General features: G+C 35.3%; 5 protein-coding genes and 1 pseudogene across 7 annotated transcripts; 5 read left to right on the forward strand and 1 right to left on the reverse strand.

The window, feature by feature from the left end:
* The first annotated feature begins 6400 nt into the window (after window positions 1-6400).
* LOC115958864 lies at window positions 6401-6943 on the forward strand. The gene has a single exon (XM_031077111.1). The coding sequence runs from the start codon at window positions 6401-6403 to the stop codon at window positions 6941-6943; it is 543 nt and encodes a 180-aa protein (XP_030932971.1).
* A 22151-nt stretch (window positions 6944-29094) lies between these two features.
* LOC115974376 (inositol-pentakisphosphate 2-kinase-like) lies at window positions 29095-37665 on the forward strand. Its single transcript, XM_031094703.1, is given in 11 exon segments — window positions 29095-29311; window positions 29417-29541; window positions 29640-29846; window positions 31196-31340; window positions 32551-32591; window positions 32731-32841; window positions 33063-33656; window positions 33951-34037; window positions 34039-34153; window positions 35778-35966; window positions 37118-37665. Coding segments are annotated over 8 exon segments (1383 nt in total). The 5' UTR covers window positions 29095-29311; window positions 29417-29436; the 3' UTR covers window positions 34132-34153; window positions 35778-35966; window positions 37118-37665.
* LOC115958868 (heavy metal-associated isoprenylated plant protein 43-like) lies at window positions 35895-37444 on the forward strand. The gene is made up of 2 exons (XM_031077127.1): window positions 35895-35966; window positions 37028-37444. The coding sequence occupies exons 1-2, from the start codon at window positions 35895-35897 to the stop codon at window positions 37442-37444; spliced, it is 489 nt and encodes a 162-aa protein (XP_030932987.1).
* A 4765-nt stretch (window positions 37666-42430) lies between the features above and the next one.
* On the forward strand, window positions 42431-43847 carry LOC115958874 (annotated as a pseudogene).
* A 6940-nt stretch (window positions 43848-50787) lies between these two features.
* On the forward strand, window positions 50788-53320 carry LOC115974378 (AAA-ATPase At3g50940-like). Its single transcript, XM_031094708.1, has 2 exons — window positions 50788-52159; window positions 52228-53320. Exons 1-2 carry the CDS (start codon window positions 51173-51175, stop codon window positions 52582-52584), a joined length of 1344 nt encoding a protein of 447 aa, XP_030950568.1. The 5' UTR covers window positions 50788-51172; the 3' UTR covers window positions 52585-53320.
* Window positions 53321-53396: 76 nt separating this feature from the next.
* LOC115974377 (bifunctional dihydrofolate reductase-thymidylate synthase-like) lies at window positions 53397-57913 on the reverse strand. 3 transcript variants are annotated; one of them, XM_031094706.1, is made up of 12 exons: window positions 57657-57913; window positions 57456-57518; window positions 56508-57055; window positions 56052-56430; window positions 55870-55914; window positions 55590-55655; window positions 55189-55250; window positions 55030-55104; window positions 54784-54949; window positions 54575-54698; window positions 54303-54409; window positions 53397-53767 (listed from the first exon to the last, which is right to left on the reverse strand). In XM_031094706.1, the coding sequence occupies exons 2-12, from the start codon at window positions 57456-57458 to the stop codon at window positions 53657-53659; spliced, it is 1686 nt and encodes a 561-aa protein (XP_030950566.1). In that variant the 5' UTR covers window positions 57459-57518; window positions 57657-57913; the 3' UTR covers window positions 53397-53656. The 3 variants fall into 3 exon arrangements, with proteins under 3 accessions (XP_030950566.1, XP_030950567.1, XP_030950565.1); XM_031094707.1 differs by having other exon boundaries at window positions 57499-57518; window positions 57657-57912; XM_031094705.1 differs by having other exon boundaries at window positions 57430-57518; window positions 57657-57912.
* Window positions 57914-60948: the final 3035 nt, after the last annotated feature.

Genomic DNA, 60948 nt, shown 5'->3' on the forward strand with positions numbered 1-60948 from the left:
AATTTGTGAGCCCAAGTGAGGTTAAGCCCAACTGTCTCATTTCTAGCGCGCACAATAATAATTTAGGATAATTTTTTTTGATAAGATATATATTAGGATAATTTAGTCAATATATACAAATGTATGTGTAGATATCTATATTTATAGGGATTGGGTAATTTGTACACACACTGCACGTTAAATCTCACCATCAATTAGATGGCAAGGTGTTATCTATAAGATTTATTACAATTAGGATAATAAATACTAAATAATTTATGATGTAAAGTATAAATTGTTGTTAATTCTAATTTGGTTTCACCACTGAAATTATTATTTTTTATTTATCGATAACAACTTGTCACAAAAAATTTGTTGGGAAATTATTGTAAAATTATTGCAGAGGTAGCATCACTCCAAATTCTTTGGTAAAACTCATGCTTGTCAAACCGGACAGTTCAATAGAATCCTCAATGATTCTAACTCTCTAATTCTCTTACTCAATAATTCAATATGGTAGTTCTTCAAGGGAACTAGTCCTTCAATGATTTTTCGGGAGAATCAACCTCCAAGCTAGTTTTAATGAGAACTAAGCAAATGCATTCTTATTCCATTCTTCTTGTTACAATCATCTCAGTTTTATACTAGTTACTGTGGTATTGTTAATAGTAACTAAACTAACTGACTACAAGGTACACATATTACAGCTCAACACTCCAACTAACAATATACAATACTTTGATGCTTGTTCTAACTAACTCTGTACAAGTACCTACTGCACACAATTGTCACAGCTGTGATGTCTTGTACTAAAGTCCTAACAAAAAGAATAGAAAACGTGTGGTTCATGCTCTTTTGCTTTTTTTTTTTTTTTTTTTTTTTTTTTTTTTTTTTTGGGGAGTGGGGCAAGTTAGGCAAGTTGGATGAACAACTTACCATCGTAGATGGAAAATGTGATCAAAACCAAGTGCTTTTTGGCACTCTTTCCGTTAGTAGATGCAAGAGAGTCAACTGAAAATAGACTTAGATTGTGTTTTCTTTTTCAATGCTTTCCTTTTCACCTGAAAAAAAAAAAAAAAAAAAAAAAAAAAAAAAAAAAAAAAAAAAAAAAAACAATATGGTACCATATACTGAATTGTGTGACAAATATACTTATCACCGAAAGTTGTGTTACCAATAAGAGAATGTCAAGCTTTTGAATGGGAATCGAACCATGCACGTGAAAAATATGGTGTAGCATCATTCCCCTAATTTAAAACGTTTCACAATATCTAAAAATTGTGTCAACGTTATACTTGGTTTTGATTGTAGTCACTGTCTCCTGTTGAATGACCAATGCTTGTGAAATCCAAACCTATAATGTGTGAAATTCAAATGAGGTTCTGTAAGGAGCAATAACCCTTAAGAGGAACCAAAGTCACAATATCGCTTTCAATGATAGGATATAATTTGATTTTAATTGTCTGATTGTAGTGTTTCAAATTATAAGATTTTTTTTTTTCTTGTCAAGGGCCTTGTATCTAAATTGGCATCTCCTCATTCACAAAATAATTAGGGAATCTTGGGAGGAAAATGTTCAAATTGCAAAATTAAAAGCATATTGTAACTATCTAAAAAATTATTATAATATTTTTGTTAACAATACTTTAAGGAACATTAAATACTTTTTCTAGGCATTTAATGCACCGATCAACTTTTTATATAACCTTTTAAAATTAAAATTAAAAAAAAATTATAAAATCAAAAAAGAAAAAAAAAAAAGGTAAATTAAAACTTACCCATCTGTGATTTGGTCGAAATTTAAGTTGCTTACTTGTAAAGTAAAATTTGACATTTTACCCACCCGAGGTTTACTCAGGTATAGTTCCTAACACACCCCAGTTAGCTCCACTTTTATGTCTCTCTCCTCTAAAAATACAAAAAACCTAAAAATATAAGATCAAAAAGAATCCAGTGGAACACTTACATCATAGGATTCCAAACCACCTATGATTTTACCGAAATTTAAGTTACCTACTTGTGATTTAAAATTTAACACTTTACCCATCTGAGGTTAACTCAGTTAGAGTTCCGTAACACACCTATGTTAAAAAAATGGCTAAATATATAATTTTGCTCAACTTTTATGTCTCTCTCCTCCAAAAACATAAAAAAACAAACAAACATGCAAGAGCAAAAAAATCCAGCAGAACACTTGCATCATAGGATTTCAAATTACAGGTACGCAACTTAAATTTTTAATCAAATTTCAGATGGGTAAAGTGTCAACTTTCAAACTACAGATATGCAACTTAAATTTTAGACAAACCACAAATAAATAAATTATAATTTTCCAAAAAAAAAGAGATGCAATATTATGGGATGAGTATAATAAAACATTTATACCTTTTCTTTTCTTTTCTTTTTTACAACAATAAAACGGGGAGGTAATTTGAACACAAATTCTCTAATATGGAAAAGTACGTCAATATCACCTAGTGGCGACTCTAGGAATTTTTTTCAGGGTGGTCATTAAGAAACTTAAATTAAACAAAATCTAATATAAAGATAAATTCATATATTGACAACAACCCAAAAAAAAAAACACCAAATACATGAAGTCTTACAATTTTCTTCTACGATTTATTTTTTTTTTTAATTTTGAAATCGTTACATGATAATCTCATTATCAATGTTGCAAGCTACATCTTTTTCAAAATTTTAGTTAAATAAAATTTTTCTTGGATTTTTCTTTTTGTTTGTAAGGGCTCAATATATTGTTAAGAGGAACAAAGTTTGAGGTCAAAATTTGACTACAAACTTAGTTGTAACTTAAGACTACAACTTTTACTAAACATATTAACATGACTACACATTTTGAAAATCTAACCATTGAATTGTATGTTCTTTAGATTCTTAAAATGCATGTCAAATTTCATGTCAATCGGATGTTATTTACTATTTGATCCATAAACTTATATTTTGCGTATAATTTTAGACTACAAAAACTCGAAATTTAAACATTTAATTGATGACATAAGATGTTGATTTTTTATTTTCTTGAATTTTTACAAGCATAGAGGATATAAGAAAAAAAATGTAATCTAATTGTGAATTTGTCAAAATTCATATCCATTAAAAAAAATATCGAGTGGAGTTATAGCCTTAGTCTACAACCAAGTTAATTTGTTACTAAACTTTATCCAAAATTTAATTATATTCAGCTTAAAAAATTTAGGATGGTCAGACATTTTTTTAGATGTAAAAAAATCATAAAATTTTTAAATTTTATATATAATAATGATATTATTTTTTTTTTTTATCAAAGTGGTCCAGTAGAGCTAGGCCGGTGATATCACCTAACTACAAAACAACAATTATCTCTTTCGTGGAAATTGTAAGTGTTTGTCTCAAGTAATGCATATTTCTTGATTAATTTTTCCACGTTTAACATTTGCGCGTGAATAGGTGATCCAAAGTTACATAACTTTTCAAAGCCGCCCAATTAAAATGAGTGTTTTTTTTTTGGCTGAAATTAAAATGAGTGGTTGTTACTTATTACTCCCTCCGTCCCACTTTGTTTGTCCTGTTTGAAAAGTCAAATTTTTTAAGGGAACATCATTTATTGTCTTGTCTACCTTTTAAAAATGTATAAGTTTCAAAAACTACCCTTAAATAAATTTATCAAAAAATTGAATTAGTAAATTAATAGGGGTATAATAGGAACATTAGTAAATTAATGACTTTTATTTTTAGAAACAGGACAATATTTTGGGACATCCCAAAATAGAATAAAGGACAAACAAAGTGGGACGGAGGGAGTAGTTGTTTGTCATTAATATGAAATTTGACAATTAGTAACTAGATTGACTTTAGGCCTAGGCCATTTGCCTATGGAGTATGGTCCCATTAAGTTGAGTTATCTAGATTTCATTGCTTTCAAGTTTTGAACACACTTTAATTCTCTCTCTCTTTAGTACAAAATTAAAAAGAGGGTGAAACTTAGGTACGTTTTCTAAGATGTTGTACATGAGTTCTCCAAATTAATTTAAACAGATTGTTATCTTGACTAGTTAAGCACATACTATTTTTTTTTTTCCAAAAATAATTAAATTCATTGTGTTAATACTTTTTAATCTAGTTGAAGAATTTAATATATTACACATTAAGAATTTTCCAAAATGTTATCTGTGGGGGCTATGGCCCAAAGTAACGAGTTGGGCCTTGGGCCCGTCCGAGGAGACAACGTGACTTAGATGATTTACATTATAAGCCTTATCACGGGAGACAAAGAAAAAAGGTCCGAGGAGGAACTCCTCCTTGGACATTAAAAATCCGAAGCAGAGGTATGTTCAAACCGCTAAAGCGCACCCCTTAAACACATGAAAAGGAAGAAAACCCAAAATATCTAAGCAAAAACTGCCACCACCACATTAAATGCACTGCAGCTATTTTCCTGACCGCATTAATGTGGAGAAGACCCCTGGACAGTGTTACCTTGGCTACCGCAACTCACAAAGGACTAAAAGGGGTGTCTGATGGGATAGGTGCTCAAGTGGGGGCTTAGATGATCAACAAGTGTAAAGTCCTGATGATCAAGAAGAGCCTATATAATGTATAGAGACCCCCATAAGGAAGACACGAGAAACAGAGGGGAGAATACTGTAGCATGCAAAGAACCCTAATGTAGTGATCTGTATTTATAAATAAAATTCTAAGTCTCCTCAGACCGGAGGTCATTTCATCATAATAGCTTTTGTTCTTGTCTGTGTGTTCCTTAATCTCATGCAAGTCATTGCTTAACTCATCTAAACCTAGTTCTTTGACCCATACTTTACAAAATTCATTGTATTGGACTTTTTGGACCAGGATTCCATACAGTGTGGGCTTGGGCTCCAAATTTTGTCTCTACAATTGGCGCTGTCTATGGGAAGAACTTAAGTGTTAGTGAGTACGACGGTTAAGCATGGCAGGATTAGGTCCACACCAAGAAAATCCACGCCAAGCTGATCCTCAGCAGACAGAACCTATTGGGCCTCAGCGGAAAAATAATCCTCCTGACCCTGAGCCAAATCTGGGCAATGGAAGGAACCGAGAGGGAAGCGTACAAACTACTCAGTCGAGCCAAAGCCACTCCCAAGTAGGCAATCGCATATCCCAAAGGCAAAACAACTTTCAGGCCATGCAGTGAAAGATAGACGACCTGAAAAAGAGGTTGCGCCGTGCACAGCAAAGGCGGTCCCCTTCCAGCTCAGACATATCTTCTAATGAGGAAGAAAATGTCAGTTATAGGCGAAGATCAAGAACTCCCCTAAGTGAAACCTTTTCCTATAAAAAGGAGCAGCGCCATGAACGGAGACATAAGAGCGCATCTAGTAAGGGTCTGGGTAATGATGCCATGAACAAAGCCCTGGATCAGATCTCTAGGTCACCCTTCGCGCACAGGATAGAGGGGGCTAAACTACCATGGTGTTTCCATCAACCTACGTTTACCATTTACAACGGCCGAACAGACCCTGTGGAGCATGTGAGCCAGTTTAACCAAAGAATGGCTATCCATTCTCGAAATGAGGCTCTGATGTGCAAAGTTTTTCTGTCCAGCCTAGGACCCGTAGCGATGAGATGGTTCAATAACTTGAAGATGAACTCCATAGATTCCTATAAGCAGCTCACTCAAGTTTTTTGCTCTCGTTTTATTATGAACAGCAGGGTTCCTTAGCCCCTGAGTTCGTTATTATCATTATCTATACACGAAGGGGAAACCTTAAAGGCGTATTCGAATAGGTATTGGGAGATGTACAACGAGATGGATGAAAACCACGACGACGTCGCCATCAGCACGTTCAAAAGTGGTCTCCCCACTGAGCATGGTTTAAGGAAGTCTCTAACTGGTAAACCCGTTACCATCATTCGCCAACTGATGGACAGGATTGACAAATACAAAAGGGTGGAAGAGGACTAGCTACAAGGGAAAGGAAAGGAGAAGATCATCCCTTACAAGGGGAATGATTATAGGTCGAAATGATACAACAGTAACCAGCCGAGAAGAGATTTTGCGAGACAAGCTTGACAAACCAACATGCAAGCGATTAATGCCGTATTTAGAGAGCCGATGCAACAAGTTTTGGAGAAAGTCAAAAACGAGCTTTTCTTCAAATGGCCGAGTAAAATGGCCAGAGACTCCTCAAAGCACAACCAGAATCTGTATTGTCAATACCACCAAGACCACGGACATACCACCAAGGATTACAGGAATCTATGGAACCACCTGGATTAGTTAGTCTGAGAAGGAAAATTGCGCCACCTCTTACACCCCTCTAGCGGTCATCTGGGCCAGGCAGTCCAAGAACCCCGAAAAGACATATCTTTGAGACCTCCCATAGGTACGATACACGTTATCCTCACCGCTCTGAGGAGGACCGGCTCTTTTCCCTCTAGGGTAATGTCTATGGCTCGGCTTTCCACTGAGGATGGTGAAAGGGAGTCCAAAAGATCTAAAAAGGGGAACTCACCTGTGCTGGGATTCTCGGACGAGGATAAGATTGGAACCATCCAACCTTATGACGATGCTTTGGTAGTTACACTAAGGATTAGATGGTTCGACGTGAAGAGAGTACTGGTAGACCCAGGCAGTGCTATGGAGGTGATGTACCCTGATCTGTACAAGGGGCTGAACCTAAAGCCCGAGGACCTAATGGCTTATGACTCCCCTCTTGTAAGTTTCAAAGGGAAGACTGTCATACCAAAAGGGCAGATCAGACTGCCCATACAGACCGGATCAGAAGTGGTAGAGGTGGATTTTATTGTGATCGACGCCTACTCACCATACATGACCATAGTAACCAGACCTTGGCTCCACGCCGTGGGAGCCGTTTCTTTTACACTTCACCAGAAGGTAAAATACCCGTCAGGGGGCCAAGTGGAGGAGATTGGGGTAGATCAAGCCATGGCTAGGCAATGCGTGGTAGTCGCCATCTCACGCTAGTCCAGTACAGAACCCTCGGCATCTGTCAAAGAGGACTTATAGCAATCAGCCACCTCGGCAATACCCGTCGGTGAACTAGCCGAGGAAATAAAATGTGAAAGTCTAGAAAGGATTACTGTTGACAATGATCCAGAAAGATTCTTCCAAGTCGGCTCGGAATTGCCTCTCCAAGAAAGAGGGGAATTGATTGGGTTTCTGAGAAGAAATGTTGACATATTTGCATGGGACGCCTACGATTCCCCGGAGGTTAACCCAAATCTCATTTGTCACTACCTAAACGTTAACCCATCTTTTATTCCCAAGAAGCAGCCACCCCGGCGCCCGTCGAAAGAGCATGCCGACGCTGTTAGGGATGAAGTGATAAAGCTGAAAAAGGCAGGGGCTATCAAAGAAGTCTTTTACCCCGAGTGGTTGGCAAATACAGTGGTGGTAAGAAAGAAGATAGGGAAGTGGCGAGTCTGCGTAGAATTCATAGACTTGAACAAGGCATGCCTGAAAGACCCGTTCCCGTTGCCTCAGATAGACCGGTTGGTAGATGAAACTGTAGGCCACCCCCGAATGAGCTTCTTGGATACCTTCTAGGGTTATCATCAAATACCACTGGCCCTAGAAGATCAGGAGAAAACAACGTTCATGACACCCATCGGAAACTACTACTATAAGGTGATGCATTTCGGTTTAAAGAATGCAGGGTCTACCTACCAAAGGATGATGACCAAAATGTTTGAACCACAACTAGGCAAGGTTATTGAAGTCTACATAGACGATATGGTAGTAAAAAATAAAGTGGTATCCGAGCACGTGAGAGATCTTGAAGTCATTTTTGGCATCTTAAGAGAGCACAAGTTATGCCTTAATGCTTCTAAGTGTTCATTTGGTGTCAGGTCTGGTAAATTTCTAAGCTATATGGTAACTCATAGCGGAATAGAGGTGAGCCCGGACCAAATCAAAGCGATTCATAACCTACAAGCTCCTCGGAACCCAAAAGAACTCCAGAAATTCACTGGAATGATCGCAGCATTAAATCGATTTATTTCCCGATCTGCAGACCGATGCCGACCTTTCTACCTTTTGATGAACAAGTGGAAAGGATTTAAATGGTCTAAGGACTGTGCCCTAGCCTTCCAACAACTTAAAGAATACCTGTCGCGACCACCCATCATGTCTAGCCCTAAGGCCGATGAAGTTCTGTTCGCCTACATAGTAGTGGCCCCTTACGCTATGAGCTTGGTATTAATACGGGTTGATAATGGCATACAACGGCCAGTGTACTATGTAAGTAAATCGTTACATAAGGCTGAAGTGCGTTACTTACCACTGGAAAAGGCAATCCTTGTAGTAGTGCATGCCACATGGAAACTCTCCCACTACTTTCAGGCACACACGGTCATTGTCCTGACTCAACTTCCCCTCAGGTCGGTGCTCCGGAGCGTCGATTACACAGGAAGAATTGCCATGTGGAGTACACTCCTAGGGGCTTTCGATATTAAATACATGCCTCGGACCTCTGTCAAGGGCCAAGTCCTCGCTGATCTAGTTGCCGAATTTGCTGAACCCTCTGTAGAAGCAGTAGCAGAGGAGGAAAAGATGGATGGAAAATTGGTTGGCACAATCTCTACACAAGGAGCCTAGCGATGGAAAGTCTACATTGATGGCACGGCAAACCAAAGGGGATCTGGGGTAGGGCTGGTTCTAATATCGCCCGAAAGGATTACCATTGAAAAATCATTAAGACTTGGGTTCTCGGCTACAAACAATGAAGTCGAGTATGAGGCTTTGCTGCAAGGAATGGTCATGGTGCAAAAAATAGGCGGAAAAGCGATAGAAGCGTTCTCGGACTCCAGACTGGTTGTAGGCCAAGTGAGAGGCTAGTTAGAGGCTAGAGATGTGAGAATGCAGGAATACCTTGGTCAAGTCAAACGCTTGCAATTAGACTTTGAATTTTTTTAACTTGACGCATGTCTCTAGAAGCGGGAACACACATGCGGATTCATTGGCCACTCTTGCCACGACCTCGGCGCAGGATCTACCACGAATTATCCTTGTTGAGGATTTATGCAAGACAGATACAATCAAAAAGGATATAGTTCGAATCCATCAGGTCAGAGTGAGTCTGAGCTAGATGGATCCCATAGTGAGTTTTCTCAAAGATGATGTATTGCCCGAAGAAAAATTGGAAGCCAAGAAGATACGAAAGAAGGCTTCTCGGTTCTGGTTGTCAGAGGACCATAAGCTATAAAAGCGCTCCTACTCTGGGTCATATTTATTATGTGTACACACAGAGGCATCAGAGGCATCAGAGGCATTGCTCGAAGAACTGCGAATTTGTGGGAGCCACACGGGAGGAAGATCACTAGCACACAGAGCCCTCACTCAAGGGTACTGGTGGCCGAGTATGCAGAAAGAGGCCTAAGAATATGCAAAGAAATGTGACCAATGCCAGAGATTCGCCCTAAATATCCACCAACCAGGAGGAGTCCTTAACCCCGTTTCTAGTCCTTGGTCGCTCGCTCAATGGGGTCTAGATATTGTCGGCCCTTTCCCGAAAGCAGCAGGGAACAAGCGATACTTAATGGTTGGCACAGATTACTTCACCAAATGGGTTGAGGCTGAGCCTTTTAGCCAACATCAGGGACGTGGATGCAAAGAAATTCATTTGGAAAAACATCATTACACGCTTCGGAACTCCTCGCACCCTTGTCTCAGAAAACGACATTCAGTTTGATAGTAAAACCTTCAGGAAATACTGCTGTGACTTTGGAATCACGAACTGATATTCCACTCCAGCCTATCCGGGCAAGTCGAGGCTGTGAATAAGGTCATAGTCAACAGGCTGAAAAAGAGACTGGATGATGCAAAGGGAAAATGGGTGGAAGAACTACCACACGTCCTATGGACCTACCAAACCACGCCGCAACGGTCAACGGGAGAAACTCCTTTTTCGATGACTTACGGGGCCGAGGCTGTACTCCCCCTGGAAACTAGCTTCCCAACGTTGAAATCCAACACTTTTACCCCAAGAAATAATGACGAGTTGCTAAGGAGAAGTCTAGACTTAGCCGAGGAGAAAAGAGAAAAGGTAATGATCCAATTGGCCTATTACCACCAAAAGTTAAAGCAGGGGTACGATACTAATGTAAAACTAAGGCCACTAGGGCCAGGCGACCTTGTGATGAGAAAAAATTTTGGTAGCGCCAAGAACCCATCCTGGGGGAAGCTGGGATCCAACTGGGAAGGCCCATATTGCATCATTTCAGTAGCAGGAATAGGTGCATATTATCTAGAAGACCTAGACGAGAAAGTTGTACCCCACCCATGGAATGTAAATAACCTAAGAAGGTATTATTATTAATGAAAGCAGCTTTGCCTATATTATATCTCGTGATCACTGTGCGCCTTTCGGCTCATTTCTATCTATCCAAATTTTAAACAGAACTTAAGTCCTGCATGACTCCTCGGACCACAAGTTTGGGGGAAATTAACAACTTATGGCATCTATCCAAGTTTTAAACAGAACCTAAGTCCTGCATGGCTCCTCGGACCACAGGCTTGGGAGAAATTAACAACTTATGGCATCTATCTGAGTTTTAAACAGAACCTAAGTCCTGCATGACTCCACAGACCACAGGCTTGGGGGAAATTAACAACTTATGGCATCTATCCAAGTTTTAAACAGAACCTAAGTCCTGCATGGCTCCTCGGACCACAGGGTTGGGGGAAATTAACAATTTATGGCATCTATCCAAGTTTTAAATAGAACCTAAGTCCTGCATGGCTCCTCGGACCACAGGCTTGGGGGAAATTAACAACTTATGGCATCTATCCAAGTTTTAAACAGAACCTAAGTCTTGCATGGCTCCTCAGACCACAGGTTTGGGGGAAATTAACAACTTATGGCATCTATCCAAGTTCATTATTGGTTAAAGTTCATTGCACAGTCCTATTCTTCTTGTTTAGTTGTATTGGCAAAGTGTTATTGTCTAACTTCAACTAAAGAAACAGTCACATTAACTAGGAACAATACAATGAAATTCCATCAACATCAAGCCGAAAGATAAAAAATGAGAGAAAGAACATTTATATTAATAACCAGAAATAATACAGTGCTTTTAAATGAGAAGTCTTTGAAAAAGAACAAAAATGTAATACAACTTCCATCCAAAAAGAAAAAGGGAGACAAGAACCCTAGGAGCTAAGCTTCAGCAGGGGGATCTTCTTTTTATTCTGGCTGAGCAGGTGGAATATCCTTAACTTTGGGACCGGCCCTGTGACCCTCCGCCTCGGCAACTGTCCCTTTAGAGAATTCCTTGGCCTTGGAGGAGGGTTTCTTCCCCTTACCCTTGCCTTTGCCCTTTTCTCCCTCCGCATCCTCAACCTGGACGGTGACCTGACCAGAGCCCCCGGTAATTTCAGTTAAGGGGATGGCATCAGGAATAGCCGCAGGTTGCTCGGAAGTTTCAGGAGCATTAGTAAGGACCTCCAGGATCTCTGAAGGGTAGAAGACATTCTCGAGCAACCTCATAGCAGAATTTGCAGGGACCCCAGCAGCGTTAGGAGCCTGAGCCCAGGAAATATTGCAGTAGTCCCTGCATACTTCTGGCAACTCTTCCGTAAGCCTTGCTTCCGTCTCCTCCGCTCCAAGCTGATAGGCAACCCTCTTCTCGGCCTTGGCTGCTTCGTTGGCTAGTTGGACCTCGTCCTTGGCTTTCTGCAATGCAGCTTTGAGATCCAAAAGGGCTTGCTTTTCAGTAGCAAGGTTGATCTTAGTCACGTGCAATAACTGGCGCTGGTCTTTAGCTTGTTTCTCGGCGGTCTTCAAGCCAGCCTCAGCACTCCTACAGCCTGTCTCTGCCTCCTTGAGCTTCTCAAATAACTCATGATGCTCCTACTTGAGAGCTTCAAGAGCCTTCTCTACCTCGACGCGAGAAAGGGCTTCGACGTCAGCCAAATTGCGGTTGTCGCGACACCACTCCTCGGCCACAAAGACCTGCTGAGTAATCTGCGCAAGAATGACAAGATGACAGAGTTAGAATATAATATGACCTAATGATCCTATCGATAAGAAATGAGTTTCCTTACCATTACAAGATCCCTCTTCAAGGACAGGAAGAGTTCACCTTATGAAAATCGCCTGTAAGCTTCCATGTCCCTGGGAAGGAGCATAGGTTGCTCCAAGGCTGCAGCAATGTACCCTGTTCGGCCCCTGTTGTATTCTCGGACTGAAGCGTTATAAGGAATTTCCACTCCGTCCACTTCAAGCCAGGGGCTCTAAGTGCGTGGAGGCATGCGCACTTTAGCCCGATCCAGCTCTTCTCGGCTCTCCACAGATGGAGCCCTTTTATCCCGATGCTCCCGGGTCATCTTCTGTTGTTTAGCGCCCTGGTGAGGACCCACCTCGCCTTCCTCAAGGGACTCAACCGGCCTTTTCTTCTTCAGGTCGGGATTAGCTTTCAAGCCGAGATTGACAGGAATCTGTGGAGGAGCGGGAGGAAGGTTGGAAGAGGTCTGGGACTTGGTGGGCGCCTTCGAGGTTTGCCCCTTACCTCAAGCAGCCATCAGCTCCCGCAAACTTTTTACTTTGTTAGAGGCCATGTTGTCCACCTCTTCATCGGAAGAATCGTCCAAGCAGGCAATAACAAGAGGAGGGGCGCCGATCACGGAGTTTCTATCCGGCTCACCCTCAGCGTCCGAGAGTTTGATCAAAGGAGATTTTGGAATGACCTCCTCAAAGTAGAACTCGTCAATCTCCCCCTCCAAAGAAAGACAAGACGATTCAGTCTCCCCTTCAACAAACTCTGCAACTCCGGGATTGTCTTGTGGAGGTGGCTGTGCAACTGGTTGAGGATTCTGAAGGACGGGCAAAACAACCGGCCGAAGATCCCTTTTAGCCAAAAATCTCGACTTCGACACGTCGATCCTAGCCAACCTTGGGCTGCCGGCTCTTATGGATTGGCCGACGTCCAAGAAAACGCGAGAAAAGGGTTCGTAACCCAAGATCAAATGAGTAGCACGCAGTTACCCGTCCTCATTAACGATGATCTATGACCTCAGGAGATAATTCAAGGCCGGAATGTTTGTATGGCTCAGCCGAGGAGCAACGTGTGCCCTATCTGCAAAACAACCGAGAAGGAAATTGTAGATAGATTACAAAAAAAAAAAATTTCTTTTTTAAATCTTCAAGCGAAGGAAAAAAAACTAAGGGGTTAAATCCCCTTCCCAAGGGATTGATCCTAAAGGTACACTTGGATCTCCTGCTTGAGTTGGACAATGAAGACCGTCACTCCACTCCCCTGAGGCAATAAGGTAGTCATCCTTCATAGTCTTATTGGACTTAGGAAGACAGGAGATTAGCCTAACGATCTCGGACCGAGATTTAAGGTAGTACCCCGCTTTGGCAAGATGGTGGCACTCATACATATGAACTACGTCGTGCCATGTAAGGCTTAAACCCATCTGCTCGTTCAGAACATCTACGCTGCCCAAGACCCTAAACAGGTTGGGGGCGCACTGATGCGGTGTCAACCTATGATTAAATAAATAATCCCGGGTAATCCTACGCATGGGAAGCGTCATTCCTCCCTCTATAAAAGTGATCATTGGAATGACGACTTAACCCACGTCCCTATCGGTCAATACTCGTTCCGGAGGGCAATACTCCAAAACCACCCCCGGCGGGATGCGGTACTTTGCTCTAAAGGCCTTCATGGCGGCAGGAGTATCTACTAAATACTTGAATCTACCCATCTAGGCGAACTGACGGGCCAAGAAGGAAGGCCGAGATAAAATGGGAGTAGTGTAAAGGAATGAAAACTTACAGGTATCCTTACAACAATCTCTAAAGCCCTCAGAGATCTTTTCAAGGAAAGACTCCTCACGGAAATGGCTATGGAAATTCAAAGGTCTAGAACGTTTATGAAGACTAGGCACTAGAGTTCTCTGGAGTTCTTGTATGTTAGAAAGAAAAGCAAAGGGCATTTCCCCAAAGCTTTATATAGCAAGAGAGGACATGGAAGGTCACTCCCGCTCAAAATTCTAGGAGGAATGTCAACCGTTGGATCTGCGCTTCGCCGCTAAATGTGGGGAACACAAAGCCGCTTGGAGTAATTAATAGCGCCTCGTAACTTACAATGCGTTAGAAGCAACCGCTCCCACACTTATGAACCAAAAATTAATTGGTCTTATCCCTCAAAAAGTCAAAACCCCGCTTTTCTCCTCGGATGGAGATAAAAACTGGAGTTTTGAGGGGCTATTGTGGGGGCTATAGCCCAAAGTAACGAGTTGGGCCTTGGGCCCGTCCGAGGACACTAACGAGTCCGAGGAGACAACGTGACTTAGATGATCTACGTTATAAGCCTTATCACGGGAGACAAAGAAAAAAGGTCCGAGGAGGAACTCTTCCTCGGACACTAAAAATCCGAAGCAGAGGTATGTTCAAACCGCTGAAGCGCACCCCCTAAACACATGAAAAGGAAGAAAACCCAAAATATCTAAGCAAAAGCTGCCACCATCACATTAAATGCACTGTAGCTACTTTCTTGACCACATTAATGTGGAGAAGACCCCTGAACAGTGTTACTTTGGCTACCGCAACTTACAAAGGACTGAAAGGGGTGTCTGATGGGATAGGTGCTCAAGTGGGGGCTTAGATGATCAACAAGTGTAAAGTCCAGATGATCAGGAAGAGCCTATATAATGTATAGAGACCCCCATAAGGAAGACACGAGAAACAGAAGGGAGAATAATGTAGCATGCAAAGAACCCTAATGTAGTGATCTGTATTCATAAATAAAATTCTAAGTCTCCTCGGACCGGAGGTCATTTCATCATAATAGCTTTTGTTCTTGTCTATGTGTTCCTTAATCTCATGCAAGTCACTGCTTAACTCATCTAAACCTAGTTCTTTGACCCATACTCTACAAAATTCATTGTATTGGGCTTTTTGGACTAGGATTCCATACAGGCTTGGGCTCCAAATTTTGTCTCTACATTATCCTTTTTTTTTTTCGGAAAGATAATTATAATATGCTGTTAATCTCGCAATTCGAACCATTTCCCCCTAGACTCCAAGCACTTTGTGTATGGAGATGTGTCAATTCAACTACAAGACCTTTGACTTTCAAAATATTATCCAACAATAATTAATTGCACCAATCAATGAGATATGGACCTCATCTACGGCACCCACATATAAGACTCACTTTTATGTGAAGAGGCGTCTAGTACATATTGGGTGCACTAACTAATTTCATGGGAGGGAGAAATGTATTAGTTGTAGGTGAATAAGTGTGAATGAATTTAAGTGCATTGAAAACAATGAGAACAATTAAATTACGTAATTTAAATTGAAATATGTTGTTGAATAACCGGATTTGTTCGAATTTGGAATTACTTTGGAATTTATTACTAAATTCAGCTTTTAACACTTAAATTTTAACATGACAAACCAAACTTAACATAACAAATTAAGAGTCACGTATGCACAAAATCTGGTTCAGATTACATTTAATCTGTCTTTTCGATTATTGAGTCCATTTTATATGTCCAAATTGATTCAATCTCACCCCAAAATTTTAGGTGTATGTTTTCTTCTAACCATAAACGGCCAAATGCACCAGCAATTCAATACTTAGCTGATTTGATAACTCAGCCGATGATGGAGAAAGCAAATTGTAGCTCACTAGCCGGCTCTAGTCTCTTTATGGGTTCAATTGATTATTTAACAACAGATGGTCTCTTTTTCTTTTTCTTTTGGGGCTGCGTCTTATAGATTACAACTCATCTAAGTTACATGGGCAGTCCCATCTAATTCGATTTTTGGTTTTTTGACCAAAATAAAGATGGTGAATTTTTGGCTGTTCTGTGATTGGACTCTAAGATCCACATTGGATTCAAATCTGGCTTCCTATTTTGGGCTTGAGTTACTACGAGTCTACGATAAGCTACACGCTGCCTCAGGGGATCAAGTGCAGAATCATAACAGATACTGCTTCCTTTGTTACACTTCTCAGCCAACATTTATGTCCCAAACGTACAACAATCTAAAGCAGTCCCGCAATTTGAGAGGACCCATCCTCTTTCCTCAACAATCAGCATCAGATTCTGACAGTAGACTGAAAGAAAGAGAAGGCCGCCATCACCTCTCTTTTTTATTTATAATATTATAAAAATGCTGATGAATGTTTAGCAGTTTAGGATATGTTTTAGAAAATTTTTAGGAGAAAATAACAAAGCAATAAATTTTTTTGACTATGGCTGTGTTTGTTTTGGCTTCAAACTAATTTCAGAAATGTTTTTCCGTAAAATAGGTTGTTTGGTTGGTTCGGAAAATTGGGTCAAACAGAAAATAACTTCCGTTGACCGTAAAATATGCTCTCTGATCTTGTAAAAACATTTCCGTTTTTATTTTACCTTCAAATCACTTCCGGAACTCAGACGTGCAAAGAGAGGAACTCACAGATGCGCAAAGGGAGAAAGAGAGAGAGAAAGAAGGACTCACATACGCAGCGGAACGGCAGAGAGAGAGAGAGAAAGAAGAGAGAGTAGGGAGAGTGAGTAGCGGCACAACCCCAAATGCAGTGGCGAGATCGCGCCGTCAAGTTCGCGTCGTCGAGTTCTCAATTCACGCCGCCGATCTCTCTCTTTCTCCGAGTTCTCAGTTCGCACCACCGATCTCTCTCTTTCTCCAAGTTCGCACCGGTCTCGTCGATTGCAGCACTGCGCCGATCACACCAGATTGCACCGGTCTTGTTGATCGCAGCACCGTGCCGATCAAGCAAAGATCGACTCCAACGCCGCTTGATCTTGCCTCCGCCGCACAATCTCGCCTTCGCCTCCGCCTCTAGATCGAACCCAGTCACCTTTCTCTCTTCCTTCTTCTCTCAATTTGACCAGATTTGATGAATTTTTTTTTTCTGGGTTTTGTTTCTTTTGTGGGTCTGTTTGGTTGGTGGGAAAATGTGAGTGTGGAATTGGGTTGAAGAACAAACAAAAGGCGATAAGGAATAAGGGCAAGTATTGATTCATTTTCCACATGTTTACAGTTGAGGAAATGTATGGAAAATTGGGTGGCTTGGCTATGTAAAGCATTTTCCGTAAAATGTTTGAACGAACCAAACACCGGAATTGATTTTCCGTAAAACGAATTCCGAAGCAGCCAAACAGCCTGAATACATTTTCCTTTCCAGAAAATAGCATTTCCAGAAAATATTTATTTTCTGGAAAATATTTTACATGAACCAAACACAGCCTATGTTTTATATTTTTTTGTAAACTAGCTGGGGCTGCACGTGCTTGTCAGCTTGTCACGTACAAGGCATATAAAGTCAATTATTGAACCTATTATCAGCTTGTCTCTCTATAATATAAATTCCAATTTAGATCAAATTCACTTCTCCAATCAAATCCTAATTAAAGAAGACACATATATTCTTAGACATATATATTCTTTGTCATGAAACAATGTACTTTTCAATGCCATCAAAACATTGAACATTATCAAAATTCAAAACATCATAAAGAATTTATAAACAATGATCTTTCTCTCAACTTTTTATACTTTTAATCTCATTTGCTGATCCACACTTTCTACTCTGTCAAAGGTTTAGGCTCTCAAGTATCTGTAGTGTTAAGCCATAAAACCTTCATGAATTGGCACCTCCACCGTAGCACATTAGGTGACCACCTGTTAAAGGAATGAATGTTGTTTACTACACCTTACATACAATACAAACAAAACAAAATCGAAAAAATATATTAAAACATTTCTCCTTACATATTTGGAAAGAATGCCTAATATGCGTATACAAACAAAACAAAACAAAACTGATAAATATATTAAAAACATTTCTCCTCACATATTTGGAAAGGATGCCTAATACGCATTGTAATGGTATAACCAAACTAAACTAAAACTATATTCAATTAGCCAAGAGCCCTGTAACTCAATTGATTGGCACCTTCTAGTGTTTTCATCCGAGACATCAACGATTCAAACTTCAAATTGCCTCTCCCACAACTATCGAATTATATATTTAAAAAGGTTATATTCAATCAACCAGTTTCAATTTCATAATTCTATAACCATTTGTAATATTAAACTAAACTAAACTGAACAACATGTAAGAGACAAAATCAAAACATCCAAAAAGAAATAAAGCTATATAATTGATTCACAAAACTCTCTCTCTCTCTAGAGAGAACAAAGATATCAATTTAATTTTTTTAATTCTCAAAGTGAAATTCCATCATAGAGTTGAAAAATATCACCAAGTGATAGGGCTAATTTCTCCAAGTGCATTTGTTTCAATCTTCTTAGAGCTTCTTAATTTAAATGAGGCTGAAAACTATCTGAATTTCAGCATTGAGAGATTTAACATAAACAATATAATACTTTTGGTTCAATTCAAATACAACTTCTGATTTCCAACCGAATTATCAATTACTCTAAACACTCAAGCTAAGAGACAAGAGTGTAAGCTACTTATTCACAAGTTCTAATAACCTCATTGCCTAATTATGCACCAAGTTTGATCCTTATTGACGAATTGAAAAAAAAAAAAAATGGGAATTCACTTAATTTTATTGCTTAAATTTTGAACAACCTCTCCTAAGAGAGGCAAAAATTTTAAGCTCTCAATTTGTTTACTTAAGAATAGGAAAGAAAGCAAAATTTTGAGCAATTCATTCTTTTTTCTTCTATTGGGATTTTCATATTTTAACTCTGACCTTAGCTTCCTAAATTCATAACTTTGACAAGACAAGTAATAAGCTCAGCTTCTTTTCCCTTTTTTCTCTTACTAAAAGACCCAAAATCCAAAATGACACAATCTGGACTATTATTTTTTTCTTTTCTTTTTTCACCCCTCTTAAGTTTCTCATAATTGAACTCACATCAGCTTAACTAAGCTTATAGCTTCAACAAGAGAAGTAATAAGCTCACTTTCTTCTCCATTTTTCTCTTACCAAAAGACATCCTTAAATAACAAAACGTGTACCATTTCATTAATTTATACTTTTGTCACCTTTTGGATTTATTATAATTTAATTCTTACATAAGCTAATAGCTTCAACATGACAAGTAAAAAGCTCACTTTCTTTTCTATTTTTTATTTTCTAAAAAGCCAAAATTACAGTAAAACACACACACATATAGATGTGATATATAGAAGACCATGAAACAAACATTAGAAAAAAATGATATTCGGCCAAAGGAAACAAACACAACCTTATATATCATTATGTGATGTGCCATAAATCAAAATTGTCCATTCCTTTGGCTTCCTAATTACTGTTTACAATTCTTGTGGCTTGACAAGCAAGAAAGGAGCTTTAAATCCAAGAAGCACATTTTTCTAAAGAAGTCACATTCACATAATTTCTTACTTTAACAAAGAAGGCATAATTTCAACAAACCATGTAAGTTAAATTTTGTTTCTCTATTTATCTTGGTGGCAAGAAATAAAAAGAGAGTCAAAATTATGGTTGAACTGAGTTTAAATTGCAAAGAGAAATCTCATTTAAACATCTACTATATCATTTGTCTTAATGACAATTGTGAACCATGGAATTGCAATATTCCAAAGCCAAAATAGGCTTAAACCACAAGCAAGTATTATGTAGTTTCCTATAAAATGTAACGAATGAGGAAAAACCACACATTGGTCAACTATTAACAAAAACATATTTATGCGATATTCTTATATTAAACAAAAATTTAATTACAAATTACAAAAAGTATAAAAATAAATAAATAAGTGAAAAATGATAAGGCAAATAGAAACAAAAAGGGGAAAGATAATATTTGAACTCCAAAAAAAAACTTATAACCCAAAATATCTAAGAATTGTAAAATTCAAATCGCTAATACTTTTCTTCTTATCCTTTCTGAGTTACCAAATAGACTTCCAATTCATTTTACAAACTTCATTTGCTTACATAAGAAAATGTCAGAAAACAATAGAAATCAAATCCAAATTTTAATACTCACCCTTCACTATCCCCATGTCTGAACAGACACACACATAAACACACTCACACACACAACCCAAAAGATCTAAGAATTTCGAAATTTAGATCTCTATACTTTTCTTCTTATCCATTTTCAGTAACCAACAGCCTTCCAATTGATTACACAAACTTCAATTGGCTAAATTAGACAATGCCAGAATATTAAAAGAAAACAAATCCAAATCTTGCTCTTAACCATTCTCATCTCAAAAGACACATGCAACATTTTCAAAGCAAAGAAAAGAAGCATAGATATAGCTATATTCGAACGAAAATGTGAAATCTTACATGAGGAAAACTTTGGGCAGAATCAAGAACACCTTCTCCATCTACAATGTACATAAATGGTGATTTTAGAAGCATAACCACAAAAAAATAGCCTTGGAATCAGAATATACATTAGGGGGAAAGAGAGATAAGATATGACTGAACCTATTCTGCCATGGTTAGGGTTTGCCTAGATTAATAGAATCTTTTTTTTTTTTTCTTGATAACAGAACACGCCATCTCACAAAACTGCTAGTGGCAGTTGGATAGATTAATAGAATCTGATCCTTGATAATTTGGATAAATTGGCACTTCGATTGGTCAAGCTCTTTTTAGTTATGCTAATTTGATTTAATGCAAATAATTTTCCAAGCCAAATTTGTAAAAAGACCTAGGATAGGAATTGGGATTAGCAACTCAAAAATTTCACAAATGAAAAGGCAAAGAAATTAGGGATGAAACATCTTAACAGAATTTTGATGATGTTTTTCAAAATTAATATTCATAGAGGGGGTAAAAAATTTAGTCATACACACCGATTTAATATAAAAATATGCTTCAGAAGTTCAAATCACATAGTGTAAGATTTCCCATTTAAAATATAAGATACACACACACACACACACACACATATAAAGATTAGATCAACAGCCAAACTAAGCTTAAAATAAATAATAAAAGAACAAAATTGATCACCCTCCCAAAATTCCAAGAACTATGAAACTAACATTCCAGAATAACAGAAATATAGAGTTAAATAAGAGAGAGTGACGGAAGTGCATTTTTAGAAAGAATAAAGATGAGATGAAATCCAAAACCCATGATGAAAATGAATTAAACAAGAAGAAAAGAGATTAATTTGATTACAGATCACTAATCACGTTATGCCTAGAATCAATATATTAAATATTTACAAATATATATATATATATATATATATATATATTCAAAGACCTAAAATTTTTACCAAAAACACAAAGCATACCTTACCTTTGTGAGGATGATATCCAAAAGATTAATCCCTACTTTTGAATCAAATAGCTCAGCTTGGTGGCTGCAAATCAAATATAACAAATTAGCAATTCCAAAAAATTTGTTTAAACTAAAAAAATAAAAATGAGGAAGATTACAAACCCCATGACCAACCACATCACCACCACCATTACCAGAAACAAAAACAACAACAATTGATATATTCTTCTAGAACATTATAATTTGTATGGTTCTTTTAATTCTTTCTACAGGTAGGATCATTTATTTATGTGTATAGAGAGAAACATAAAACACAAATTTTGCTATGAAATTGATGGAAAAACAGCAACTTTACAATCGAATGGAATAGGTAGCTTTTCTTTTTGGCAAAATTGGGTTTGTCTATGGTGTATAGGTCTGTATCATCAGTCCATTTTTTCCCGTTGTTAAAAAATAGAGAGAATGACATGGGATTAGGCAAAAATGGAACCAAATTATGATTAGTGAAACTTCAAAGTGGAAATATTAGAGAGAGAGAGAGAGAGAGAGAGAGCACTTACCTATAGTGTGTTAGCTGAAAATACCAAAAATGGAACCAAATCCCCTTTCTTTATGATCTGTTTCTCTCTCCCTCTTTCAATATCTTCTCACCTTAGAAAGGAGAAACCCACGCACACACAACTCTAGCTAAAAGTTTAGAAGAAAAGAAACCCAAAATACCCATATTAGCAAATGAAAAGAAGAAATCAAGGAAATCATAAAGAAGATAAATTTAGAGAATGTAAATACCTATGGTATGAGTTGAGAGAAAAAAAAGAAAGCCACAAACCAGACCTTTGATTCATATAACAGTTGAAAAGCCCTCTCCATCCAAGTAGGTAAAGCCCTCTCTACTTTTTCAGCAAATAGACTGCAGATCGGTGAGAGAAACTCAGAGTTCTTTCAGCTCTGCTATCACTGATGAGGTATCTCATCTTTCACCCCTCTCTGTTTGTCGCTCTCACTCTCACCCACTCCCATCTCTGTTTCTTGTGTAAGCCGAAAATACCCAAAATGGAACCAAATCTCCTTTCTTTATCAAAACCTAAAAGACCTGTATTAGCAAACAATCAAAGATTGAAACCCACAAGGAAATAAACACAAACACAGATCTTAAGAACAAAATAAATAAATAAATAATGAAATTTTAAGGAAATGGAGGAAAATAAATAAAAAAGAGATACATACTGGAAAAATTAGTCGGTCTTTCTTCCATGTTTTTTTTTTTTTTTTTTTTTGGGGATAGAAATTTGACTTGTGCTTAAGTCAATCTGGTCCTGTCATCCTGAAATGATAGAGAGAAAAGAGAGAGAGAATAGATACAGAGAGAGTTCCAGACCCTTTCACCTCTCTCTTTTATTGTTTTATTCAGCTAAACACATCATTTAACCCTCCACAAACAAACAAAAACTTGACTAAACGAAAGTCACTGTTCATAGAGCATTTGCTCTTTTTATATAGTTAGAAGGTAGAAGTGTTAATTTTTTTTAAATGATTTATTAACAATTGTCTTAAAAACATGTAAACCATAGAATTAAGGATCGATTCAACGGGTATTTTATGCATTTGCTAATGGATTACCCAAAGATTCCTCATCCCCCAACAATCAGCATTAGATTCTAATAATAATAGACTGAAAGAAAAAGAAGGCTTGCACTACCTTCCTTTCTTATTTATAAAATTAGAGAAATGTTAATGGATGCTTTAAGTGCATTAGTTTAGATATAATTTTACGGGAAAATAAAAAGTAAATAATTTTTGACAACTTTTTATAATTTCCAAAAAAGTAGTGTTAAAACTTTCATAAAATTGTTTATTAACAATTACTCTAAAAACACCCGTTAACGTGACCCATAAGATTAAGGATTGATGTAATGAGTATTTTGTGATTTGTTAATGGATTAACCAAAGATTCCTTATTTCTTAGTAATCAACATTAGTAAATTGAAACAAAGAGAAGGCTGACACCACCTTTCTTTTTTATTTATAAAATTAGGAAAATGTTAATGAATGCTCAAGACATTGATTTATGATATATTTTTAGAAGGATTTGACTTATTTCCAATACTTTTTTAATTAGACACGTCCTTTTTTTTTTTTTTTTTTTTTTTGAGAAACCAACTCAGCATGTATAAAATTAAAGAGCTGATAAATCAGCAAGAACAATTGGTTCTAAGTCTGGTGGAACATGCTTCATCCAAACTAGCAACGAAAAAGAAATTCTCGCTCTCTAGGCTAAGGAATGTACCTCAAAATTACCTTGCCTCACAGTACGAGAGAAAGAGAAACTCCAAAAGGAGAAAACAAAAAACAAAGTGTCCTTGATAAGATGACAAAAAGAAGAGAAAGAAAAATCTCTTATCTAGAGGGCTTTAACACCTGACTCCAAATCACCTTCAAAATGAGATTGATGAAGACCAATCTCTTGGACAATTCCAGCTGCTCTTCTTGCTACCAGCAACTCGAGAATAGCCATCGAAGAGGGTCTATGGATTTTTTCCGAAAGGGCAGCAATGATCTCCCAGCTGAATTTCGAATTACAACTCCAATCCCCGCCTCATCACTTTCATTAAACATAGCACCATTGAAATTTGTTTTGAACTCACTTGGTTTGGGAGGAATCCAGACCTTCCTCTTACCGGATTAAACACCCCAAATTAGCTTTGGCTGCACTTGACTGTCTTTGAAATTTTGCAGAAAGTTTTGGGCATCATCATTAATTTTTCCTGTCGGCATCATCTTTTTGTTTTAAATATACAATGACAAGTGGTAGTGAATTTTAATCTCCACCTTTTATTTAGTGAGTGGATGATGTGACAGACTCTCATTAAAATAAAATGAGATTCCTTTTTAAAAAGTACTAGAAGTAAGACAACTTATTTTTAGATATTAAAAAAAAAAAAGCAATTAAATTTTTTACAAATTTTTATATTTTCCATGAAAGTGATGTCAAAACTTTTCTAAAATAATTTATTAACAATACATCGTTAACATGACCCATGAAATTAATGATCAATTTCATGAATATTTTATACAATGGGAGAGGATCGCCTCCAGTTTTAAATCCATTAGTTTCCTCCAATTTTAAAATAGACGAATGACATGTATAAATAAAATGATCCAACGGTTAGAAAATTAGCAATTTGTGTTATAAAAAATAGATGCAAAAGCAAAACTTTTTTGAGATAAAAAGTGCAAGAAGAAGGCATGGGCTCATTGGAGTTAGAGCAACAATCGACGGCAACCTTCAACAATGTGCATATCGACGGCCAAATTTCAAGCCGTGCATGGAGGCACGTGAGATCAAAGATGGAGGTTGGCTTCTTGGGTTTTACATATCGGAGGCTGACGAAGAGAACCGTGGCATTGGTTTCGTGAACCACTAGTCGACGGAGAAACTATGACGGTGCGTGGATCGACGGCCACCGCGCATGGCAATGCGTGTAGGTGAAGATGGAGTTCAGACTCTTGGGTTTTGCATATCGGAGGCCAAATAAGAGATCTGCGGCATTGGTTTCACGAAATGATTGAGAAAAAATAACAGATCTGAAGGGAGGCTCTGACTTGATGATGCGTCGACTGTGGCTTTTGATAGCAGCGAGGCAGTGGCGAAGAGGCCTTGTGGAGGTGGTGAAGGCAGTAGTAGTCTTAGCTTGAATAGTGGTGATGTATAGTAAATTGGTTTGGCTCCAGAGATGTTGAAGGGAGAGGCAACATAGATATGAATCATTTCCTAACCATTGAATCATTTTATATACACATGTCACTCATCTATTTTCAAACTGGAGGAAACTAAAAGTTTTAAAACTAGAGGTGATCCTTCCCTTTATGCAATTTATTAATAGATTATTTTAAGAAAGTTTTACCAACAATATAAAAAAAAATAGTGAACTTTTTTTCTTTTCCAATAAATAATATATTTATAACTAGCCTTTGAGCACGCATGTGCTCCGTGGCTCTTTTATTTTTTTGGGTAAAAGTTAATAGTTTGCGTAAATTATAATTTGGGAATATTACATTTTTTAATCACAAAAAAACCTAGGGGTATGATGAGTGTTATGCATTAGGTCACAATCTTGTGTTTTTTTTTTTTTTTTTTTTTTTTTTTTTTTTTTGGAAAATGTAGTAATCCAAAATTATAATTGATGCAAATTATTAACTTTTATCCAAAAAAATAGAAGAGCCTCTGAGCATGCGCACACACACGTGCTCAAAGGCTAGTATTCCGTAATTATCAATTGTTTTTGGCATTTTTGTTAATGTAGTAATCAATGTTTTAATGATTGGAAGATGATGCTATAATTCAGTATTAATCTGTAGGGGAAGGAAAAAAAAATATCCCCTGAGTAAATCTTATAAATTTACATAAATTGAAAATGCATAATGAAATTGTAACTATAAAACTATTTACAAATAACATGTGAAAATATTTACAAAATCTATTATGAAGAAGTTGATAGATCTTGAAATATTTACATCAGGTAAAATAGTAAAATAATTCACCACATTAGAAACATGGAATAGGTCATCTTATTAAAATAATTCACTACATTAGTTTTTATTATTAGTATTGAATTCAATCCGATATTTGTGGGCATATCTAAATTATCTTTTTCTTTTTTCTTTTTTCTTTTTCTCTTCAGTGAAGAATAGAAAAAGAATACTTCATTTTGAAATGATTCATTTATCCAAATTTTTATTTACACCTCTTTCCTCAATTGTTTCTTATATTTTTTTAAGAGAAAATTCTGATTTATTTATGGGAGTTATCTACTTATCTTTAATCCTAAAATTTAGCTACTTACTACACACCTATAACAAAAGTTAAAAAGAACTTAAATTCAAAATTTAACAACTACCTTTTCAGGATTTAGCAACTACCTTTAAAAGCATGAAACTGTATGTAACATTTTTTATGAAAATAAAAATGGATGTGGGTTTTTTTTAAGAGGAATGGACATGGTTGTTATCTATTTATGGTAGTCCTAAAATGTAGCCACTTAGTACACATCCATAACAAAACAAAGTACAAAATTTTCATTGTTTTTATTTTTTTGGTTACAGTAAAATGCTCACTTTTTTTATTTAATTTTTTATTTTTGTTAAGGGAAAGGATCCAAATCCACGTTTCTTTCTCTTTTGGTGCTGTTGTTTTTGTTGTTTGTTTTTAAAAAAAATTTATTTGTGATAGTTATCATTTTTTGTTTAATCCTAAAATTTAGTCACTTACTACACATCCATAACAAAAGTCAAAAAGAGCTTAAATTCAAGATTCTTAACTTTCTTTAAAATCAAGAAAGTGTACGTAACATTTTTTATGGAAATAAAAATGTACATAACTATCTGTTATTTGTTTAGGAAAATTATTGAATACTTCGAAAGTATCATAAATACGTACTCCTCCCTCTCATATGAATTGTGAGTCTCATCATAAATTTAATTAGTGAGACCAACAGTTATGTGAGAGGAGGGAGTGTGCATTTATGGTACTCTGGGAGTACGCTTATGATAGTCCTAAAATGTAGCCACTCAGTACACTAAACAGCTAAACCATTAAATTTCCTACAAAATAGAACCATTCTCCCACTAACCCATGTCTTCAAAACAACCTTATTTATTCAAAACAAAAAAACAAAAATAAAAACCTCAATCCACTTTTCCATCAAAAAAAAAAAAAAAACCTCAATCCACTTTGGCTATCAAACCTACCCTTTTTTTCTTCTTTAAATCTCTTTTGCTAGATAGAAACCTCTTCTAAAACCTCTTTCGTTTTTCCTCACCTTCTTAGAAAAACAAAAGAAAAATACCTTTGATTTCAATGATTCTATCCAAAAAAAAAAACCATGTTAAGCTAGATTAGCGTTGAATTAGAGTTGAAACTAAAAAAAAAAAAAAAAAAAAAAACCTTATTTGTATTGTTAAAAAAAACCCTTATCCTTATCCCATCATCCATGTATTTTTAATTTTTTAATGAGATTTTCCCACGTAGTTAAAAAGAATTTCCAGTTATCCACCACTCTTTTTCACTTATCTAAGTAAAATTATTAATTTTAAAATCCTAAATTTTAGGTTATAAAATCTATCCTTTTTTTTTTCCTCCTCTTACGCACATTCAATTCTTCTCTTTCTTTTTTCCTCACCTTCTTAGAAAAACAAAAGAAAAATACCTTTGATTTCAATGATTCTATCCAAAAAAAAAAAAAAACACGTTAACTTAGATTAACGTTGAAACTGAAAAAAAAAAAAAAAAAAAAAAAAAAAGGCCCTTATCCTTATCAAAAAACTATAAATTGAATCCTACATAGAATTACAAATGATAAATAAAATTTCTTTTACAAAAGAAATTTTTTTACAACAATTTCTTAGATAACAACCACTTCATGTGAGGTTTGAATTATACAATAATTCTTGTAAAATCTCTCACCCGAACTTATCTAATATTCCATTCCAATGTGTCCTGAATGCAATTTGAGAAATTTGTACATATATGAACTTGAGAGAGAAAAGAGATAAATCTAAGATTATCATTATTTTGAATAAATCAAGTATTTTAAAATTGAGAAAAAGAGGAAACTTTATAAATGGAATGACGTTGAATGACTCTCTCTTTTTTCTTTTTTTTTTTGATAACCACGTTGAATGACCTTGAATGACATTTTTGGTCCACAAACATGTTGAATGACTTTCAATTAATCAACAATGATGCGAAAGTGGTTCACAAACATGTTGAAGTTTTATTTATTTATTTATTTATTATTAGGTTATCATTATTAAAAAAAAGCAAAACATAATTAAATTGGGAAACCAAAGTAGCATAAATTCCTATAAAAAAAAATAAATAAAAAAAAGTTTGTGTTTGAACGAAAAGTTAGTACTTTAAAAATAAAATCCAATGTTAATCATTTAAAAAATAAAGAATGAATTCATTATAAAAAAGAAAAAAAGAAAAAAAAAAAAGAAGCAAATGTTTGGAAACACTTTGGTGCAACTACAAATAGAAATAGTTTTTACCGGTATCCTTTCTCAAGCAGCCAGTTCAAGTACAAACCCTTTTGATTGAAAATTTTAAGTTAGCCACGGATAATAAGCAAGCATCAAAACAACCTTAAATTCTTATAAAAATTACATTCACCCACGAGTAAGTACACCTCAAACTCTGAATACTTGACAACCATGGCAGGTAAGAACTCAAACAAAGTCAATGATAAAGAAAAGAAAAAAAAAAGAACTTGCAAAAAATAGAATCTGAAAAGTTGTTGTAGCCTTTTATATTTAAATTGTTTAGAAACCAAATCTAAAAGTATAAGAAGAAGCCTCTGATAGAGTCTATTTAAATTGTTTAGAAACCAAATATGAAAGTAGAAGAAGAAGAAGAAGAAAGAAAAGAATATAGAGCTACAATAAATGTTTTCAATTTGAAAAAGAAAGAGAGAAACTGACAAAGTGTACGTGAGTTTATAAGTCTTAAAGTATAGGAGTTTTGATTTACATATTTGAGTAATGCTATATACACAAACTATTTTACTATATTTTTACAAACTGCTGATATGGTCAACTTTTTATTGGTTTTCATTTAGTCCTACCATTAATATTACTTTTTTATTTACCAATAATCATTGGCCACATCAATAGTTTGTAAAAAAATTTGTAATATAATTTATATCTCTAACATTATTCTTACATATGAATAAGTATAATGAGGGTTTTTTAGATATCAAAACTGAGTAACTAAACAGGAAAAACCCTTAGTAGTATAGAGAAAAAAAACATTTCCTAAATTAATGGCGTGAAATGCATCCGTTATCTTTTCCATAATTAAAGCCAGTATAAAAGTATCAAATAAAAAAGAAAAGAAAAGAAACCCTCTTTATTCATACTTATTATAGTCACTTTCAAGTTTCAACGCCCGAGCAGTGACCTCCACTCACTGCGAGTCGAAAAGATTCTCTCGCTCTCACTTTCGACAAACCATATTTGTCTGCCATTATTATATTTTATCAGATAGGATTTTTAAAAAGATCTGGTCAGTCACACTTCGATCGTCTCGCAAATTATTGCATCTCTTTTGAAACTCAAAAAAATTAGGTATTATTGTCCATCGTTTTGGTTAATAGTTACTTTTATTTTTTTTAAGTGTTTATAATTTGATTTTAGTGTTTGTGAAAGTGAGTTTGAATTTTGAAATCACAGAGAGCAAAACAGTTAGTTGGATGGAGGGTTTGGTTTTAGAGGAAAAGGACGCTGGTGATTGGGCTTACAGAGGCGAAGGAGCTTGTAATCTTGTTCTTGCTTACACTGGATCCTCTCCCTCCTTTGTAAACAAAAAACACCTTATCATTTCTCAAATTCTTTGCACAATTATTTTTTTACTTCAACAACAACAAGCTTTATGTATGTGCTTATGTATGTGTAGATGGGGAAAGTGATGCGGGTACAGAAGGTGCCGCGGCGGGTCGGGTCGCCGGGGAGTCGGTGCCCGACGGCGTTGAGTGAGAATGAGCGGGTTTTGTGGAAGGAGATAGACGGCATCGATTCGTGCCCTAACAAAGAAATTGCTGCCCAACTCTATGTGGAACACGTTATGTCTCCGCTATTAGGTTCTAAATATGTTGACTCTGGGGTATGCTCTACTATACTTCTCTCACCTTTTTTGTTTTGTTTGGCAAATGAGAGTGGTTATTAGTAGGTATAATTGTATAAATTTACAAGTTTATTATTTAGTAATAACGGTATAAATTTATGTACCCTGAGGAGAAAGGAATGGTGATTGTTGCATATGAAGAAAGAGAAATAATTAAAAAAATTGATATTTTAATAAAATGTAGTGTAAAATAGATAATTTGATGTGTGGTTTTTTGAAAAGTGAGTATGTAAAATAGAAAAAGTAGGTTATTATGCTAAAGTAGACAAAAAAAAAAAAAAAAAAAAATTGCACGAGCTGGTGTGAATTCTCTAAAAATAGATTTTACAGCCAAACGTGTTTTTAATTTAAATGGGTCCGTTGACTACTACAAGGACAATGTGCCCTTTTGTTATGCTCTACTACATTTTAACCAGCCTAAAATAAAAGAATTCCCCCCACTTTCTGTTTAAAATGATGCCTTTTTTTAATAAATTAACAGCAAGATTCTACTAGCATATTGACATTGATGTAATACTCGATGAAGTAAATTGTATGTTTCATAGTCAACAGACTGATTTAGTGCTCGTTTGGCATTGTGAAGAATGTGAAGTAGAGTTTTAACTGAAAAGTGCTTTAGTATTTTGACTGCGTGCCAAATTACATGCTCTATAGTTCTAGATTCATAAAGCATATAGAGAATTGTAGAGTTTTTTTTGGCTAGATGCTCCAAATTTAGTAGCTTTAAAGGGAACCCTTTAGCTCTTTTTTAGTGGTTTGGGGAATTTTTGGCTTAAAATGCTTGTTAGTGCAAAAAAATCTTTATGGCAGACTCTTAGAAATGACCCCAAACTTAAAGGATGTAATATGCCCTAGGTAGCACGGACAATTCATTTAGGGTGTTGTACCCATGTCATACCGGTGTCTTACTGACCATTTTATGTTATAATTTTTCAAAAATTGCTCATGCTACCGTATCGTACCCGTGTTTGTGTCCGTGCTTCCTAGAATATGCCTAATTTGAATAATGATGCAAATGTGGTATAGGTGAACTTATTGATTTGCTTAAATGTTGTGTGTCTGCATTTTCCTATCAGTTGGATCAGTTTATTGTGGACTACCTGGAAATTAGCACGTGGTTTGTATGTTATGTGTTGCTATGGTTGATTTTGATCCTTTATAGAAAAGAAAGGAAAATTAGAATTAGATTGGCTATGTTGATATTAGGATTTTCAAAACTATATTAGATTGGATTGTTTTAAGGGAAAATGGTTTGATGCTTGGGAACATTTTGAAATTACTAGTGTTAGTTGAAGTTTTCTGACCTTGGCTTGGATCGAATATGGCAGATGCGTGTCCTTGTATCTAGGGAATTCCTGGAGTCAATTGAGAAGAACATTCTATGTGAGCGTCCTGCTTGGCGAGTTGATGCTGCCAAGGTTAATACAGATTGTGATTCTGCGCTCCTTATGAGTGATCATTCGCTTTTTCCTGGTAATCTCTGTCTCTTAGAATTTGGTCGAATAATTATCCTGCACTTGGTTACAATTTCTGTGTCACACTGAAATATTTACAGGTGTGCATCTCACACAAGTATCACACTTAGCAAGCAGGTAAAAAGGATCTTAGCTTTGAAACCTTAGCTTATTCAAAAATCAGATGGTTACCTTACTAATATATTTTAATCTCAATTCAAATCCAGCTAATGTTTTTTTCATGCTTGTTTTAGTTGCTATTATTTAAAGGTAGCCCATTCCCTTATATTTTCACTTAAAATTTATTTGGTAAAAAACATGCAGCCCCATTAGATGGTGAGTTGCAAGATATTTGATAAATACCAATTTGTCCCAAAAGTTTAAGAGAAATGCTGAATTTAATCTTTAACCATTATTCTAACATTCTCTCTCACGTGTGGGCCTAAACTCCCCTTTAATAAGTGGGGCCCAACATGTGAGATTTTTAGCATTTTAATTGGGAGGTAGGATGAAAATAGAGATCGAGCTTAGGATCTCGTGCTTTGATATCATGATAAATTATTGATTGTCCAAAATGGTGAATTTAATCATTAAACCATAATTCTAACAATATTCATGTTTCAAAATAGACAACTGTTGAAGAAGGATTGCAGGATTAAAATTCGTTAGAAGATCATGCTACCATGCATGTAGGAATTTCTAGCACTTGCACTTTTTTTTGTTGGGGGAATCTTATTACCAAAAAAAAAAAGAAAAGAGAAAAGATATACAAGAAGGCTCAATATATCCATTAGAGGCCCCTAATCCCTAGTGTACACAAATACAACCCCTCACAACCCTAGAGGACTAGGCCATCTGTCCCACATTTTGAATACAACTCTCAACCCCAAGAGGTTAGGGAACCAAAAGAGTAAAATCAGAAGTACCTATAAAATTTACCACTCACACATATAAAAAAATATAGCATCACAATGGTTAATGTAATTAATTTGGTCATTAATCACTATCGCGTGTTCTAGGCAGCCACCCGGATGGAAATTCTGATAGGAATTGTATACTGCCAATGGGTGGGCACCTGATTTCTTCTTAGAATTGTAATGTGTTAAACAGCTATTTTGATCTTCAAATCAAGCACCGAAATCTCCTTGATAATCTGCATTGTGATTATGTCATTTAGTATAATATTTAAAGAAAAAGAGTGGTAGTTAATTCTTCTTTTTCCATGTTAGGTACTCTCAAAGGTGTACCCTGTATATCTGTTGAGATAAAGGTGCACTCCCTTACAATTTAAAAAAGAAATTATATTTCATAATGGTGTTAATTTTTTTTAGTGACTCTTGAATGATACTTTCAAATTTAATGCTAAGTAATTTAGTTCATTTCTTTTTGTTCCATTTTCCCAAAAGTAGCCCAAATGTGGATTTCTCCCTTGTTCAAAATTCATATCTGAAGGAAATGCTGTTAAACGGATCATAACTCGGTTCAGAATGCACCAAACTCTGAAGTTGCATCAAGGAGAGGTACTCACTCCTCCCCTCAACCACACCCCCCCCAAAAAAAAAAAAAAAAAAAAATCTGGTTCCCTCCTTTTGTAATGGTGCTGTTGGGGTCAAGTTAGTTTGTGTCAAACCTGTATTTGTGTTTGATCCAATGGGTCAGATACCACTTTCGAAATTTGTGCACTTTCTTTCTTTTTCTTATGCTTTTATGACTCTGACCCACTCCATTTTTTTTATTACAGATATCAGAATTAAGTGAATACAATCCTCTCGATCTGTTCTCCAAGTCTGAGGGCAAAATACACAAAGCTATCAATGATCTCTTTACCACGCCACAGAATAATTTCCGGGTATTTTTGAATGGTTCTCTCATATTTGGGGGCTTGGGTGGTGGTGCAGACAGTACTAATGTTGTGACTAGTGAAGCATTTGAAGATGCACTCAAGCCTGTCATTAGGGGAGATAGTGGCCTGTGCACAAAGAATTTTCTACAGCTTGTTTCCGAGACAGTTTATAAGTCTGGAATACTGGATCAGCTTCTTGAGGTCCAGAAGCTTGACAAATTTGACATAGAAGGAGCAATTCATGCTTATTATGACATTATTTCTGAGTCTTGTCCAGTATGTGGAGAATTGGGTGAAGAAGTATCACATAGATATACCTCTTTGCATTCCATTCCTATGGATGAAAGCTTGAAGATTGTGAAGGACTATTTGGTAGCTGCGACTGCAAAGGACTGTAGTCTGATGATTAGTTTTAGACCAAGGGCAGATGGGGATTTGGGATCTCCATATAATGTACACCTAGAGTCAACCAACCAAACTTTTGATTACAAGGTAGGTGGCTCTTGACATATGAGGATTTCATATAAGGCCAGTCTTGCGTCTTATTATCATGATGTCCTGAAAATTCCTTTTATTTTATTATTGCCCAGGAGAAGTGGAATTATTGAGAAAATTGATATCAGGGCCAAAAGTTTGGAATTATATGATTTCTTAAAAATCATAATTAAAATCAAATTGTTTCTAACATATTAAATAAGTAAATTTCCAAGTTGAAAAATGAATTTCTCAACTACAGGGTGTCATTTTTCATGACATTGATGTCTTACTTGAGTTGCAATTTTCTAGGCATCTTTCATTGACCTGGATTTGAAACCTTTGAAGAAGATGGGCAAATATTATGAGTTAGACAAGAAGATAGTCAGATGCTATACTAAAGATGGTGGTCACAGAACAAGAAGCAGATGAAGCCACAAGCATGGAGGCTTATACTACTAATAAAGATACAATAAAATGCCATGGAGGATAATTTCCTGCTGAAGTTTCTATTGGTAAGTGCAAGTAGTTTGATAGGGCATTCTTTTATGCAACTGTTATTATGTTTGTAGTGGTGCAGGTGAGAACTGCTCATTTCATCCTGTGGTTGAGGCAATCAGATTTTCCTTTATAAAATGTTTTTCTTTTGTATTCTTTTCATGGAAATTTACACTTAATATTAGTTGCGTCTTTTCTTCCTCTCTTCCCCCTTCCCTTTTGTGCCATGCTGCCACACGAAGGATTTATAATACTAGTCAAAGTTAAATCTCCATAATGATCTTTGTTTCTAGTGTTTGCATCTTGGGCATTGGTGCAGGAGGAAGTTTATTTGGTTAAGAATGCGAAACCCCCGTTTTCCAATCCTTTTATTTTATGTATTGCAGAGCGCCTTTGATTGGAATTTTATTGTTGCATGCAACATTCTGTCCATACTTTAGATTTGATGCTCATAGATGGGTTACTATCTTGACTGTATTATTCCTACCAAAATAGTCTAGAATTTCTTTGTGATTTGTCAAGAAATGCTGTAGTTATATAATTGTCAATCAGTTTTGTAGTGCATCAAAGAGCTTACCATGCAGATGCATTAGAAAGATTGATTATATTGCATCTAAATGTATGCCTACATTTTGTAATTGTATTAACATATATGGTTTCCTTATTATATTTGATGAGGGCTTAATTAGACCAGAGAAGAAAGTGACAGAACAGTTTTTGGGCTTGACAGGGAAAGTGATATATCAGCTACTTCAGTGCCATTCCATCCATGCTCACATGTCCTATAAATGCATACAGCTGGATTCCATATTGACCATGCCATGTAGAAATTTAGAAAAAATTGATTTACTGTTTTAGGTGGACCTCTTTTTGAAGTAAAACAATTGAACTTGAAACAGCCCTGCAAACCGAAATTGAATGAAGTTCTAGATGGAATGGTTTAAAATCAGTTTGGAGGAACTGCTTATTCAAATACTCAAACCTCCTTTTGGGCCTAGGGTCAAGGCCAAATGTGCCTGGGATGGTGTATGTGCAAGTTTTACTGGACCTTTTGACTGGTCATGGTGGCAGAGCACAAAGGAAAATTGCCTAGATTGTAGAAAGGTGATGCTTTAGGTTTTTAGTTTTAGATGCCCTTGTGTTTGAGGTATTTTACTTTTGCCACCATGGGAGCATACATTGGAACCCTGCTGCCATTTATGGTTTTGATATCTTTCAAATGATTCAATTCTCTTGCATCTGTTTATATTAAGGACAGATTAAAATTTCTATGGAAAATCTAAACTCTAATAACAATGCATCTTAAGCATGAAGTAGTTCATTTCATCACTTATTTCATATTTCTTAAAGCTGGTTAAATTTTACAACATTCCTTTTTTTTTCTTTAGTTGGGTAAATATTTTTAGAATGTTCCTACAATTGTATATTGTTTTCTTTTGAGCTTTTACGAAATAATTTGTGGGCATTTTGAGGTATTGTTTCTTAAACAGTTGTCTAAGTTTAAAGATTCCCAATATTTCTGGATAAGCTTGAAATGAATATTGTGGGCAGTAAGATTGAAAGAATATCCCTGTTGGGTCTCAGATTGGAGGAACAATAGTTTATGTTTCTAACTGCATTTTCAACTGTCCATTTTTACAGAGCACATTATTGATTGTTCTGAGGAATCAGTTAGCCTGACAGGAGCTGCAGTTAATATAAAAGGCTCTGTGCACTGTGGTTGAGCAGTTTTGGTACTTTAAATCAGCCTAGTTGAACATGCGGTCCAGTTTGTTGGCTGCAGCTTGGCTGAACCATGTGCTCAACAACAAGTTCCTGAGCTGTGAAAAGGTCTCTCTCTCTCTCTCTCTCTCTCAACACGACCCACTCAACATGATGTATTTAAAACTTAGAGCTAAAGTTCCAGATACGACCAAAATTAGGTCCTACAGGTAGGCCAAGTTGTGCCCATTCGGCTGAATTGAGAAGCTGAGCATTAAAGGCCTTATGCCCCATCGTTTGACGATGTGTAATATGTCTTGTCACATAAATTTTTCAAACATCCTAGGCTAAAGCAATGCAATGATATCTAGATCAATGGTTCAAAAAAGCAAAAAAATAAAAAATAAAAAATAAAAATAACTCGTATCACTTTTCATGTCTGTAGCAGCCATATATGTCAACATTTTGTATTACCCGTGCAATGCTTTCCTTTAGCAGCCTAAGATAGCTTTCACATATGTTGGCTGAAGTGATTTTTATTGAGGAGTAATCCTTAGGTATTCTTGGAGCACGGTGAATAGTACTCTCTTCTCTTACATTCATGGAAAGAGTCCACTCATTAAATTTACTATGCTCTAGGAGTACCTAAGAATTTTCCTTTATCAAGGAGTGTGAAATTAGAAAATAAACTGTCCTACCTATATAAAATTGTCAGTGGTGAGTAGCATATCTTGTATTCTAGACCAGTCAGTTTTTAGTGTGTGAATTCTGCATTAAATGCATATGGGATGGCATAGGTGACCCAATTAAGAGCACCTTCTAACTGGCATTTATTTCCATTCACCAACTAACGTACTCCTTATTTAGTATTTAACCATGCTAAATTCTATTCACCAACTAACAATGTTACTCTTATTCAGTATTTAATCATGCATTCATCCAAAGATATAATCAAATGAAGCCGAGAAAGAGAATAGATTTTATATAAAAAATCTAAATTCATCAGTTTGTAGCGTTTGTTGCTTGTTCCAGCCCTATACTTATGGTATTGGATCATGTCAAAGGTTGTATCTCTCCTCGGGTTCCAATTCTTTCATATAGCATGTTCACATGATTGCTTTTGTCTGTCCCATTTAATTTAGGACCTCATCATTGTCCCGAGCAGTATTGGCTTTTGACTGACATTGCAGTACTTCAGCTCATTTGTTTTGGCATATAATTTATCTTCTCTGAGCTTATCAGAAGTTCGTACTAACACTTCTGACTCCTCTCTGTTGCAGAAAACTGTAGTGTCAGTGGAACTGCTCTGTTTAAAGTGCAGGAAGAGGGTGATGAAGTTAATTGCAACAATTGAAGGTATAACTTCTATAGTCCTTGACCCGTCTAAAAATACAGTGACAGTAATTGGTGAAGCTGATCCAGTGAAGATCATCAACAAGGTCAGAAAATACAGACAATCTGCAGCAGTCGTTAGTGTGGGTCCTGCCAAAGAAGAGAAGAAGGATGAGAAGAAAGATGTTGTTTCTTTTACTCCAAAGACTTGTCAAAGATGTGATGTGTGGTATGTGATTGGCGAAGATTATTATAGTTATTGCTCCATCATGTGACTAACCCATGTTTCATGTATTATTTTGTATCGACTGTTACTAAGTTCTCATGTCTTTCACAGCCTAAGATGTTGAGATTGATCAAAATAATCTCTCTATTTAATCTGAACTTATGGGGGCTTGGCAGCCTCAAAGCGTATTTCTTGCATTGAAAATTTCACAATTTACTGTAATGTTTTGTTCATTATCATTGATATAGATCTCAAAACTTTTTTATGGAAGTAGAGGACTTTTTTTCCCCAACTTGAGCATAGGAAGTTAGTCACTTATTTGAGATTTAATGTAAATTCCCCTATTTATACCTTCCAATAAAATTGTACATTGGAAATTTTTATATAGAAAATTAGGAAGTGTTGCATATAATCACAATCTTATTAAAATCTTACTCTCTCTAGTTATCAAATCTCATGAAATCGGAATTGATTTTACGATTAAAAGAGCATATCCAATAGATCATCCAAAAGCCCCCACCCCCCCTCCTTTTTTTTTTTTTCCTCCATTTTGGAGAGTAAATGAACTAAACAACACTCCAACAACAGGCTCTTCAAAATGTTCTTTTTTTTTTTTTTTTTTTTGGAAGAGCTACAGTAACAACACATAAAGAACCTCTAGTACCCTCTCTTAGTCCCACCCTCCTTTCTCACCCAACCCTTAATCTTTACTTGGCGGAGGTGGACTATGGAGATATGAAAACAATGACATGGTGGTGGAGGGATGAAGACGACACAGTGCGGCAAAGGGATGATGATTTGGCGGTTGGAGGGGATGAGCGTGGTGGGGGGTTTGGTGGTGGAGGCAAAAGTGTGATTGTGCGGTGTTTAGCCTATTGGATTTAAGCGTGATCGTTGATGGTGTTTGGTCTTTTGGGTTTGACTGCTATGGTAGATCTACTTCTATGTATGTGTGTATGAGAACGAGATTGTTGGAATGTGGGTTGAAAATGTGGATAAATAAAATAGAAAATAAGTTTTTTCCCTTCAAATTTAGGTGCTAATTTAAAGAGACAGTTAAAATACTATTATAAGACAATAAGAGTAGTTAGAATACTATCATAAGACAATAAGAGTGGTTCAGGATAAGCAAGAAATATCACTAATAATAAGTCACCCTCTACATCTCTAAGCTTAATTGTTTCCTATACCGATTGCCTCTCTCTCAAAGAGCATTAGCTTAAGCTCATGTAAAACTTTTTTTTTTAAATTTTTTTAAATTTTTTATTTTTAACATAAAAACCTACTTTTTATTATAATTTTTTATATACTATTTTTCAAAACACCTCATATCATATTATCTATTTTACACAATATTTTATTTTCTTAATTTTCTTAATTGTTTCTTTTTCATCACATACAAAAACCACTATTCACTCTCTTTCTTCATTTTCGGGATACCAAAAAAAAAAGAATAAAAAATTAAATCTAAAATGAATAGTTTCTGTGTGAATTTACATAATTACTATAACAAACTTATAAATTTACACAATTATACATTTACTGATATTAGTCATTTTTATATGAAATTGTGTAAGCTTTGCACATTTTTCTATTATATACCCACACTAATGTTATTAGTGCTTTTACATAACTTTAGATAATTATCTATGCTACTATTTAAGGGGTTTCTCCTGTTTGGACTTGATTTTTTTTATTACAAAATACCCCTACACTCCTAAATTTAAATAGAGACAAAGCTAAAGGATAGTCTGGTAAAAATACATGTCTAACTTGCACTAAAACATCGCCTACAAAATAGGAACACTCTTCTACTAACTCACTTCTTCAAAGTAACTATATGTTTTTTTTTTTTTTAAAATAGAAAAATAAGTTAAACAACTCACGTTGCTTTTGTTTTTTTCCTTAAAAGAAACACCCCATGTTTATCCAAAAACAAAGCTAATTATAAAATAATAATAATAATAATAATAATAATAGTTATAAAAAAAAAAACTAAATAAATATATACTTTTTTTTTTATAAGTAAATACATCTTTAACTCCTACTAAAATGTTGCCTGCAAAACAGGACCAATCTCTTAATGGTTTTCAAATTGCTCTTCTATTTTTTTTTTTTTTGGTAAAGGATAATAATTTGCATTCATTATAATTTGAAATTACTACATTTTTCAATCACAGAAATATCTAAGGGTGTGTTGAGTGTTTAGCGTTTTGGATGAAATAATTTACTCATCATACCTCTTTAAGTTTTTTTATGATTGAAAAATATAGTAATCTCAAATTATAATAGATTTAAATTATTAACTTTTACTAAAAAAAAAGAAATAGAAGAGCCTCCGACCACGCGCATGAGTGCGTGCTCAAAGACTAATAAAATATTAAAGAAGTGTATATTTTTTACATAACTTTAGATAAATATAGTTTGTATTTATTATACTTCTGGAATATTCTCTAATTTTTCAGTAACTCTTACCGGTTACCACCGACGAAGGCAATGTAGTACATAGGAATTGTTTCTCTTGGACGATGGAATTGAATTGAAATAAATGCTATCGTTAAAGTCAAATAGATCAAGCAAAGCAAAGGTTAGTTAATATATATATATATATATATATATGTATATATCAGGCATTTGAGGTGCTTCTCAGTGGTGGACCTGGTGGTTGTTCTAGAATAGCCGAGGCAATTGCGATTTCAGAAGTAGTAGAAGAACCAAAAATGATAATAATAAAATATTAAAGACAAAGTTTGGCAGCTATCTTTTCTAACCAATTGAATATTTGTCTTTCTCCTTTAAAATCAATGGCATTTGCTTTAGGCACATTGAATATTTGTCATTACAGATGCGATGACTTTTTTTTTTTTTTTTAATAATCGACAGTATAACCCCATCCTTTTCTATTTCGGGACCACTCGAACCTAGGTCCATAAATCTCTCAAACTTTTAAAGTTTGGAGAAGTACCAACTCGCCTAACGTGAATGGTGATTGATAACAATTTACTGCAACCAATTTTAGAAATCAAATCAATCCAGTTGGTCCCATTATGAACTGAAAGTAAAATCAGTCATATCCTACCTCAAAACCCAAAAAATAATAAAAACAAGTTATAATGGTACCTGATTCCTGAATATGTACTTATATTTTCTCTAAAAAAAAAAAAATATGTACTTTCTAAAAGAAGTACCTAAATATGTTTTGATAAGTTCTAACATTTTGATCCTTACAAAAATGGATCCCTTGGGAGTTGGGATTCTATTCTTCTTTTATTTTTCCAACATTAGACTTCCTACAAATGTATTTATCAAAAAAAAAAAAAATTCACATCTTTATTTAAGATCTAAGGATTTAATTTCTTGAATTACATATGGTAATAATGATATTTTAAAATTATTCATGATGTGGAAAAATTACGTGCACATTACGTGATTAACCCAGAGGCTTTGATGAAAAATACAAAATTTACATTATTAGGCTTTAATAAGAGGTTTTTTTTGGTCACAAATCTAATATTTGGAGATCAATTGTTCAAATACAAAAATTAAAGAACTAAATTCCCGTTCAACGTGATAATATCAATAATTATCCAAAAAAAAAAGAAGTGATAATAGCAATAAAACAAAAACCAAATGATATGAAAAAAAAAAAAAAAGTAATACGATATAGTGATATACTCATTGAAACATCACCCCAATTATAGAATTCTTTGAATGAGGAGGAGACATCAGCGTACTTAGTAACATAGTGGCAGATTATATGACAGTAGACGATATTTGCCATTTATTTTATATATCATGTCTTTATTATTTGGTCAAAATTATTTATGATTTTTTTTTCTCATTTTTATGAGTCTATTCTGACTTTAGTCTTTAAAATATTAAATTGTAATTTCGTTCTCTTATGCTTAGAAGAATGGTCTAAACTTATATAAGCTATTTGGTTGAAATTAATAAATTAGAGAATGTACTCTCAAAAAATTAGCCTTTGGCTTTTGAGAATAAGGATTTCTTATACTTTAGCTCTTATCCCTTAGTTGGATTTTCTTTATGGAGTGAACTTATTCAGCCTTAGGTTCTTAGTAGAATTTTTTTTGAATGATGATAATGTGTATCCCTATAATCTTTTGCTTTGGTGATGAGCTATCTATCATTTTTATTATTGTGTGTTTGGTTTGTTTCATCTATCAAAATTACATATCCAATCATCCTTCCAATTTATCCAGTATAGTTCGGTATCACTATACTTTTCCTCCGGTATCACATCATCCTATCATTAGGATTGAATGAGATAGGACATGCTAAATCTAAACAACTAAAGAACTGTTGTGGACCACTTAGGCATGAGTTTGTTTCTCTTCTAATTGGAAATAAAATAAAATTTGGGGCCTGTTTGCAGATTTGAGACAAGTCAGTGGTCACTATTTGGACATTTGACATACTAATAAAATGTAGGTGTTTGGGTAATCAATGAATCAATTTGATATCAACATGAAAGCTCATTCAAACTTTTTCAAAGAAAGAGACTTAAAAGAGATTCATAGGAAAGAAACATAAATTTGAGGGTCATAGATTGGAGTTTGATCCCTTTTAGACAGCTATATAGACAACTGCTTTTCTTTTAAAACTTCCAATGAATATAATGATTTACATTCCATTTTCTGAAACTTGAAAATCTTTAATAATTTTTAATGAGTTTATGGATTTTTCATTTTCCCCTTTTGGGTTCAAGGTACTGACTTTTCCTTTAAAGCAGTCTTGTAAGATGGGCTTGAGCTCATTGGAATGAAAAGCTCATTTTGAAATAGAATGTGCTACTCTGTTCACATACGCTTTTAAATAGCACAATACAGTTTCATGGGCCTTTAAACTGATCTTAGAGCCCAAGTAGAACAAATCGTGTAAAGCCAAGGCCCAATAAAACCCTTCCATGTATTCGTTCTATTTCAGCCGAAGCCCCCAAAACCCTTCAAAAACCTTCAGTATTCTCATCAGTAATCGCCCTTCTAAAACCTCTTCATCAACTACATCCTTCAGAACTAAAATGTTTTGCTCCCCAGAGACCATACCCTCCTCCAAAAGGGCCAAAACCATCGTATCAGTAGCCACCTCACTCACTGCCTCAGCCCTTCTCTTCCGAACCATCGCCAACAATGTCATCCCCACCGCTGTCCACGACTACTTCTCTTCAAACCTACAGAAACTCTCCACTTGTTTCTCGTCCCAACTCACCCTTGTCATCCAAGAGTTTGATGGCCTAATCGCAGACCACATGTTTGAGGCTGCCAATGTTTACTTGGGCGAAAAGTTATCGCCTTTAACATCAAGAATTAAGGTTAATAAGTTTGAGAAAGAGAGAGAACTAGAATTGACGGTTGACAAGGACGAAGAATTGGTGGATTTATACAACGGTGTGAGACTCAACTGGGTTTTGGTATCTTCGCCCATTGAAAGGCCGATTCAAATTCAAGGGGCAATGAAGAAGAAGAGTTTGCATCATCCGAGATAAGACACTTTGAGCTAAGTTTTCACAAGAAGCATAGAGACATGGTGCTGAGATCTTACTTACCCTACATTCTACAGAAAGCAAAAGCTGTAGGAGAAGAAAAGAAGATAGTGAAGCTTCATACCATTGACTATAATAGTACTGACTATTGGAGCTCGATCAACCTTGACCATCCTGCAACTTTTGATACAATGGCTATGGACCCGGATTTGAAGAAGTTTTTGGTTGAGGATCTCAACAGGTTTATAGGGAGAAAGCAGTATTATAAAAGAGTAGGTAAGGCTTGGAAAAGAGGGTATTTGTTGTATGGACCACCTGGTACAGGAAAGTCAAGCCTAGTTGCAGCCATGGCTAATTTTCTCAAATTTGATATCTATGATTTGGATTTAAGGGAGATTGAGTGCAATTCAGATCTAAGGCAGTTGTTGATTGGAACAGCTAGTCGATCGATATTGGTAATAGAGGACATTGATTGTTTGATCGAGTTGGATAACAAAGCCATATCTGTAGAGGGTGATGATGAGGTAACTCCCTGTTTCTCCATTCAAATAATCAAGATGCTTCATACCAATTTAATATTCTTCCATTACAGGTTACACTCTCGGGTCTGTTAAACTTCATCGATGGGTTATGGTCAAGCTGTGGAGAGGAGCGAATCATTGTATTAACAACGAATCACGAAGACCGTCTTGATCCAGCATTGTTGAGGCCTGGTCGTATGGATGTGCACCTTCATATGTCTTATTGCTCGTTTAGCGGATTCAAGACATTAGCTTCTAATTACTTGCAAATTCAGGAGCACACACTGTTTAGAGACATCAAAGACTTGTTAGAGAAGGTTGAGACAACGCCTGCAGAAGTTGCAGAAGAGTTGATGAAAAGTGACAAAGTAGAAGTAGCCCTACAGGGGCTTATCAAGTTCCTCCAAAGCAAAAAAGATGGAAATTAACTGGGCATCTACTAGCCTGGTGGACAAACAATTCAAGTTGAGGGAATTAGTTTGTGGTAGTACACTAGTACTAGCAAATTGCAAGGCCATGCCTCTCTTTTATTCCCTTTCTTTTTGTTGGACTTTTTAGAAAAAAACCCCAATTTGCATGTTGGGGTCAGAATATCAGAATAGGATTTTGATTTAATTAATATGGCCACAAAAATATTTCAATAAATTTATATTATGTATAATTTCTAACATAATACACATGCTACAAAAGGTTGTGCCATTTCATATACATCATTTATATATCTATATATACTATAAAATCGAAATCTCTGACCAATATTTGACATTTTTTTAAAGTTCTGACATTTTACACGTAAGTATTATTTATTTAAAAAAAAAAAAAAAAACTATTTCTAACCCAAATATTTTAGCTAACAAAAAAAAAAAAAAAAAAATCTAAAACCGAAATTTTTTCCATAATTCTAAAAATCAAATCCAATAACCTCCCAACTTTGAAAATCTTCTCTACCTTCTCCTTCCCCCAAAATGCAAATCTCTAGACTTCTCCTTCTCCCCAAAACAAAAACCCGATAAAACTACTCTCTTATTCAACTCCTAAACAAAACATAAGTCTCATCTCCTTCTCTTTCTTCAACTCTCTCAGCCTCTCCATTGTTTCCCCATTTAAAACACAAAAATGAGAAATAAAGAAAATCAAGCTCAAGATTGTTGTTCCAATCAATCTCCACTCTGCAAAATCCAACCCCATAGCACTATAAATATGTAGAACCCAAGACCCTCACCATGACTACACAATGCCATTAGAAGGACTCAGTAGAGAGCTCCACAACACCATTGAGATCCGAAGATTATGAAAGAACCAAAAATAGCTTGATCAATGACCGATCTGTGGTGGATTATCCCAAGAGACAACTCTCCACTTCCATCCATTTGCACAAATGGCTTTGCTCGAAGCTTTTCTCTTTCTTTCTTTCTTTGGAACAATGGTCATTCAGGTTTTTCTCTCTAACACTTTGGGTTTTCAATTTTGGTGGATCTATAGATTCCAATTACTTCTTAATTTTTCCACTTGTACTTAGGGTTTTGATTTTGGATTTTAGGATCTTGAATTTATTGATTAGTTTATTTTTATGATTAATCGATGGAAAATTCTAACCAATTAATCTGTTTACATAGGGTTGTTGAAAATAAATATCTATAATCATCCGCTCTGATTTCTTTCAAACCCTATGTTTCTTCAAACCAACTTAGGTTGCCTCCTCTATCTACACTGGCTACATGTATATAAGTAATAGGGGTGTCCACGGGTCAGTCTAGGTCGAGTTTATGCCCAACCCGTAACCGACCCGCTTACATCTGGTGGCCGATTGAACGACCCGTCGCCGACCACCGACGACCTCAGGTCAAGTCGGATCAGTCTCCGGTGGATGACGGTCGGGTCGGTCAGCCGGCCTCGATACTGAGATAAACCACCGAATCTTCACCGAATTGAAGCTCAAAACCATCACACAAGCCCAGATTTAAGAGAAAATCACAATATCTAAGCAAAAATTGAAGCAAAAAGCACTATATCAAACCCAGATTTGAGCAAAAGCACCACATCAAGCCGAATCTAAGTAAAAATCGAGCAAAATCTTCATCTCACAATCGGATTCTAAGCAAGAAAACTATGATCTTCACCGGATCTAAAGAGAAAACCAAGATCTTCACCGAATCTAACCAAAAACTACCAAGCTTCTCACCGGAATATCAATGAATTTGAACAGATCTAGGTAAAACCGGTGTTCCTTCTTCGGTTTCGTTGGTCGGATTGGGTATATCGGGTTTTGAGGAAGAAAACCTGCCATCCAACTGGCCTAAATCGATTTTTGGTGGTGGAGACCCATCCCCGACCATTACCGACGTTGGGTCGGCTAGTTTTCGAGTCGGCCTGGGTTGTTTGGGCAGGTGGGTTGGTTTTCAGGTTTTGATGAACACCCCTAATGAGTAATCTGTTTGTAACCAAGTTACATGTTTGTGTCTTTTTATGGGTTTTGGGAGTATTTTGGTAATTTTCAGGTTTTTGGGGGTATTTTGGCCATTTTTTAGGTTTCCGGGGCTATTTTGGTCATTTTATGGGTTTTGGGGGTATTTTGGTAATTTTCTAGGTTTTGAGGGTATTTTGGTCATTTTTTAGGTTTTGGGGGTATTTTGGTCATTTTTTTGGGTTTTAGGGGTATTTTAGTAATTTTTAGGTTTCAAGGGTATTTTGGTAATTTTTAGGTTTCGGGGGGTATTTTGGTCATTTTTAGGTTTTGGGAATATTTTGGACATTTTAGAAGTTTTGGGTGGTATTTTGCTCATTTTAGAGATTTTGGAGGTATTTTAGTCATTTTAGTGATTTTTAAGCATATTTGGTGATTTTAGAGATATTAGGGGGAGGGGGTATTTGGGTCATTTTAGAGGTTTCATGAGTATTTTGCTCATTTCAAAGATTTTGGTCATGTTAGTGGTTTTTGAGCATATTTGGTAATTTTAGAGATATCAGTGGTATTTTGGTTATTTTAGAGGTTTCATGGGTATTTTGTTCATTTTAGAGATTTTGGGGATAATTTTGGATGTCCAAAGGTATATTGGTAATTTTGAAAGTGTAGGGGTATTTGCATCATTTTACGTATTTAAGGGTATTTTGGAGGTCAATAAGGTATTCAAGTAGTTTTAGAGGTATTTGGGTCATATTGGGTTAAATGGGTGGGTTATTAATTAAATGGGTTGGGTTGGTATTGAATAATTAATTTATATATAAACGAGTCAAAAATGGATAAATGGGTAATTACACACCCAACCCATTTATGACCTAATCCGTCCATTTGCTATCCTACTAATATAATATTTTTGGTTTGGTTTGTCTCAAATTGTATTGTACAAGTTTTAATTGTAATGTATTTGATTAGATAGTTACAGATAGTTTTTGTAGCTGTCTTGGTGTTTGTATAGAATTACTTAAGTTGTTTTTCTACAAATCAAGTGGCAAGGAACATGATTTGATTTTCAACTATCTAAAGCATGGGTAAGAATTAACAATCTCTTCTTTCTATTAATTTTAGTGTCCAAAGAGAAAGTATACGTAGGATTTTGTAGAAATTTTTTGTTATTTTTGTAATTCTATTCGATAACAAGCCATTAATGAATTTGGGTTCTAGAGTAACCTAAGATTTTTAGTTAGGGGCTAAAACTTATTGACTATTGGTCCATTCAAAAAAATAACGGAGCTTTTTTGCAATTTCGGGTTTGTTTGGGATCCGTTTATTTTGCTGAAATTGAAATTTTTTTTACTGAGAGTACTATAGATAAAGGTAAAAGTTAGTTGAAATAATATAATGGGACTCATAAATAGTATCAAAAAGTACAGTGGGCCTATGAATAGTAGCAAAAATAAGCTAAATAATAAAATAAACTAACTTTTTAAGCTAGAGGCAAATGCACACTTCGTTTTAGGATTATTTGGTTTACTATTATATATAATTGAGATTTCGGTATTAGATTCCTAGGTTGGAGTTATTAGTTTAAAGTGAACATATAATATGGAAAATCACTTGATGTCGACCTCTTTAAGCTAGCAACAACATGGTACAATGTTGTTTGCTTCTATTTCTAACAAAGATTAACTAGCTTAAAAATTATTATTAGTAATTTAGTCATTGTAGAAAGGGAGTTATTAAGACCTGAAATTTTAAGGAATAAACTAAACAGGAGGAACTAATTTTCTCTAAAATTTGATGTGATTGGAAGATTTTTTGTTGGGTTAAAGAATTTAAGTTAGCACTGAACTTTGAGTGAGTTGAAACATGATGCAAGAATGAGCTTTTTTGTATGAAATTTAGTGTGACAATGTCTCTTATACTGAATCTAAACATGTAATTACGTATTTTGCTACCAAAAAGGGTACAAAACTTGAACCTTCTTTTGGATTGGTGTTTGTACTCCAATTTTGTTAACAATTTTACTGATTATTTTGTAAAAAATTATTTTCGTTTTGGTTGGGAATGCTTAGATGTTTCAAGTTAGAGTGAGTTCAAGGATGTGCAAATGCAAGAGCTAGGAGCCAATGTGAGAAAGATAACATGAACATATGCTAGGTACATGAAACTTTTCCTTCTGATTTCAATTGGGTTTTTCTTTTTCTTTTTTGTGCTCCTTATTTTATTTTTCTTTTCGATAAACTTATTCTTAGGTTTAGAAAATGTCTTCCAGGAATCAATTTTGTGAAATTATTAGTAAGTTATTCTACTAGAGTTCAAATTACTACTAAAAGGTCTAATTGTTTTTAATACACTTTTAGACTTTTAATTACGACCTTCATAGTGAGTTCCACTCATGATTTGTAGTTCTAAATTACAAAGAATGAGGAAGCCTTTGATGTATTACAATGTTTTGCTTTTGAAATGGTGTGTGCTTAATGGCACTATGCATGCTTCCTACATGGAGTTTAAGTTGCACCACTGTTATGTTCTTGCTACTGGTATACGTGTCTAACATACTGGATCGCTGCATTGTTCAAGAGCTACCATTATATTATGGCTGCATCAATCAAGTGATGTTGTTGTAATTAGTGATGAAATACTCATTGACATAATGTAATAATTAATCAGTAGTTGTTAGCAAATATTAAGTGAGTTAGTATTGTACTAGGGCTACTGTTTGTAAAGTCTTAGGTTGTCTTAGATGATTCACAAGTCAAATTCTGTTGTAAATGCCTTAATAGTTGCTGCCATGGTTAATTAGGCATGTGCTCATTATAATCCAGCATGTGACTAATTTAGAATGAGTTAGGTAGTTAGCATAAATGGTTAAGGCTAACAAATTGTCTGTTGCTCGAGCAGTTTAGCATAAAAATGTAATATGATTGTAATAAACTCTCTATAACAAAAATAATATTCAACCTTCAACATTTATTGCTTGCTCTCTTAGCTTTCAAGCCATTTTGTATAAGCAACATCTCTGTTAGGAATAAGGTTCCTAACAATCTTTCTGTCTCTGTTGAATGATTCTTGATATTTAAGTAGTCCAAAGTCATGCCTCCCAATTTATGATATTGAATAAAAGAACAGGGTTTGGGTTTTAGAATTGGTTTTAGGTTTATATATATATATATATATTAAGAGGATTCGGAAAGTTAGTTATGACTTCAAAAAATGTCAACAATGCCCCTAATCTAATAAGAAAATCTTTATTCCTAAAAAATAAAAAATAGGGTTAAAATTGTAATTCAAAAAAAAAAAAAAAACTACTAGATAAACTTTTTTCCTAAAAACTAGCATACATTAAACCCAGCAGTTTACACATTTTCAAAATCCTAAATTTTAACTTCTTAAAAATCCTTTCACCCTATCACAAAAATATATATATAATCCCTTTACGTGTAACCTCACTAACAAAAGAAAAATTCAAATTGAAAAATTACATTAAACTCAAAATAAAAAAATGAGCCTTATCGCACGTGTAAAGTGCATGTGATAAGGCTTGTATGTGTGTGTGTGTATAAATTACCTATCAAAAAGAAATACAATGTAACTGCTAGAACTTAGAAATACACATTAATAGTAACTGTGGGGACACCAAGGTGAATCCCTGGGGAGCTCTGCACAGATTACTACTACCACTATTCACACATCTATAATAATAATAAACAATAAGGGATAAACGCTCTACAATGGGAAACTCAAGCAATTGATTTCTTTTAATACCGTTATTACCATTTGTACTCAGGTGTTACAATAGGGAACTATCACTCTCTCGTGATGCACCCCATACGATTTCTCTACCTTTCTATTTTTTAGATTTTTTATTTTATTTTTATTTTTTATCTCTCTCCCTTTTTCTATATCCCCCTACCTTTTGCCTTCCCCCTTCTTTTATAGCTTCAGTCCTTGTTCTTATCATTACAACTGTCCTGTTCCCATCCAGAGCTTCAAGGATTTTTTTTTTCTACTTTATCAATTTCCTCTCCTTCTTATCTTGGAATTCTAACTGCCTAGGGGTTGCACGTACTATTTAGGTTGTCTTATGTGCAATTAATGCGGCAGAGGTTGGGTGAGAACCCCCTCATTAATGCAGAGGTAAAAATCTTCTTCCTTCCTGTGCATTCCAAAAGTTTCCTGCTGTTACTAGTGTCATTTGGAGGTCATATATTGATTATCCGTGACACATGCCTTAGATAATCAATTCTTTAACCCATATTTAATAGCTTTCCTGTGATTAGAATAATCTTTAATAGCTTTGTCATGCAGAGCACAAGTTAACGACTAATATGTTGTATAATAAAAGTTGGGTTCTTAAATGTCATAATTGTGCCAAATTGACAATCTTCTCTATAGATCAAGTGGATACACCCTCATGATGGTTCAATTTAAATGAAACTCTATTACCAAAACATTAAGCTTATCATAATTTATTCTAGGTCAAACTTTATAACCTAAGTTTAAAAAAATTTAAAATCCTTTTTTTTTAAAGAAAAAAATTTAAAATCCTAAATTAATCAAAATTTGATTACCAAATATTTTAAGAAATTAAAAATAGAAATTAAATATTATCATAGTTTATTTCAAGTAAAATTCTATTACCAAAGTTTCAAAGAATAAAATTATTATATTAATTTGAAAATCTATCATAATTTTGTGTTTAATAATTAATATAGTAAAACTTATGCACAATATGCTGTTTAAAATATAGGATTTAATTTTAATTTATTTTTTAAATTTTTTGTTTCTTTTTAAAGTATTTTGCCATAGTAATTATCATGTAACATATGTGTCAGAGTCATAGACTGAAATTCTATGGTAACTATCAAAACCTTAGGATTGAGTTTGTTCAAGTTATTTTAATGCTTTCTTTTTAAACTAATAAGAATTCATTGTTTCTTTTGGATAAATAAGTCTAAATAAATTCTGATTAAATTATATTTTATGTTATTTTCTACTCTTTTTTTTTTTTAACGACTTCCCTATGTTTAATGGGTTGAGCATCTTTTCAGCATACAAGTCAAACATGTTTGATACTTGCGTACTCTCTCACCTATGTAGCTGTACTGTGCACCGTTGCTTTTTCAATCTACGACACATAGCGCCACATCACCGGTCAACAAGTACAGCTTTCAGTTTTCATTTTTTTATGCATTTTGCGTCGAGCCAAAGTTTGAAGAGGCCCACGTCACGGTTCTAAAGAGCGAAAGAGTATTCTAGAACTCCCAATTCTTTAAACCCTTCTTAAACCCTCATATTTCTAAGAACTCTTCTAAAAAAATCCTCTCATCAATTACAACCTTCAGCACCAAAATGATGTGCTCACCAGAAACCACCACGCCCTCCTCCAAAATCATTCTATCAGGAGCTGCCTCGCTCGCTGCTTCTGCCATTCTCTTCCAAACCATCAACAACGTCGTCCCCACCTCTGTCCAGGACTACTTCCATTCATGCCTGCAGAGACTCTCCACTCGTTTATTATCCCAACTCACTGTTGTTGTCCAAGAGTTTGATGGGCTCATTGCAAACCACATGTTCGAGGCAGCCAACGTTTACTTGGGCGAGAAGCAATCACCTTTGACATCAAGAATTAAGGTTATTAAGATGGAGAAAGAGAGGGAACTGGCAGTGACAATTGACAAGGGTGAAGAGCTGGTGGATTTATACAATGGTGTGAAATTCAAGTGGGTTTTGGTGTCTTCACGCAATGACAAGCCGGTTTCAAATACAAGGAGCAATCAACAAGGGTTTGCAGCATCGGAGACACGACACTTTGAGCTGAGTTTTCACAAGAAACATAGAGACATGGTGCTGAGATATTACTTACCCTATGTTCTAGAGCAAGCAAAAGCAATAAGAGAACAAAGGAAGACAGTGAAGCTTCATACCATTGACTATAATGGTACTGACTATTGGAGCTCAATCAACCTTGACCATCCAGCAACTTTTTGTACAATGGCTATGGACCCGGATTTGAAGAATATGTTAATTGAGGATCTTGACAGGTTTAGAGGGAGAAAGGAGTACTATAGGAGAGTAGGGAAGGCCTGGAAACGTGGGTATTTGTTGTATGGACCGCCCGGTACAGGAAAGTCGAGCCTAGTTGCAGCCATGGCTAATTATCTTAAATTTGATATCTATGATATGGATTTGAAGGAGGTTCAGTGCAATTCTGATCTTAGGCGGTTGTTGATTGGAACGGCTAGTAAATCTATATTGGTAATAGAGGACATTGATTGTTCAACTGAGATGCAGAATCGGGAATCGGATAACAAAGCCATGTCTTTAGAGGATGAGAAGGTAACTCTCTGTATCTCTATTCACATAATCGAGATGCTTCAAACCAATTTAATATTCCTCCCTTACAGGTTTCGCTCTCGGGTCTGTTAAACTTCATTGATGGCTTGTGGTCAAGCTGTGGAGATGAGCGAATCATTGTATTCACAACGAATCACAAAGACCGCCTTGATCCAGCACTGTTGAGGCCTGGTCGTATGGATGTGCACCTCCATATGTCATATTGCTCGTTTGGCGGATTCAAGACATTAGCTTCTAATTACTTGCAAATTCAGGATCACCCACTGTTCAGAGACATGGAAGACTTGCTAGAGAAGGTTGAGGCAACACCTGCAGAAGTTGCAGGAGAGTTGATGAAAAGTGACACAGTAGAAGTCGCCCTACAGGGGCTTATCAAGTTCCTCCAGAACAAAAAAGATGGAAATTAACTGGGCATCTAGTAGCCCAGTGGACAAACAATTGAAGTTGAAGGAATTAGTAATGGGGTAGTTAGCCAAGTTAAGACGGTGCTTTTTTTTCCTCTCCTTTTTGTTGGAATTTTTATACAAAACCCCAATTTGCATTTTAGGGTCAGAATTTCATATTAATATTTTGTTTTAATTAATATGACCACAAAAAAAATTGCAATAATTTCTATTATATATAAATTCTAACATGATAGGCATGCCACAATAGTCTGCATCATATTCATATCAATAAATTGCTATTTACAATACCTCGTCAGTGAGATCCCCAGCTCAAATGTCAAAACTGTACCAAACACTATTCACCAAGCAGAGCACAAAACTTGTTTTCTTGGAGGAAAACCAAAAAACACAAATGGACACATACTATGGATTTAATTCAGCCAAAATACATGATGCAATCCATGTAATCTTCATCTCTCACTTCTGATGGTAGCTACAAATGCATTATAATGTCTAAAACTAATTTTCCACACCACGGATATGAAGCTTGATCTAACTTACTCCAAAGCTTCGTTTATACAGACAATACCAACTACATCCAATCTAACTTACTCCAAAGCTTTGTTTATACAGACAATACCAACTGCATCCTCATATTTCCTGTAGCATAATTGCTTAAACACAACAGAATGTTTTTATGTTTACTATTTAAAAGTAATGTCAGTTCAGGATTTCTATAAATAACTTAGACTTCCATTTACGGTCCTTTACTAAACATTGATACCATGATGACTCCATTTGAACAAAGCAGCAGAATGATTTTGTTCACACGAAAAATCATCAAGAATTAACACCCTTTGGTCATTAAGAAATTTTTAAGTGCCTTTGCAAGTACATTATTGTAAAAATGAAAAAACCTAGAAGCAAACACATATAGGCAAATCTCATATGACTAATTAAGGAAAAAGGTGCCTCCATAATACAAAAGGCAGGGATAAAAATAATTATGAATCAATAATAATGGGTACCTTGAAAACCAGCTTAAGCTCAAGGAGAAAACTACCCAAAAGCACTGTACTACCATTTTAGAGCTCTATACTGCCATTTTCATATCTAACTTCTGGTGAGGATTATAACCTATAAGTTCAAAGTCAGCTGCCACAAATGAATCTATGTCCTTCCTCTCTGGATTGATCTTCAAAATCTGCACAGTATGGACAAGAGAATACATTTGTTAATGGCAACAAGAAAAATTTGCAAATCATCCTTTATTGCATGTTTCCCATGTGTCACTTGTTTTTCAAGACATACACCAAAAAACAATTGAATTTTGTCAACTTTGTGAAAATGCAGAAAGGAAAATCAATTTTTAAGGTTTAGGCATTAGGCATTCAGACAGTGCACCTAGTGCAATTCTACCTTACTGAGCAGCTTGAAAGAATTCCAGGGATCATCAAGGGAAAGGCTGCTTCGTAACCATAAAGTATAAATTTTCTTTTGATATGAACAAACAAAAAAGAAGATAAAAATAGGAATTCGTTTTGAAGACCCAGGTTTCCAAAAAAATCTTATAACCAGAAAAAGATAGCATCATAAGAAGGGCAGACCAAGTACTGGATAAATACATTACAAACAGAGTGAAATTCAAAACATTTAAGCCAAAAGAGTGCTTAGGTATTCCAATATCTTAAACATTCACCAAATGCAAGCAGCAGTTTTTGATGCTTAATTCTACTCACAGGAAAAGGTTTGGGAAGTTTCTGAAGCTGCTCCTTCAGAGGCATGATATGAGTCTTATAAACATGAGCATCCCCAATTATATGGATGAACTCACCAGGAGTGAGGCCTGTAAAGGCAAATTGACATTGAAAAAAAAAAATCTTAACAAGGTTCCATAAGTAAGATGATCAATGACAACACAAAAAATTATATATAAAGCTAAGAAAATGACAACTATAAATTGTAATTTCTAACAAAATTTCATCTCTCTGATATTGAAATGGATGCATACCACAAACTTGAGCAATCATGTATGTCAATAACGCATAAGATGCAACATTAAATGGAACACCAAGACCTATATCAGCAGACCGCTGATACATTTGACAGGACAGCTCCCCATTGGCTACATAAAACTGTAAGAAGTACGAGTACATAAGTTTGCAGATTACCATAATAAACAACAAATAAATGAAAATTTCAAGATTAATAGCATGTTACCTGGGCAAACATGTGACAAGGGGGAAGTGCCATCAAGTTAAGGTCTGATGGATTCCATGCTGATAGGATTATCCACCGGTCATCTGGCCTATTCTTAATTTTGTCAATAACATCTAACAACTGATCAAATCCTTGGCCGGTATAGTCAGCATGCATGTTGGTATATCTGTAAATCGAACATTTACAGAGGATGCATAAATGGTGAACGGAAGTTACAATTTCTTTAGGTAAATGATAATCACTGACCTAGCACCAAAGTGTCTCCACTGGAATCCATAAATGGGCCCCAAGTCACCCTCTTCCCTATCTGACAAACCAATTCTAAAAATATAGATATATGCTAGTTAGATTTGCATATCCAGAATAATTTTTTGATAAATCAGATTCTGATATCCAAATAATTGCCTGTCAAGGTAGTCTCTGGATGCATTTCCATCCCATATATTTACGCCTTTCTCCTGTAGAACCTATTGGCAACAACATTTGTAACTCATTTCCAACTTCCCCATAATTAATTTACAAAAGAGATAGAATCTTCAACACATTTTCGAGAAATAAAAGTTGTATGACAAAGTAAAAAGACAAGAATTGTGAACTCAACTCAGTCATATAAGGAAACTAGTCTTCAGTATTTAATCATAAAATTTCTACCTTTTCAGTCAAAAAAATCATAAAATTATGGGATTCCATATAGGGACTACTATTACTAGTTTAAGCATACATCTTTATTGACAAAATTTAAATCAATATGTATGAACCCAATAACTAATATTACATGCCAACAATAGGACAAAATGATATATTACCTTTGCATTTGTTGAACCACTGATAAACCACAACAGCTCTTCAACAACTCCTCGCCAAAATACTCTCTAGTAATTTTGAAAAAGAAAAAAACCATAGTTACCAGCTTTAGGAAACATTGATGAAAATTTTCCAGAAAGGGCTAAAAAGTTTTAGTGACCCAAAGTGAGCTGATGACAAGCAAACTTCTCCAAAATGCCAAAACACAACCAGAAGAGTGGAAAATAGCAACTTAGATAGAACACACTGTAATCAAGAAGCAATCCAGAAGAGAAAAAATACCTTAGTTGTAAGAAGTGGAAAAGATCTACGAAGATTGAAACGCATCTGCAAAGAGTACAAGTATTAGAAAGATGCAAACAGAAATGCTTATCTGGAAGCCATAATTGTAGTATGAATAAAATGGCTAGTATCACAAAAATGAAAAACACAAAGATACATAGGTAAGCTGAGTACCACACTACCTGGCAACCGAATTTTGATAAAGTACCAGTCCCTGTCCTGTCATCTTTCTGGGTGCCACTTGATATAATTTCATCAACCAATTTCAGGTACATATACTCATCATGTCTCTCAAAGATCATCTTTGGCAGGAAGGTAAACCTTTCTACCTCAAACTTATTAGAATCCTTACTTCTTGAAGCATGAGCTTCAATAGGAGAACTTCTTACGCGAACATAGCTCGCAAAAGAATATTGAATATTATTTTCCACCAATGGGGGGGATGAGTACCATGGCTGAAATACAGAGAAATCAATAGTGGGAATGAAAGTGTCGCATTCAATGCTGGTCTCAATTTCTGTAATGTGGATGGCAGCACATTGTGGTGCATTGAGTGTTTCCCTGTACCAAAACCATCAATATCTGCCTTACCAGTACGTTATATAGCATTATGATTTATTCATAAATGATCAAATTACCTTAATATCTGGCCGCCTCCAATAATAAAAACTCTCTCTATTGATAAAGAATAAGGAGATTCTGCCAATAATTTTAAAGCTGAAGGAATGTTTCCACATGTTACAACATCCTCAGCAGTTGCAATATCAAAATTCCCAGAACGAGCCAGCACAACATTCAGGCGACCAGGTAAAGGACGGTATTTAGGGGGGATACTTTCCCATGTTTTCCTACCCATTACTACTGCATTCTTCTTCCCAGGATCAGAGGTAGTCATCGTGAGCTCCTTGAAAAATTTGAGGTCAGAAGGCAATCTCCATGGTAATTTACCATCCTTCCCAATTCCCATATCACGAGTAGCAGCCACTACAACTTGATAAGTCCTCTGATTATCAGCACCCACATCCACATCACCATTAGAGACACTAATCGGAATCCCCCCAGCCATTACAGAAAGCCTTCGATAAGATCTATACTTCACAGTCACATTCAAGATTCCAGATAAGCTTGAGGATGCAGACACAGAAGTGAGATTAAGGAAGCAACTATTGAAGGAACTCAGAAAAACCTGTTAGCAATGAGTATAAGAACAGTGACCACATAATTATAAAAAAGTCCTAATAAATGTAAAGTAAGGCTCATATACATTACTCTCTGAAATCGTAAAAGGAAATGAAAGACAAGGGTCTGTTATTAAAATTGGCATCCATAGTTGATCTATGATTGCCAATTGCAAATTTTCAATAGGGAAAATTCTAAAACTAAGACCAATTTTACTACAAAAGACTTAAGCAACAATAAATGTGATTAACATTACTTCAACAATGTAATAAATATGTCTGTATTACATTTTTTTTTTTTTTTTTTGCGACTAATCAGTTTGTAAGCTTTATGTAATAAAATTGATCCAAGAAAACATGTACGATACGCTAATATAGAAACCTTGGAAAAAGAGATGTTGCTCAGACCATAATATTGCATCAGCATCTGTACATGTGCTGAAAAGCTAACCTGATTTAACTCATTTGTTCCTGAAAAGAGATCCAACACAATGTTATAGCATATTTTGAAAAAAATAACAGCCAACACAAAGTAAAAATTGAAGCATGAAAATGAAATCGCAGTATCTTATAATTAAAGAGTAAGGTTACAGAGTAGAGAGTACAGACCTCAAAACGAAATTCCAGAGAGAGAGATTAGGGATTAGTAGAGAGTCGAAGTAGCCGGGAAGCTTTTCAGATTCAAAAGCAGCGAAAATTGACAAATTTGCTTTTACGTGGTGATGGGGTTTGGATAATAAGAATCATATCACGGTAAAGAAGAGAGGGAACTTGCATCAGATCAATTTGTCAGTGCGATGTATCGGGCTTGAGAAGCCCAGCTTAACAACGATTGGGCAAGGACTAGTGAAATAAGCCCACTGCGCTTTTATTATTATTATTATTCATCAAGTAGATTATCCGTTTTTTCTGTCACGGCCTCTTTAAAGGTGATCTAAGGGGAGGTGGTATTTCATGAGAAATAAAAGAAAGGAGTATTAGACTCATTTTCTTTTCTTTTTTATGGAAGTAGAAGGGGTTGTTATTCTGTCTTCTATGTCTTGTTACTTTTGACCAATTGATTTTAGATATATATTAGTATAATTATTTTGTTGAATTATACTATCTAGGTTCTTATTATCATCACTTAGACTAGGTCTTTTAATAGGAGTAGCCAACACTTGGACTCCACTACTTTGATTCAATATAACGGATTCAAAGGGTGGATAAGTTAAGTACACCTTCTCATGATTTTTTGTCTTCGTCCATGACAATGCTTTCTCTATTACACTTATCTTTTTGTTATAATAGTCCAAAAAGAATTTGGGACATAACTTTGTAGAAATTTTTTTATAACAACCATGACATGTTATATTGGTATACCGTAACTAGATGCAGCCTTTTGAAATTGATTGTTAAATTTAAAAATTGGTGCTTGTACTGAAAGCATCTGAGTTTTTCACCATTTATATTATATTAATACCTAGGAATCATAGGTGCAGATTTGGGTTCAGGTTTGGGTGCGGGTGTGGGTGCGAGTGCGAGTGCTAGTGCGGTGCGACGATTTGGCAATTTTCGAAAAAGTAGGGTGCGGATGCAACATGATACATTTATTAATAAATTATTATTTATATTTTCTATATATTGCTAAGCATATCTTTTCATATAATGGTAAACATATGCCAATTTAAGAGTAATAGTAGAGAGGAGACGGAGAAAACAAGAGAGTTTGAGATGAGTTTAAGGTTTTTTCTTTAAACTAGGATGTCAAAACGGTGTGTTTTGACAAAATTTTTTACTTTTTTTTTAAACACTTATTTTGGCCTATAGGGCCTGTTTTGGCCCATTTCGAACCGAATTGGACTGAATCGAAAAAAAAAAAAAAAAAAAAAAGTTGCGGACGTGCGTGCAACCACGTCCACAGTGGCACAGCGCGTCCATGCTTTCCAAATTAATACTAAGATAACAATTAGGCTATGTTTGGTAACTATTTTTTTTTTCTTCATAATTTTCTATTTTCTAGGACAGAAAACTTGTTTGGTAACTCAAAACAAACCAAAGATAAAAATAGATTCCAAATCTCAATTTATAAAGGAAACTGAAAACAGCTCTTTAGCTATTTTCAATTTCTTGGTTTTAAACACCAAAGAACACAATACATGACAAAAATAATGTATTTTAGTGAAACAAAACAAGGATTTCTTTCTCATTTTTTCTTATTTTCTTTCACACCCAACTAAATCATTTATTCTCTATTATGAGAGAAAATTGAAGAGAGGTCATCGAGCTCCCTTTTTTTGTGTTTTTTCTAACGGCCTACTTATAGAAATCTTTTAAATAAGATGCATTAAATGACCACTAAGATTCCTAAATGAAACAAAAAAGAATTACCAAATTAATTAGGAAACAACTAAAATAGAACAAATTTTGGTTACAAACTTGGTTGTAGTCAATGAATATAACTCTAGTTAGTAGTTTTTTCTATTGGATGTAAATTTTGACAAATCTACTATTGCATTACAATTTTTTTTTTTTAATTTTTTATATATCCTCTGTGTTTGCAGAATTTTCAGAAAATCAAAGATCAATAGCTATGTTATCAATCCTTCCTAAAAAAGAAAAAAAAAATAGCTATGTTATCAATCAAGTTTTTTGTAGGGGTGCTGGGCCCAAGAGCTCATTATCTATGTATATATTGGGCCTAGGACCCAATCTAAGGACAAAAGGTCGTCTGAGGAGGAGTGAGCATTGTTAAGGGAATCCGTGTTAGTAAATGAGAAAGTTGGTTTTGTTCATAAGGGCCCAGGAGGGTGGGTCGAGGATGAATACCTCCTCAACTGACCAAAGCCGAGGTCTGGAGAGATGGTCTGTCGTCCTGGGAACGTTCCAGGAAATTCTGTTGGTACGGATAAGCATTATAGAAACATAGGACAGGGAGAAGTCCTAAAATATCTAAAAAGAAAGTTGTTACCATCGCATTAAATGCTCTGCATCTAACCCTCTGACTGCATTAATGTGGAGGTGATACGTGAACAGTGGTTTTCAACCTTACAGCTACTACATAAAAACTTCAGGAAGGTGCTGATAAGACAAGTATCAACACCAACCATCTGGCCTACACGTGAAGGGTAAAGATGAAAGGGGAAGAGAGTATAAAAGGAGAAAGAGGCAATGAGAGGAGAGGATCAAGAAATTAAGGGAAAAACACTGTGGCAATCCAGAACTATATTTGTAATTAAACTTGAGAGAAATATACAAGAACTGATCTCCTCGGATTGTGTCGAGGACGATTTTCTTTAGTTCAAACTTGTTCATTTTTATTCTCTTGTCATCTGAATCCACTTTAGTAATTATATGATTCATTAAAGCCCAATTTTCCAATCAACTCTCTACAAATTCATTATTTTTGGCTTTTTAGGCCTAAGTCCATTCACCTTTTAGGTTAGGAACTCAAATCTGGTCCTTACATTTTTAAATTTCAAATTTTTGTAGTCTAAAATTATGGATCAAATAATAAATTACATCTAATTTGTGAGAAATTTGCCATGCATGTTAAGAACATAAATAACATGCAATCTCATTATTAAAATTTTAAAATATGTAGTTATGTTAATTTTTTTAGTGGAAGTTGTAAAATAAAATAGGTTGGCATCGTGCGCCTCTTTTACAGTCTATTCAAGTAATAAATCTAGAAATTATCAGCTTAATCCTACTTCAGTTGAGCTACTACTGAAATTGAACTAACAACAATCTACACAGATAAACAAAAAATAGGACTTTATTCTGTGTGTCCCAAAGAGAGCACCCTATCATCTGAATTTGAACCAACTCTTGTTTGCCCCTATACCAGTTAATCTCCAGTTAGGGTCTTGAGAAATGAATGGAAACTTGGCTGATTTGAGTAACATTTAAATTTAACTTT

Source organism: Quercus lobata, chromosome 2 (assembly GCF_001633185.2).
Source record: "Quercus lobata isolate SW786 chromosome 2, ValleyOak3.0 Primary Assembly, whole genome shotgun sequence".
Taxonomy (NCBI): Eukaryota; Viridiplantae; Streptophyta; class Magnoliopsida; order Fagales; family Fagaceae; genus Quercus; species Quercus lobata.

Excerpts from the sequence above, each read along its gene's own strand:
- LOC115974377 (XM_031094705.1), bottom strand. The coding sequence starts at position 57,474 with ATGCTGATGCAATATTATGGTCTGAGCAACATCTCTTTTTCCAAG. Across the intron at positions 56,431-56,507 it reads GGAGGCGGCCAGATATTAAG|GGAAACACTCAATGCACCAC; the intron begins GTAATTTGATCA and ends GTTTTGGTACAG. Across the intron at positions 53,768-54,302 it reads AACTTCCCAAACCTTTTCCT|ATTTTGAAGATCAATCCAGA; the intron begins GTGAGTAGAATT and ends CATACTGTGCAG.
- LOC115974378 (XM_031094708.1), top strand. The coding sequence starts at position 51,173 with ATGATGTGCTCACCAGAAACCACCACGCCCTCCTCCAAAATCATTCTA. Across the intron at positions 52,160-52,227 it reads TGTCTTTAGAGGATGAGAAG|GTTTCGCTCTCGGGTCTGTT; the intron begins GTAACTCTCTGT and ends CCTCCCTTACAG.
- LOC115958864 (XM_031077111.1), top strand. The coding sequence starts at position 6,401 with ATGTCTATGGCTCGGCTTTCCACTGAGGATGGTGAAAGGGAGTCCAAA.
- LOC115958868 (XM_031077127.1), top strand. The coding sequence starts at position 35,895 with ATGCGGTCCAGTTTGTTGGCTGCAGCTTGGCTGAACCATGTGCTCAAC. Across the intron at positions 35,967-37,027 it reads AGTTCCTGAGCTGTGAAAAG|TACTTCAGCTCATTTGTTTT; the intron begins GTCTCTCTCTCT and ends CTGACATTGCAG.